The sequence below is a fragment of the Scardinius erythrophthalmus genome (assembly GCF_964197995.2).
Source record: "Scardinius erythrophthalmus genome assembly, chromosome: 6".
Lineage (NCBI taxonomy): Eukaryota > Metazoa > Chordata > Actinopteri > Cypriniformes > Leuciscidae > Scardinius > Scardinius erythrophthalmus.
In genome coordinates, this window is record NC_138226.1 from 50157475 (window position 1) to 50229563 (window position 72089).

Below are 72089 nucleotides of genomic sequence, written 5' to 3' on the forward strand. Positions count from 1 at the left end.
GTTCAATGTTCAATGTTTGACTCCGTGTTTGCGCTGCGCATTCTGCTCTGTCGTTAACGGCCCAAACGCTCCAATCATGTACCGATCACGCACTGGAAAAGCAAAGTCCGCTCAAATAACGTGAAATTTCTCAGTAGTAGACTTCTGTTTGCTGAGCTGGTATAGTCATGCTGGCAACAATGGTAAAATGACCTGCTCTGATCACATGCTCTGGTAATAATAGCTTTGTAGGACTATATTTTATTTTGATAATTAGAAAAAAAATATTTAAAAAAAAATCTTAAATTGATTTTGTTGATTGATTACTGAAAAATAATAATACATTGATATATTTATGTTTAATATTATTTTAATATAGGTCTATTTTCTGTTCCTTTTTTCCCCCGGTGTTTCATTTAATTAGGTGATTCTAAGTTTAATTATTGATGATTACAAGCTTGGAGGAATTGCAATTAATTACAGCAAATTGTGCAATTAATTAGTTAAAAAAATTTTATCGATTCCCAGCCTTAATTTTTAAATATGAGCAGGCCTAAAAGCTGGGATTGGTAATGCTGCTCTGTAATCATAGTTATTTATTTATATTTTTCATTAAATTTATTATGTGATATTGGTTTGAGACTGAGAGTATTTTATTTAGTGGAGAACTTTGTAGCAGTATTTTATTTCTTATTCTTTTTTTAATTTTATATATATTTTATTATATTTTATTAAAAAGTGTTTAAAAAAGTGTAAACAAATTGTTAAAAAAAGTTTATAGTAATAAACAACCTGCAGTTTAATGTTTGCATTTCTTTCCCTTACTGTACCGAAAATAAACCGAACCGTGACTTTAAAACCGAGGTACGTACCGAACCGTGATTTTTGCTTACCGTTACACCCCTAATACCAACACAACTCACCGATACCCACACAACTCAATACAACTCAACAATACCAACACAACTCAACGATACCAACACAACTCAACAATACCAACACAACTCAACGATACCAACACAATTAAACACAACTCAACGATACCCACACAACTCAACACAACTCAACGATACCAACACAACTCAACGATACCAACACAACTCAATGATACCAACACAACTCACCTCAATGATACCAACACAACTTAATGATACCAACACAACTCAACGATACCAACACAGAAACACTACATCTTCCCCAGCTCCTCTTACGTTTTTAACATTTGTACTGCAGAAGTAGTTCATCTCGACAGGTTATTCTCTGCCTCACAAAATGTGCCCATGTTGTAATTTTTACACACAATAAACACCACATTCACTGAACCCCTCTATGCTGGATTTGGTTTTAACAATGATTCCACAGTAGATCTGTGTCAGATTTAACAACCTCCTTTGAGGAACCACAGAGATGTCACACATGCGATTTTACTCTCACTATTCAAGTGGTTAACTCATTAATCAATGTTAATTAGTTAACATTAGTTAGTGTATTAGCTAACATGAACTAACAATGAGCAACACATTTGTTACTGAATTTTGTAATATTTGTTAATGTTAGTTAATAAAAATACAGCTGTTCATTGTTTGTTCATGTTAGTTCACAGTGCATTAAATAATGTTAACAAATACAACCTTTGATTTTAATAATGTATTAGTAAATGTTGAAATTATTATTAATTAAGATAAATAAATGCTGTAGAATAATTGTTCATTCTTAGTTCATGTTAACTAAGGTAGTTAACTAATGTTCACTAATGAACCTTCTTGTAAAGTTTTACCTATTTTTTTAATGTTCCATTCCAGTATATGTATATTTTGGATGCAATGTAATTTGGAAAGTGTCTGCCAAATGCATAAATGTAAATGTAACACTTCTTTAAAAAGTCTTGTTCTGTTTTGGGTTATCATGACATTATATGTTAACTTTTAATAGTGTCATTATTCATTTGTCTCAATTTTGCAGTGGTTTTATTTGTATTGCTTTTTTCGTACTTTACTGTGCTTAATGTGAGATGATCAAATTTGTTATATGACTGAATCAATATGACTTCAGTTTCAGCAGTGAAAATAACTGGTCAGATCAGGTGAACATGTCTCTTTAATGGAACATCTGCACTGTGTAACACTGGGTTACTGGTTTTCTTCAATTAATCTTTGCACATGGTGATGGTGAATCACATTAACTGTCATGTTGTGATTTTAGACAGTTTTAACTGTAGGTAGGTCAGAAGTAACACACATACTGGTAACATACATACTGGTAAGCGACAGCATAAAGCTTTTTTTAAATAATATTTATAGTAATACAACTTCAATTCATACGGTGTGTGTGTTTAATCACCTAAACCATCTTAAAGCATGACTGCTTTGAGAATGTGATGCTCTGCACCACTAGATGGAGTATGATTGCTTTTCAAATGGCTGGAAGTGAAAGTAAAAGAGGATGAAAGATTCTCTATGCCAAGGCTTTAAACCTGTTAGAACTGGATATTTAAACGGCCGCATATTTTGGTAAGTCCAAAACTTATTCTTAACCATGTAGTCATAAAAATGAGCATCAATTTTTTTCTTGTTTTGTTTTTCTTCCTTACATGACGTTTTAAATCTAGATAATTATATTTTGATGTGATTTTTGGTTAAACTCTTATGTCAATACAATAGCGATCTTTAACCAGCTTTGATGAAAATAAAAACTAAAGCTAAATTATTTTTGGAATTTACTACATATTTGATACAATTTTTGTTACAGTATTTTAAACTGTCAGTATTTTCATATCCTACATTCACACACTGCTGTAGCAAATATTAAAATCTGAAGAAACTGTAAGAACTTAGAATGTGTCATATGTCAGGTATATTCATATGAATATGGTGAGTATAACAAAAATACCTCATCAACAACTCACAATGAACTAATTTAAACTAATTAATATCTGAACTACATATTAATATATATTTTCATTAATATAAATTAATGCCATCTACTTGTATACCTTATAGCCTCTAATTGGGGTTTTACCTCAAACATAATTACAACAAGCTGAATATGCTAATAAATACTAATTGATTATTAAAACTGAATAAATACATAAACACAAAACAGAAGTTCTGTGAAATATCTGCACAATTCTCTATGATCGCCCATCATTATGTGTGTGTTTGTCTGTTATTGAGTGTCTGTTCCTCTCTGCAGAGGATGTGGTTTTTTGGCATGTGACAGTGTCTGTCTGGGCAGAAATGTGACTACACAGTCTCTTTCGTTTATTCAAGTAAAATAAATTGTGTTTAGGATGACCAAAGCACAAGAAGGCAAGAATAAAAAAACCTGATCCCCAACAGAACAATTTCAGCTTAAGTGTTTATAGGGAGGATATGGTTTCTAAATACACCCTTTAAACAACTATCTTTGGTTATACTAGAATTAACTATAATTTTACTTTATCAAATTATGAGAAAGATAATGAGATATCAAAGCGGTTTCTGCAGTTTCCAAATATACTGTTGGTTGCAGCATGTTAACTTTGGTAAAGCATTACTGTACTTCAGAAAAACTCTGTGTTTCCAAATTAAAGGTCTGCAATCAGTTTCTCAACACTCATTTGTAAGAGTAAGTAAGAGTTGAAGGACAGTGACTTTAAAATGAGTCTCCATGTCAAGAGAGACGATGAGGGCACTGCCTCTAAAATGAGATCTCCATATCCTGGATCAACCTCTGTGTCTCTGAAGAGTAATCAATCCATGAGTAATCCTCCAGAACTCAGTGATGGATCCGTGACCTCTGACCCCAGGTAATACACTAGTGTATAAAGACTTTTCTCTGAGCACTTGACTGAATCCTGTTAATGCAGCACTGTCTCTCTTTAATAGTATTAAAAATTAAAAAAGAGTAGTTTTTTCTGTAGTCTGTGTACTATTTATTACATTAATCTCTATACTAACCTGTACTCATCTGAACAGTCTTTTAAACTCATATTACAGCACTTATGTCACTGAATAATTTTTGTATACCTTCTTTGTACACGAATAAATGTAAATCTGAAGTGCATTCAAACTACACAAGTGTGTAAAATGCTTGCGTGAGAGAACGGCGCGTGGCTGGTGGCGTGATTGATAATGATTGACACCTGCACGACGCACCGGTCTCGTATCTCTCACGGAGGAGTGAAAGCATAAAAGGAGGAGCGACGACAGTGAATAGAGAGATAGGACCAAGCCTGGACTTATGTTGTGTTTTATTATGTGTGGCACCATTCGTCTGTGAGGGGCTGCCGTCTTTACTTCTGTTTTGTATTTGTTTATTTATTTATCAAAAGTTGTTGAACGTTTGCCGGTTCCCGCCATTCTTCTTCCCACAACAACAACAAACTTTTTTACAATGTTGTTTTTTGTTTTTGTCTGCATCAGCAGCAGACAGGAATCTGAGTCTCCCGAACCCAGCAGTGTGTCTGTGAAGTCCATGGATTGTCCTCTTGACTTCAGATATGGAACAGAGACCTCTGACCTCATGGTGGATGACACACAAGCAGCCCTGCTAGTGGAGACTGGAGACCACATACTGGATGATGAACTACAGAGAGTCAAAGACCAACACAAAACAAGCATGAAGAACAAGTACGAGAGATTATTTGAGGGAATGAAACTACAGGGGAATGAAACCCTCCTGAACAGGATCTACACACAGCTCTACATCATAGAGGGAGAGAGAGAAGGAGTGAATGAAGAACATGAGGTTTTACAGATGGAGAAAACAGCCAGAACACAACACTCACAATACACTCCAATCTACTGCAATGACATCTTTAAAGCCTCACCTGAACCAGGATGTGAGAAAGAGCAAATCAAGTTCTTACTAAAGGCATCGCTGGAATCGGGAAAACCGTCTCTGTGCAGAAGTTCATTCTGGACTGGGCCGAGGGAAAAGACAATCATGATGTGGATTTCATGTTTGTTCTTCCATTTCGAGAGCTGAACTTGATCCGAGATCATCAGTACAGTCTTCATAGACTTCTGCTGGACTTTCATCCTGAACTTCAAGATCTGGACTCAAAGATTTATGAGGAGTGTAAAGTTGTGTTCATCTTTGATGGTCTGGATGAAAGCAGAATCCCACTGATGTTTTCAGACACTCAGGAAGTTTCTGATGTGACTGAGACTTCATCAGTGGATGTGTTGATGTCAAACCTTTTTAAAGGAGATCTGCTTCCCTCGGCTCTCATCTGGATCACCTCCAGACCAGCAGCAGCCAATCAGATCCCCTCCAAATACATCCACCGTCTGACAGAGATTCAGGGATTCAATGAGCCTCAGAAGGAGGAATATTTCAGGAAGAGAATCAGTGACGAGCATCAAGCCAGCAGAATCATCTCACACATCAGAAGAGCAAGAAGCCTCCACATCATGTGCCACATACCCGTCTTCTGCTGGATCTCCTCCACTGTGCTTCAGAAGCTCCTGGAAGAAGATCTGAGTGCAGAAATCCCTCAAACTCTGACTGAAATGTACATCCACTTCCTGCTGATTCAGATCAACATGAGGAATCAGAAGTATGAAGAGAGAGATCCAGAGAAACTCCTGCAGTCCAACAGAGAAGTGATTGTGAAACTTGCTGAAGTGGCTTTCCATCAGCTGATGAAGGGCAATGTGATGTTCTATGAGGAGGACCTGGCAGAGAGCGGCATAGACGTCACTGACGTCTCAGTGCATTCTGGGATTTGCACTGAGATCTTTGAGGAATCTGTGATTCATCAGAGGAAAGTCTACAGCTTCATTCATCTGAGCGTTCAGGAGTTTCTCGCTGCTTTCTATGTGTTTTATCATTATGTTATAAAAAATGTTGACACATTGCAGTTCTGTGATGTGATGCATAATCTGCATAGAGATGCAGTAAATAAAGCTCTTGAGAGTGAGAAGGGACAACTGGATCTGTTCCTGCGGTTCCTCCTGGGTGTCTCACTGGAGTCCAATCAAAGACTCTTACAGGATCTACTGACACACACAGAGAACAGCTCAGAGAGCATCAGGAGAACCACACAGTACATTAAAGAGAAGATCAATGATGGACATGGACTCTCCATTGAAAGATCCATCAATCTGTTCCTCTGTCTGCTGGAAGTGAAAGATCAGACTTTTTCCAGAGAGATTGAAGAGTTTCTGAAATCAGACAAACACTCAGAGAAGAAACTCTCTCCTGCTTTCTGCTCAACAATCTCCTACATGCTTCAGATGTCAGAGGAGGTGCTGGATGAGCTGGACCTCAAGAAATAAACACATCAGATGAGGGTAGAAGAAGACTGATACCAGCTGTGATCAACTGCAGAAAAGCTCTGTAAGCATTTAATTCTCAATGAAGATTCTGGTTAAAACATTTTAAGTAACATCTTAAGTAAGTAACTGCTCAGTTCACCCATCAACAGATAAATGTTTTTATTGCAGTATTAAAAATTTAAATGTAACAAAATTCTGACAAAATTTCTGATTTAATTTCCCTCTCTGTAGGTTGTAAGGCTGTATGGTGACAGAGGAAGGCTGTGGTTATGTGTCTGTAGATGATCAGTCTGTTGATGTGTGTGTCTGTAGGTTGTCAGGCTGTATGGTGACAGAGGAAGGCTGTGGTTATGTGTCTTCAGCTCTGAGTTCAAACCCCTCACACCTGAGAGAGCTGGATCTGAGTAACAATGACCTGCATGATTCAGGAGTGAAGCTGCTCTCTGGTGGACTGAAGAGTCCAACGTGTCAGCTGGAGATACTGAGGTATAGTATGGTGGTCATAATGCTGATATGTGTTTGTATGTGATCTGACTGTGTATGTGTGTCTGTAGATGATCAGTCTGTTGATGTGTGTCTGTAGGTTGTCGGGCTGTATGGTGACAGAAGAAGGCTGTGGTTATGTGTCTTCAGCTCTGAGTTCAAACCCCTCACACCTGACAGAGCTGGATCTGAGCTACAATCACCCAGGAGAATCAGGAGTTCAGCTGCTCAACGACAAACTCAATGATCCAAACTGCTCACTGAAGATACTCAAGTATGGGGGGCAATGTAACACATTGGGCCCTATTTTAACGATCTGAAACGCAAGTGTCAAGCGCAAAGCGCAAGTAACTTTGTGGGCGGGTCTTGGGCGCTGTTGCTATTTTCCCGGCGGGATAAATGACTCTTGCGCCCGGCGCAAATCTAAAAGGGGTTGGTCTGAAGTAGATTCATTATTCATAGGTGTGGTTTGGGCGTAACGTGAAATAAACCAATCAGAGAGTCATCTCACATTCCCTTTAAGAGCAGACGCGCTTTTTCCATAGCAGATTGCTATTGTAATGGCGGATTTGCCAGGCGCAATTGTTTTCTAAACCTGCAAAATAGCATGAGGGAACGTTTGCGCCGGAACACGCCTCCTCTTTGCGCTGAACCGCCCCCGGGAGCGCAAGTGTATTTCTTAGTTAACCGACGTGCGTCTGTGGAGGGAAAAGTCCGCTTTGCGCGGGTGCAAAATAGGAATGATACGGTGTACAAAGTCAATTGCGCTGGGTGCAAGATAGGGCCCATTGACTTGTGTGTGTCTGTGGCTGCGTTTACACTTGTCTTTTCAATGTGTATGTGGACAACATCTGGATACAGGTCGCATGTTAACCCCCTGAGGTCGGCTATCGCGCCGGCGCAGCCATATCCTGGTCATCCAGAGAGATTTGATGGTGGTGAACGGGTTCTGTGTCGGGAGAGTCTGACTGGGCGCTGTTACTGGGAGGCTGAATGGAGCGGCTGGGGTCATGCAGCAGTGGCCTATAAGGGAATCATGAATCATAGGCTCGTTTTTTTCCATATGAGTGCAAAAAAATAATAAAAAAAAAATATTAATTTTTATCTTATATGCTTGTTTTATACATCAATCGATCCTGTTTAGTGTGTATTTTTTTTGTGTATGCTCATAATAAAAACAAAGTGTTGTGCTTTTCGCCAAATAAAGAAAAATAAACATGATGCGAGTTCTGCCTACTCTCCGTCAGTGAAGTCAATTCTGAAACGCGTCCGAAAATGAACTGTAACTCAGCGAAAATGTAGGCCCTGTTTCTCATTCATTCTGTCTCTCACACTTATTTAACAGTGTTATGAACTATTTTTGACAAAGATGCCTTGTATTTCAGATGCCTGTAATCTCACACTGGATCCAAACACTGCAAACACTTACATCGTTCTGTCAGAGGAGAACAGGAAGGCAACACATGTTAAGGAGCCGCAGCCATATCCTGGTCATCCAGAGAGATTTGATGGTGGTGAACGGGTTCTGTGTCGGGAGAGTCTGACTGGGCGCTGTTACTGGGAGGCTGAATGGAGCGGCTGGGGTCATGCAGCAGTGGCCTATAAGGGAATCATGAATCATAGGCTCGTTTTTTTCCATATGAGTGCAAAAAAATAATAAAAAAAAAATATTAATTTTTATCTTATATGCTTGTGTTATACATCAATCGATCCTGTTTAGTGTGTATTTTTTTTGTGTATGCTCATAATAAAAGCAAAGTGTTGTGCTTTTCGCCAAATAAAGAAAAATAAACATGATGCGAGTTCTGCCTACTCTCCGTCAGTGAAGTCAATTCTGAAACGCGTCCGAAAATGAACTGTAACTCAGCGAATACTCAGTCAAACAGGCATACAGTCACACAGGCATGAAGCTTGAATTCTATTCTTTCAAATGAAGTAATTTTTATAAAAAAAAAATATTCACAGTTTATATAATATGTATGTAAAGAGAGAGATGTCAGTCGTTCTCATCTCAGCTAATTAAGTTTTAATGTGACTCCGCCTACGGAGACCGCGCTATTCAAACGCAAATGTGAGGCGATCCATACAAACCTGTGAAACGGCCACATCCACTGGATAAGGCCGGTGAAACACTGGATGCGTGGCGTAAGCGTCTCAGCTGCGTGGCGTGTCCGTTTTTATTTCGGCTCCCATGTTAACAGTTTAGAGTTTGCACACTGCCTGTGTGAGACGCGCGTCTCAGGCGTGGCACGAGCCGCGTGGAAAACGCGTGCATTCTAGAAATAGAACCGACGCCTATTTTTCACGCGACACGCAAGCGTCTTGGAAGCGTTTCCATGCAAAATTGAATAGGAAAATCTGTTTATTTGTCATTTTGACACGAATACATATTAATAAATGTCCTTTTGATGTTTAAAAGTGTCTAGGTTTTGACATAAATGCAAATATAAATGTAATTTTACAAAATATGATCGATTTTCAAATACTGCTGTATTGAATGAACAGCTTTTAGCAAACTCTATTGCTATACTGAGATGAGGAATATATACTGTATGTGTTTTGTCAAAAATAAAGTCAACTAACTAATGAATCCTTTACTTTGAAATACGTATGATAAAATGTATACTTTAGTTTTGAAAGACGTTGACTAGTTTTGAAAAGATTATAAAGTATGTATGTGCATGCATATATACAGTATATGTGTGTGTGTATATATGAAGAGTTCAGATGCAAAAGCCTCTAAATGCCATCTGAAATTTTCTCCTAGAATGATCATTTTTATGAAGCTTGTATATTTAAGTTAGCTATAGGTGACACACCTGAATGAATGGCTCATTAAGTATGCAGGGACGTAGTCTCACCAGGTGTGAACTACTACATATGCATGATGCTGTTGGAGCGTTTACGCCCCATCCGCATATTGGCTTTCCAAACTAAAAGTGTTTCACAAAACTAAAATCAATGTATCGTTTTTTTGTGAATGATTAGGCAGGATGATTTTCATATCATTTTGAAGAAAAAACACTAGGCGATGAAATCCATTAGTCAAAAGTCTTATTGCCACATATTTAGTATGTGTTTTGTGGCCTTATTTCAGAAACTTTAATTTTTATTTTTTTCGATAACCATGCATAAACATTATTCTCTCAAAAATGAAAACATGTACATACATGTGGCTCACATATTATGGAAGTCCTGTTTGTGCTATATAGAGTGAATTTACACCTTTGCCATTAATATGTTTATAAGCAACTGAAAAAAGCACAAATGTCAGGGCATGTCAGAACATCTCAAGGACCCCAAAAACACCCCAGACCCCAGAGGGTTAATGCCAAGTGTAAACGCAGCCTCCGACAAGAGTTTTTAAACTGGGACACTCATCATTATTCCTCCATGTCCATGCTTATAATTCTTCCTTTTGGATTCAAATATTGGCCAGGATAAATATTTATATTTGTTACGATCCATATTTATAGATCAGATTTATTCTAACAGATAATAGTGGTTTAAAATAGCATATAGTGGAGCAAAAGATAAACTTTTAATATTATATCTCATATTCTCTATATTACTTGAGCACTTTCTAAATAATTAAACATTAATAATTTGTGGTTCTTATTTGTCTCTTTCTAGTTTGGACTTTGGAGGCCATTTCAGAATCACAGCAGGACTAAGAAAATGTAGGCCCTGTTTCTCATTCATTCTGTCTCTCACACTTATTTAACAGTGTTATGAACTATTTTTGACAAAGATGCCTTGTATTTCAGATGCCTGTAATCTCACACTGGATCCAAACACTGCAAACACTTACATCGTTCTGTCAGAGGAGAACAGGAAGGCAACACATGTTAAGGAGCCGCAGCCATATCCTGGTCATCCAGAGAGATTTGATGGTGGTGAACGGGTTCTGTGTCGGGAGAGTCTGACTGGGCGCTGTTACTGGGAGGCTGAATGGAGCGGCTGGGGTCATGCAGCAGTGGCCTATAAGGGAATCATGAGGAAGGGAGGTAGTGACAGCAGGTTTGGATACAATGACAAATCCTGGAGTCTGGACCGCTCTGATAACAGGTTCACTGTCTGGCACGATAAAAAGCGGACTGACTTATCAGACCCTTCACCCCTATCTAATAGAGTAGGAGTGTATCTGGACTGGCCGGCCGGCACTCTGTCCTTCTACAGCGTTTCTGACACACACACACTCACACGCTTACACACATACAACACCATATTCACTGAACCCCTCTATGCTGGATTCAGGGTTTATGATTCTGAACTGACTCTGTGTCAGATTACTAAACAAAGAGACAAACTCTAACTTACACACTTTAAAATTAAATCATATGTAAATTTAAATTATTATAAGTGAGCCTCTTGCATGATTTTTTTAAAGACCTTTTATTGACCTTTTATGATACGGTTTCTGTGGCAAAGCTTCTGCAATGGCTCTCAGCTTGCTCTTTTTAATTATTCCACTGCTTTCCTTGCAAGGAGAAAGAGAAGAGCATGCAGAAAAGAGTTTAAAAAAGATGATTGTGAAAAGATTAACAGGTACCGCTATTGTTGTGTTCCGCTGGGATCTGAAAGAGTGTTTGGGTTTTACAGTCATTGTATCTTTTTTATTCACAGTATTCACACCCATTATTACGCACACTTGAATATGTATACCAACTCCTACTCCTTACAACTACTAAAGCCATGTAATAAGTAAGCAAGAGTGAGAGTTGAATACTTTAAATACTTAAAAAAAATTCATTTATTAATAAAATTAAACTGTATACTCCACAGTGATGAATCCTAAAACAAGCTATAAGCTGCACTGGCATAACCATACCATGTATGAAATGGACAAAACATTGTTAAATAAATAAACAAATAAAGTGATGTAGATGTCTCAATTTTATTTCAGTATATTGTTCATAATCACCTACACGAAGGCTGCCTCACAAACACATTTTGTCAGGTCCCAAAAAATACACTGTTCACAAACAAGATTACTGCCAGCTACTCACTGTTATTGTTGACGAATGGTGATTATTAACAAAATAATGTTCTCAATTTCAATAAGACTGTATTGTGACTTTTTATGTTTGTTTTCATTCATTTGTAGTCTTGTCAGTTGCCAGTGTGTTAATTGTTTTTGTCATCCTCAGTTTCACCTGCCGGTTTTAGAGTCTGGGTTCAGGTGTGTCTAGTTACAGTAATTAGTCTCATTAGTTCCTCTGTTTACAGTATACTTACACCCTGTGGGTCTTTCTGCTCATGGGCAGGTCTACGATATGTTACGTTGGTTGCTATATTTGTTATCCTCATTCCTGAAAATCTGTTTTGTAAAGATTTGAGTTTGTTCTTGTAATTAATGTTAAAACTGCTGCACTTAAATCTTGCTTCATCTCTGCTTTAACCAGCCCGTGATATAACGCAGACACATTGAAAAAACAGTAACACTTTACATGTTGACCTTTATGTTGACACTGCACGCTCACTCAGAGCCATCAGGGGGAGGTGTTTAAAGATGTGATTGGGCCAGCCCAGTGTCAATCAAGAAAAGAACCAATGAGCAGCTGATCTACGTGTTTCATGGGCCGGTCTGTCAGAAAAAAAATAAAAAAAATAAAAGAGATGTATCGGCCCAAAAGCACGTCAGCCCAGCGGGAAAATGTCCTCTCTGCCAGACAGCCAATCCACACCTGGATTAGGCTATACTATTTATGATTAGTTGTATATAAAAATAATGTACATCCAATGTCCCCATTTAGATTTAACATGTAATAATCAAATAATTAAATCAGGCCATGTTAAGGAAGCATCAGTAAATGATCCCCTCCTCCAGACTCTAGATGATGGAGGTGTTTACAGATCATATACAGAGAGTTTCTAGAGAGAGCAGCTTTTTACTTTGTAGGTTTCTGTTTTATTTTCATTTTTAAAATAAGGTGTGATGTTTGTGACAGAAGTGTTCATTATGAGCACAGAAAAATACTGTAATGTCAGACACCAAGCAGGATATGCTTTATTGACACAACCATTAATATATAACAGGCATGCTGGGTAACTGACAGCACAACAATACAAAGTAAAAGCTTCATTTACAAATTGTAAAACACTGACCAGATCCGTGAAATAATGACAAAGAGCGTTATAGTTTTTTTTAAAGGTTACCAGATCCTGCGATATCCAGGCATTTTCAAGTTTTTTTTTAAACTCATTACAGCCTCTCAATGACAGGTAATACATATCACTAAGATACAAATCACCCTCCAGCCTTTATTTATTTACCTTATTTATTTACTATCTCACCACAAGCTATTTGATAGTAAGGGAAAACCCTACAAAGTCACAAATCTGTTAAAGTACTAACAAAATTTGCACACTAGTCCGCTTCCATTTAAATCTCCCCACATTTATCTTCTTATATATTTCAAATTCATCATCTGGCAGGCTTTCACTGAATTTCTCAGCTTTATCAAGGGAAGAGCAGTTTTCTCCTTTTGAAAGGTTTACACTTGGATCAATTTCACAACAACTGAGGCATCCTTACCCTCTTTTAGGGAAGGTAAGGACCCCACTGATGAGGCTAACCTGATCCCACACATTAAACTCTTGGTTCTTTCTTTCAAGTTTTTGAATCCATTGATTTCCCTCCCGGTTTTTATGGGTTTGACAAATGGCTTGTGCTCTCCAGATGATTTGATGTCCATCATAAGCAACCAATGGGTTGGATGTAAATGGTGGAAATGTTTTGAAATTCCCATTAAACTGAGGGCTGTGAACGAGAACAATATACTCAATCTCCTGCTTGGAAAAGTTGGTCCCGTATACCCTGAGAACCGGCTCTTTGCATCAGCTCCTCCATCAGCTCAGTAAGAGGAAATGTGAAGTGGAGGTTGCCGTAGCGTGAGGTTAGATGTGGTGAAATCACTCAGAAACGGCTGCTGAGCTGCTCTTTCTTCTCCGGTTCTCTCTCTGGAACGAACTCCCGAGGAAACGCTACTCAGATGCTCTTATATCAGCTTCATTAATTTTCAGGCTTCACCATGAAATTAATCTTTATCAAGACCCTTGAATCCCCCTGAAATCACAATCTGTGGGTGTTTTGTCTTATTAGTGACATGAGCCACTTCTGTGATGTGAAATTCAATAGGAGTTGGATAATCTGGGATGTTCTTTGAAAGATAGTTGAAAATTTGTTCTCCTTTTATGTCATCTCTCAATTTCAGATATTGTATTGCAATGTATTCTCCTTCACGGACTGATTCTTTTGCTTGAAGAGCATTTCTTCTTGCATTGAAGTTTGCCTGGGGAGATAAGGAACATTTAGTTAAGGTAGGTTTAATTCTAGCCACATTCAATGAAATGAAAGTTTACTTCCGCAGTGCACAAATACATACTATAAATACTCTCTAGACAAATAACACTGATCAGTGATACAGGGTCACAAAGTAAAGGACATTTAATGGGAAGGACAGTGATAGTATCAGAAATAGTGTTAATAATGTGATAAAGTGTGGTGCTTGGCACTGTCATACAAACACATTGATTAATCATTCACAAAGGTTACATCCGTTTGTTAGTTCTAACTGAAATGTTAGGGTGTATTATAAATATGAGGTCTGAACAATCTGCAAACTGTGTACCTACAGTAGTTTATAAATCAAGAGCATGGACAAAATAGCACACAACTGAAACTATTTTGTTGTAAAACTGCTGTTAAATTAACAAGCAATTTTCATATTTTCATATATTATAAAAATGCTGCAATACTGTAAAGTGTTGACAGCTGGGTGCATTAAAAACAATACAATTTATTCAGCACATTTTGGTTCTCACTATATTATTTTAATGTGTCTGCTATGAGTTTAATGCCAAATGAATAGGATTGCCTACTTACTGTGTTTGCCATTTGGTGAGGTTTATGTTTTCAAGCCAAGTGTGATGTTGTTCTGCTCTGCTGCGTGACGACTGAGATCCGCCGCTGGTTTTACAGGCTTTCCCTCTGAACACTTCCACACCTATGAGGGCTTTCTTTAGAAACAACACTTCTCTTCTTTAACTTATCCTGCGTCATCACACAGGAAACGTGTTAGTTCGGAACAAATAAATACAAAAATGATAAAGAGTAAATAAAGCAAAATAATGTATTACAAAACAAGCTAAAAAAAAATCTACATTTTGTACTAACAAAGCCAAAGAGAATCAGTTTATCTTAACCCAACTGCTTTTTTGCACGTTAAAGGATATTTAGGCCTCGGGCAGCTTCTTGCGCATGCAAAAGATCATGCATGCTCTGTAACTGTCATTTCTAAGAGCTGTCTATCTTTATGTGTCCGTGAGTCACTATTCACTTCCTTTATCTCAGTCACCATAGAGAATGTGTACGAGTGAAGACATGTCATGTAGCCTCTTCAGTATTTTTCCATGACTGCCTTAGAAGTTGTTTTTTAAGACGTATCTATCACAAGCAATCCTGATGTTAACCTGTGTAGCAAAAAGATTACAATTATTACAATTGTACAATTCAGTCCCAGCTCATTTCAATATTTCAAAATTACGAAACTATAAAATCCCTTCTCAAACTGACACAAATCTCTTCCTCTGTTCGATTGCAGCCAGTGCCGGCCCGAGCCTTTTGGGGGCCCTAAGCAGAATTTGATTTGGGGGCCCCCTCCCACCACGCGGAGTCACCTGTGCTTGACGATTATTGACACAATGTCACTCTATAATGTTACATTATAAATTAATACAATGAGGTTATGTATTAATACAAAATAAATAGCCTACTTAATAAAAAATAGATACTTAAATAAAAATGTTTTAACTTTTTCTTTACTCTTTTAATAACTCTTTGAAACTTCTGAAAACAAACTGTCAAAAAACATATAAAAAAAAATTATTTGCAAAATATCCTCCAACGTTTTGCAACCCTTTGCAGTTTGAATGATGTCTTATATGAACATGACGGAGTATGTGTTTATGTTTCCACTGTTCGATCGCGTCCGCGCCTCACACACACACACACACACACACACACACACACACACACACACACACACACACACACACACACACAACATAGGCTATTCCAGCACTGCAATCTTGACATCGCAGCCTGTTCGTTATAGCCGTAATAAAAAATAATAATAAAATAGTCAAACTAACATATAAAAATTACACTGCTCTTTTTAAATAGTCAGTAGTAGCCTACAATTCGTACCATTCAGTGCTGCGTAGCCTAAGCACCGCTCCACTGTGATGTTTCCAAGCACATTTTTGCGCATGTGAAGAGAATGATTTTTTCCCTCGATATTGGATTTCAAGCACATTTTTGCGCTTGTGAAGAGGATGATTTTTTCCCTCGATATTGGAACGTGGGTGAAGTACAAAGAAGCCTATAATAAATAATAGTTTACCATCCAAATCCATCGCGAATGTTGAAACATTTTGATTCTAATGAGAGAGATCCGCTTTCACTTTCGCTTTAAATTATTTCGTTTTGGCTTGTTTATAGTTATTTTTTTATTCTTGTTCTGTTCTGAATATCATTAAATTTAAAGGATAAATCATTGATCAAATCAAATTTGTGTGAAATGGCTTAACATTAGGCTACCGTGACTTTGCGCACGAGTTTTCTATGCACGCGAGGTTATGCGCATATGACTCAAACACTGGCAGACACAGCAGCAGTTGTAGGCAGGTATATTGATCATGAAATCAGAATTTTCTTGTCTTGAATTATTAATCCATTCATTAATTTATGTCACTTGTTTAATTTAATTAGGCCTAATATGTAAAAAAAAAAAAAAAAAAAAAAAAAAACTCGCTTGGGGGCCCCCTGGTGGCGAGGGGGCCCCAAGCAGCCGCTTAGTTCGCTTATGCCTCGGGCCGGCCCTGATTGCAGCTGTGAGGATCCAGTATGAAATGCCCCGTTGATTTCCTGAGGGGTTCCACCTGGATGCTCTAATCAGTCTGTCCTTTAAAAGAAGCTCTTGCTTGATCATCGGGGCTCCATGTTTATTTTGTTTTGCTTTTATGAGTTTTGTTGTTGTGACTTCTGGAGACATACATCACATTAGCTTACACTGCATTACGTTTCATGCCATTTCATGCATACACTGTACTTTACACCACTGATCTGACTGATGCCATATTTACACTTGTTTGGTTTAGTTTCGGTTCTTCTTTTGTTAATAAATTTCGTGTTAAAAGTAACAGCTCTGTGTGTCCCTATTTACCGTTTAGCGGTTCTCTCATTGCAGATGAGAAATGATAATCTAGATCATCTTTCAGTTTTATGCTCACTCTCTCTTCACTACACTGAATGAAAAAACATAAAACACTCATTATCATTATTATTAATCACATTAATAACTCTCAAAAAGACTAATTATAATGTTGGAAAGACACGTCACAGACTTTTTAAGCATATTAGTCTTCTGTTCTTAATGAAATAAGACTGCTGACCTTCAGCTAATGTGACAATGAAGCATTATTGTAGCATGATATTTAATGAAGTGTGCTCGCTTTGTTCCATGTATTTTGTACTTTTATCATATTGTTTCATTTTAGCATGGTTCAGTTTTGTAAAATTCTGACTCTTTCATATTTTTAAATAACTTTTCGCAGTGTTGTTTACTTTCTGTAAGCCCCTTTGATCATTCTAAAACAAACTCTCGTTCAGTTTCATAAAAACATTTAGAGTTTTTGGAACAAAATACTTGATTGCTCAAGACATGCATGCAACAATCTTCCCAGAGTCCGTCTAACTGGCTTTTTCATTTCAAACTCTATCATTAGTGTATGACACATTCATATTTTTATAAAATTTTTAGATGAATTAGAGATTCATAATTCATAAAACATCTATGAAGCAGATGTGGCAATGCTGAAGGAAGGGGGAGGGGGAAAATCAACGTTATAAGTACGTTTGAACAAATACAATCCGACTACGCCACCCCGTAATAAAACGGGGAAATGACCAAAATAAGGGACACAGGTTCGTAGGCTGAAATAATCCGAGAGAGGCGTGTGAACAATGTACAAAAAGACTTTATTCAATCATCATAAATAGTTAAAATGTTCCATGATAATCAATGTCTGGTCACCATCAAGCACTATCGCGATCAGATACTCTGTGTACTGGACAAAAATAAAGATGTCAATTAGAAAATAGTCACAACAAAAAAAAAATAAACAAAAGACATAAAAGACACAGGCTTTCCAGTGGCTGGGGCAGGCTAGATGGAGTGGAGACCCTATCTGTGGATTTGTGTAACACGCACACACACATACACACACAGTGAGAGGTGAATCCAAGCAGCACTGCACTCCACACAACTGCACCACCACCTGTAGTACTCCAAACTAGCTAGCTAGCCTCCCAGCCTCGAGCCAGCAGTGCCTAGAATACACCAAAGCAAACAAAACAAATTAAGTTCAATAATACAGTGGAAATATTTCCATCAAAGTAAACAAAAACATTTATAAAGAACACTATTACAATAACAAGCTTGAACTACTGAAAATATACAAAACAAAATACTAGTAAACAACAACATAAACACACAAAATGAAATGAATACAACAGTTCGAATGATCACTGAAGCAGGTCCCAGAATCAGAGTTCCCCGAGCGTAAACTCTTAACAGGGCACGAATGACATTAATAATGCCCTAGATGTAAACCAGCCCCAAAAACAGCAGGAAAGGAAAAACAGCAGCGCATCCTCCTTTAACAACGGATATAAACTTCCGCCTTCAAGAAACGCGATGGAAGAGACAGCTCAGCGCACTAAGGAAGAATGCTTAATTAGATACTGGTCTTGTGAAAAAGAGGAAGCAGATTAAATCACACTTACCCCACGCAATTCCTCGTGCCACACGGGGTGTATGGTCACTCACAGCTCATAATGAATTAACATGCAGGAAGACTTTTCACTGATTTCACGGCTAAGAGTTAAACAGATAATTAATCACCCGACGCCAAAATAACAGTAGGTAAACAGAATCGCACACATACCTAACATGCAGTGGACAGCCTATGACCCAACCAGGCATAAAACGCACTGAAAAAAGAGAAAGTCTACATTTAAAATCCACATGCTCACGTCTATTAGCCAAACAGCTACAAACCAAGAGAAACCACGTACCGTCTACACCAGCGCGCTCAGTATGGGCGGTCCCAGTCGTGACGCACACCAGGCGATCTAACTCCAGCCTTAAAATACCATCAGTGCCACCTCCAATAGGCTATGGTGGGTGACAATCATGTACCAATGAGCCAATGAAACTGAACTACGTCACCCACCTTACCACACAGAGAAACTTGTAAATAAAGGAAAGATCACATTCATTACAGTAGATAAGAGATAATAAATCATTGCTCCACCATTGCTCTAAACAAAATGTTTTCATTATTGGTAATTTTCTGGCAAAAAACTGAAAACAATTTTTTTTTTTTTTTTTTTAAATAACTAACTCCCCCAAAATTTCCCAGAAATAACACATGAAATATGTAGCTGAACTCCTACGTCCTGAAAAAAAGACTCCATACAATTTAATTCCTAAAAATGTGTAAACCCCCAAGACTGACTTTCATGCTGCAAAGCATTCTGGGAGCTACCATAGTATAAAACCAGAGAATGTCTAATAGGAAGAGAATTGGCACTCTCTGCTTACTTCCGGGTTCTGGATTGGTTGCAGTAACACGTCTCTGTCCATGCGGGGGCGCTCGCGAGCGAGTGCAGAATGAATGGAGGTCTATGGCGAAATACCCCTCAAAACCCACTTTTCTCAGGATATAATGTTTTGTCTAGTAATTTGAATGTTGTATTCGAAAGGAGATGCAAAGAAATTACACATTGCTGGGTGTTAGATTTTTTTAGAGTCACTTATTTGGTTTAAAAAGTCTTTTAAAATGTCAATGACGTCAGAATGCTGACGTCATTAGCAGAATGCTAGCGTGTTATGGGCAACAACAACTCAACCTGTAAGAAACAGAAAAGAAATAAGTACTCGTTCATTCAACTTCCGACCTATAACCCATGTTGAACTTGCAAAACCTACAATAAAATCTGAGATTTCTCAACGGCATTTGGGTGAAAGAGACACATTTAGCCGTCTAGCCCCATTGACTCCCATTCAGTCTGCACTCGCTCGCGATCACCCCCAGTGGAATTCTAATGGAACTGCAACCAAAATCAATACAATGGGGCTGAATAGGGAGTGCCAAGGCTCTCCGTAGACGGGCTCTGATAAAACTCATCCACGGTTCCCAGCATGCATTGCGACAAAGCATGTCACCATTGTTGAGATTCATATGCTGATTCTTGATGTCTGTGTGTGTCAGACATTTACAATTGCAGTAAGTCAAAATATTTTGTGCACAATGTGTTTAAAAAATCTAATTACCAAAACATTTGATCTCTTGTTATAGTTTCACGGTGTTTATAATGCAATTTGTATATTGTTACGTCCCAGGACGTATGCATTTGTGTTTTATAATAATGTGTAAGTGTCATTCATTGATGTACTGTGTGTGTGCTGCCAGTGGACCCAACGGCCTGCTGGGAGTTGTAGTTTTTATTGTATGTTCTGTCCAATTTCCTGTGCTCCTCCCTGTCCTTATTTAGGTGATGGGACCTACCAGCTGCTCCTCATCAGTGGCAAGAGGATCCAGTATTTAAGCAGAGCCGGAGAGAGAGATGGGGAGAGGGTCAACGCGGTGCTTCCGGTGGGGATCAGACGGGTGCTTGCTGAAGACGCCCGATTGGAATAGAGATCTGACTGTAACAGAGGATTATTTTGAACTAGGGATGGGGAAATGAAGCCTCATGAATCACTGAGGCTTTCCCCTGACTGTTCCGGGAAAAGATTCAAAGCTTCGAGAGTGTCGAGAACAGCGCCATCTGGTGCTTATTTAAAATAAAGCAGCCAGAAGCCTGTGTTAGAAGCTCTGGCAGATGAAGCAACAACAACACACTCCATAGTTTCAATGTTATGTGTACAAATAAAAGCCTTACATGTTTGTGTTTGATTTGTTCATTAAATAAATTCATTTTCCCATTAAAGTGTGACAATAAAATATAATACCTTATAAGCTTATATGATTCAATAAGATTTAATGTAGGCCTTCTCTCTCTCTCTCTCTCCCTCTCTCTCTCTCTCTCTCTCTCTCTCTCTCTCTCTCTCTCTCTCTATACACACACACACACACAATGAATAAGGACATTGTCTGATAGGATCATTTGTTATTAAATGTCAATATCAATAATTGTAAATATCAACCAGACTGAGGCAACAATGTCTTGTTAAATACGATCTGAAGTTCGAGCCTTCTGACACCCAAAGCGAAACGCGCACGTGACTGGTCAGAAAGTGAGGCTTCGTTTGTCATCGATCACGTGACTCTAGTAAACCAATACATGCCTCGATACGGGGCTTCACTACAAATTGTGTCGCTTATGTGATACGTGCATCGAAGCTTCAGTGTCATATGTAACATCACTATTTTGAACTGATTTATTGGATTAATCATTGAACACTGAACTGAGGACTTTTTTTGACTTGATAACGGTAACGTTAGGTCGTTAGTGGAGAGGGGTGTGGGAGTACCGACCAACGGCCTGTGTAGGTCCAGTAAATAATAATATCTAAACTAAATAATATCAAACTTTTCAGGATGGCGGAAAGAGAATCAGGATATGAAAACAACAACATGGAAAGTAGAGATCAAGAAGGGGAAAGTGAATGGGAGGAAGTGATAGGGGGAACTAGAAACAAGAAATTGTCTAGACATAAAAGAAAGAAAAATGCATCAGAAAGTTTGGATGGAATGGAAAGTGAGGGGAAAAAAGATGAGGTAAAAGATTTGAGGTCAGAATTGTTCAGTGTAGTAGTACGTTTAGAGGGAGAAGGGGGAGTAAAGAAAATAGACCCGTTAAAACTTACTAAAATCATTAAAGCACAAGTAGGAGAAGTAAAATATGCAAGAGTACTGGGAGATGGAAACTTGCCCATTGGATGCAGCTCTGAAAAGCAGATAGAGAAGGCAAAGAGAATGAGCAGTGTGGGGAAAATAAAAGTAACGAAAGTGGGAAGAGTTGGAGGGGAAAAAGATGAGAGTTGTAAAGGAATAATGGCAGGAGTTCCTCTTATGGTGGGTACGAAGGAGATCGTAGAGAATTTGAGGGTGAGAAATGGATCAATGAAATCGGCTAAAAGAATGAGAAGATTAATAGAAAAAAAAGAAACGGAATCTGTTCTGATTGAATTTGATTGTAAGGACCTCCCTAAAGAGGTAGACATTGGTTATATTAAATATAACATAAGAGAATTCATAAATAAACCTATGAGATGTTATAACTGCCAGGAATTTGGTCATGTGGCAAAGGGATGTAAAAAGCAAAGAAGATGTGCTAGATGTGGAGGAGATCAGGATTATGGGAAATGTGGAGAAGGTGTTAAACCAAAGTGCTGCAATTGTGGAGGCAATCATAGTGTTGCCTTTTGGGAATGTGAAGTAATGAAACGGGAGGTGGAAGTACAACAAATTAAGGTAACGGAAAAAATGTCTTATGCTGATGCTATCAAGAGAAGTGAGGGGAAAAACAGGATAAGGATGCTGAGTGTGACAAAAGAAAAAATGGAGGTGAACAGAAAGAATGAAGGCAGATTTGGGAAGAAAAAACGAAGTTAGTTACCTTTATAGCAGGGGTAATAAATGCAACATCTGAGATCAAATCTAAAACTGAAAGAATTCAAATCATAGTTAAAGCGGCTTAAGCGGTTAAAGAGAGGAAAAACCAGATGTGTGCAAGAAACTTGGTTAAAACCTAATTTGGATTTTGTTTTAAATGGATATATAGCAATTAGACAAGACAGGAAAGAGGGTGGAGGTGGAGGGTGTGTTACATTTGTGAAACAGGGAATTCCTTATAGAGTTATGAGATTGGAAAGTGTGAAAATATAAAAACATAATTATCAATTGTAAATTACTATAATCCATGTAAAAAGCTTGAAATTAACAAATGTATGGAAATTGGGGGACAGTGTGAGAACAGTATTGTATGGTGTAGGGATTTTAATGCACACAGTACATTGTGGGGATGTGGAAAAACGGATATTAATGGGTTAGTATTAGAAGAGTTATTGGAAGAAAGAGAATTAGTGTGTCTAAATGACGGAAATAAGACACAGATTGATATTAGGACAGGAAAGGAATCAGTACTTGATCTTACTTTAGTATCAAAGAAATTGGCATAAATTTGTGATTGGAGAGTACATAAAGATGGGACAATTGGGAGTGATCATTATCCGGTTATATGTAAAGTCAATGTCTCTGTAGTGGAACAAATAGATGGAAGAGGAGGAAACTGGGTCTATGAAAAAGCTGATTGGGAAAAGTTTCAAACAGAAAGTGATAAATATTTAAGTCAAGTTGATAATTATAGTGATATAGAGTTATTAAATAATGAAATAAAACAAGGAATATTAATAGCAGCAATAGAAGCTATACCTAAAAGTAAAGGTATAAAAAGGAGGAAATCTGTACCATGGTGGAATGATAAGTGTAAAGCAGCGGTAAAACACAGAAATAAAGCCTTCAAGTTAGTGAAAAGATCTCATAATTTCCAGCACATGATACAGTATAAACATGCGCAGGCAGTTGTAAGTAGAACAATTAGACAAACAAAGCAGATTTATTGGAGGGAGTTTTGTAGTTTAATTGGAAGTACTACTCAGATAGGAGAAGTTTGGGGGATGATTAAAAAGAAGAGTGGGGATGTAAGGGAGTGGAATTATCCTGTGTTAAATGATGGACATAAAGATGCAGTTACTAACAAAGGAAAAGCAGAGATGTTGGTAGATGCATTTGTTAGTATACACAGCTCAAACAATTTGTCAGTGGAGGGCAGGAAAGGTAGAGAGAGCACCAAATCTAATAATATGGAAGTTTTAAAAAAGAAGGAAGTATTTTGAGGATGATCTAAATAAACCTTTTAATATGGGAGAAGTAGAAAGAGCGTTAGCTAAAACTAGAAACACTGCACCAGGAAAAGATGAAATAAGTCATATTATGTTAAAACGTTTAAGTACAGAAAGTAAGGAGAAATTGCTAATGTTATTTAATAAAATATGGGAAGAAGGGAGAATTCCTGAAAGTTGGAAAGAAGCAATAATTATCCCGATAAGGAAGCCAGGAAAAGATCCTAGTAAGCCATCAAACAATAGACCTATAGCATTAACATCGCATATTTGCAAAGTAATGGAAAGAATGGTAAATGAGAGATTAATGTATTTTTTGGGGGAAAAAAAGGTTTGATAATGGAATTTCAAAGTGGGTTTAGGAGAGGAAGGGGAACAATGGATGCAGTGTTGTGTTTAGAGGATGATGTAAGAAAAGCTCAAATAAATAAAGAATCTGTGGTAGCAGTATTTACTGGCGTTGAGAATGATATGATATGTTATGGAGAGAGGGATTAATGATTACATTACACAAAATGGGAGTAAGAGGTAAAGTTTTTAACTGGATTTTAGATTTTTTAAAAGGAAGATCAACTGAAGTTAAAATAGGAACAGACACTTCAAATAAGCATAAAGTAGGAAATAGATCACCACAAGGGAGTGTTATAAGTCCTACACTTTTTTCCATTATGATAAATTATGTATTTAAGAATGTACCTAATGATATGAATAGATCATTGTTTGCAGATGATGGAGCGCTTTGGAAACGTGGGAAAAATGTAAAATATGTAGTTAAGAAAATACAGGAAGGAATACATCAGGTTGAAATATGGGGAATGGAAATGGGGTTTTAAGTTTTCTGCTGAAAAGTCAAAAGTGATGGATTTCTCTGGAAAGAAAAAATAAAGATATCAAAATGAAATTATATGGGAATAATCTGGAAAGAGTTGAAAGTTTTCGTTTTTTGGGTGTGTGGTTTGATTCTCGATTAACATGGAGATCTCACATTAAACAAGTAGAGGATAAATGTAAAATAATAAACATTATGAGGTGTCTTACAGGAGTGGAGTGGGGATTTTAAGTCTATATTTCATTAGTAAGATCTAGGTTGGATTATGGGAGTCAGGCATTTGGATCAGTAGCCAAATCAGTATTAGCGAGGTTGGACAGTCTTCAGGCACAGGCACTGAGATTATGTCTCGGAGACATGAGAACATCAGCAGTTTGCTCAACTCAGGTCGAGGCAGGAGAAATGCCTTTGAGCTGCTTGTAAATTACTGGATTCATTTGAGAGGACAAATAAATAGTCACCCAACCAAAAGAGTGTTACAAGACAATTGGGGAAAGGGAAAGGGGAAATATGTAGTTTTGGTTGGACAGGAGATGATGGAGCACAGGACTTGGGAGTATATGGAAAGGAGTTTTGTAAAACTGTGGTATGGCCCAGTATCCCTATGTGGAAGTTTGACAATCCAATAGTGGATTTGGAGGTATTACAGATCATAATACTAAACAATCAAGCTAATGTGGTGAGTGAATTTTATAGACATGTGAACCAAAAATATATGAACTTTAAGCAAGTTTTTACAGATGGATCTAAAGACCCGATAACAGGAGTTACAGGCGCTGCAACTGTAGTTCCCAGTCAGAAGAGTGAGATGAGCAGGAGAACATCAGATCATTTAAGTGTATATGCTGTCGAGATGTTTGACATTGTGATGGCGTTAGAATGGACAGAATGCTCTAAGTTAAATAAAACTTTAATTTGCAGCGACTCTGTCTCTGTATTGCAGAGTCTCAAGACCGGCGTGGTTAAGAATCATCAGGAGGTTTTTTATGATATTACGGCTATCTATTCAAACATTTAAAAGAAAGCTGATGAAGTTATATTGATGTGGGTCCCAGCACATGTGGGTATTATTGGAAATGAAAAGGTAGACAATATAGCTAAGGAAGCACTGAAACAAGAGAATATGCAGTCGTCAGCCTTTCAAGATCAGAAGGAAAGAGTAAAGTATGGGGAGAAATCTCTAAAAAATGGCAACAAAGGTGGGACCAAGAATCAAAAGGAAGACATTTACTCAATTAAAAAAAGAGTCGGGCCCAGGCCCGGCTCCACAGGGGGGGCCAGGGTGGGCCTGGCCCACCCAATCAGAAGCTTGGCCCACCTTGGCCCCCCACCACATAACAGCCAATCACAAAATTGGTGCAATATTCAATCGCTGCTCTCACGCCACACACCCACACACCCATGTTCTTATGCAGTGAATCATCGCGGAGCAGAGAGGACTCTGACAACGCGCTGACAGACAGGACAGAGCAGGTTACTTTTGAATTTAAACTAATTCTCAACTTTCAAATTTTTTTTAACGAAATTTAAAAAAATAAATACCGTTTTGTGGCTCTTTAATGTGTCTGACAGATCGCTGTAGAGCCTAAAGTTAAAGCTGCTGGTAAACCGATCATCACTTCCTTCTAGTTAATTTATAGCATCAAATAAACATAAATGAACATAAGAAGGAATGTTGTTTTAACCGCGGAAAGACGTCAGTACACGCCGTTATTCAAGTTCAAATCCTCCAGCGTTAATCTACTAACTCTCCTGACTGCTTTGTCGGACGCAGATGGCGGATTATGATTGGTCAGATCGCCTGTCAATCAAACTCCATGCGAAGGGCCAATTCAGCTCCAGATATGATATTTTCTGTTTTCTTCCCAACCACCTCTTCATGATGACACACTCTGTAGCCTAATAAAACACAACATGCACAAATTTCTTGTTCCGAAAGGAAAACCTTGTGTTTTTAGCTCATGAATAACACATGAACTGGGCATGGATGAGTTTGTAACAGAATTCTCTAAAATGAGTAGAAAGCTAATGTTGTAAATTATACTGATATAAGTAGATCTTTTTCAAGCCCTGCCCCGTTTTCCTCAAATCTAAAGTTACTAAACTGATACAAGATCTGTTGTGTGGTAAAAAAAGGAAAAAAAAGATTCTAAATATACATAAGAATGTAAAAATAAAAATGTAAAAAATAACAATGGCCAAAAATCGGTAATGTTATACTGCATTAACAGACGTGAGAATAATTCTTAAGAAAAACAGCATTTCAGATAAAATTAACATTTTTAGTTTGTTAATCCTCCCCCCCCCCCCATACATCCGGCCCACCTCGAACATCACTTGGCCAACCTTTCATCTCATATCTGGAGCCGGGCCTGTCAGTCGGCACTGTGGAAAATAAGAGAGGAAACAGGAGAGAAGAAACTATTATAACCAGATTAAGAGTAGGGCAGACTAAACTAAATATCACTCTTCATATAGGCTAATGGGGAACATCTAACTGGGTTTTGTGATCAGTGTCAAATACATGAGACTGTAGAACATGTGCTTATTAATTGCTCAAAATATGAATTAAAATATGAAATAGGATATATAATAGGATATATATTCAAATATGAATAATATGAATTAAAATATGAAATAGGAAAGATATGATAAAAGACATGGGAAAAATAGGACTAATAGGACATGGAGTAAATAGTATAATGGACTGCATTGGAATGAAATATTTTATTTGTTTTCTGACCAAAACGGGACTAATGACAAGAATGTGATGACTAAAGTATATGGGAAATAATGAGAGCCAGAAGATGGCAGTAATGCAACACTATGATGCAAGCTGCCGTTAAAACCCAAAGAAGAAGAAGAATGTCCTGCTGTTCGTCGCAGCTGAGCCATAATCTGACGTCACTTCCGCATCGTGTGTGTGTGTGTGTGTGTGTGTGTGTGTGTGTGTGTGTGTGTGTGTGTGTGTGTGTGTGAGAGAGAGAGAGAGAGAGCGCTTATCCTCGCGAACTGAAACTGAAACAAACTTGAGCTCAAACTCAGAGAAAGAGACTCATCGCGATGCGGATTCAGATGCGCAAACATGAAGCTCCGCGGCTCTGAAGTGTGTGTTTCACTCCTGGTGTGTGTTTCACTGGGTGAGTCCATCTTTACTGTGTGTTGGTGACGATAAAGTGTGTGTTTCACTGGGTGAGTGTGTGTGTGTGTGTGTGTGAGAGAGAGAGAGAGAGAGAGAGAGAGAGAGAGTGAGAGAGTGAGAGTGTGAGTGAGTGAGTGAGTGTGTGTTTGTGTGTGAGTGAGTGGGAGAGGGGGGGGTGTGTGTATGAGTGTGTGAGTGTGTGTGAGTGTGTGTGTGTGTGTGTGTGTGTGTGTGTGTGTGTGTGTGTGTGTGTGTGTGTGTGTGAGAGAGAGAGTGAGAGTGTGAGTGTGAGTGAGTGAGTGTGTGTTTGTGTGTGAGTGAGTGGGAGAGAGGGTGTGTGTGTGTGTGTGTGTGTGTGTGTGTGTGTGTGTGTGTGTGTGTGTGTGTGTGAGAGAGAGAGAGAGAGAGAGTGAGAGAGTGAGAGTGTGAGTGTGAGTGAGTGAGTGAGTGAGTGTGTGTTTGTGTGTGAGTGAGTGGGAGAGAGGGTGTGTGTGTGTGTGTGTGTGTGTGTGTGAGAGAGTGTGTGTGTGTGTGTGTTAGTCAGTGGAGGTGCGTCTCAGTTTAATTGTACTGTTTCAATTTGTTGTTACAAATTACTGTAGTCATGTAGTAGTGTCAGTAGTGTGTGAGCTCTCCGCTGTCACAGCTTTCATTAAGGGTTAGTTCACCCAAAAGTGGACGTTATTCTGTCGGTAACTCGCTCTCATGTCGGCTCTGGTCGTCAGAGACTGACGGAAGAGAAGAAATGGTTGAATACAATTTTTTTTTTGCGCACAAAAAGTATTCTCGTCGCTTCATAACATTAAGGTTGAACCACTGTAGTCGCATGGACTATTTAACGATGTATTTACTAATTTTCTGGGTCTTGAAAGTGGTCTTCGCAGTCTGTGGAGGAATACAAAGCTCTCGGGTTTCATCAAACATGTCTGGAGTTCTGAAGATGAATGAAGGTCTTACGGGTTTGGACCCGCATGAGGGTGAGTAAAACACACAAGCTTTCTGTCTCCTGGGGGAAAGTGTAGGGCTCATGTCTTGGTTTCATGTTGAAAGGGTGTGTGTGTGAATATTTGGATCTGGTGATTTTCTTCATAGGCTACAATCTTTAGCATTTAAAAACAACATGATCACCTGTAGTGGGAAATCTACTCGCCTTCAGATAAAAGTGGATGTATATCTATATCATATAAAAAGTTGTTAAGTGTAAGCATGTTATGTTTATGTTAAAATGTAATTTATTTTTTACATTTTTCATAATCTGTCTGTAAATATGTGTATCTCAGGGGAAATGTCGTCCTTTTAGAGGAATAAAATAACGGGCTTTCGCGTCGGAGGAACCCTTTCACAGCTCCTCACCCTCACCCTTTCACAGCTCCTCACCCTCACCCTTTCACAGCTCCTCACCCTAACCCTTTCACAGCTCCTCACCCTAACCCTTTCACAGCTCCTCACCCTAACCCTTTCACAGCTCCTCACCCTAACCCTTTCACAGCTCCTCACCCTAACCCTTTCACAGCTCCTCACCCTCACCCTTTCACAGCTCCTCACCCTAACCCTTTCACAGCTCCTCACCCTAACCCTTTCACAGCTCCTCACCCTAACCCTTTCACAGCTCCTCACCCTAACCCTTTCACAGCTCCTCACCCTAACCCTTTCACAGCTCCTCACCCTCACCCTTTCACAGCTCCTCACCCTAACCCTTTCACAGCTCCTCACCCTAACCCTTTCACAGCTCCTCACCCTAACCCTTTCACAGCTCCTCACCCTAACCCTTTCACAGCTCCTCACCCTAACCCTTTCACAGCTCCTCACCCTAACCCTTTCACAGCTCCTCACCCTAACCCTTTCACAGCTCCTCACCCTAACCCTTTCACAGCTCCTCACCCTAACCCTTTCACAGCTCCTCACCCTAACCCTTTCACAGCTCCTCACCCTCACCCTTTCACAGCTCCTCACCCTAACCCTTTCACAGCTCCTCACCCTAACCCTTTCACAGCTCCTCACCCTAACCCTTTCACAGCTCCTCACCCTAACCCTTTCACAGCTCCTCACCCTCACCCTTTCACAGCTCCTCACCCTAACCCTTTCACAGCTCCTCACCCTCACCCTAACCCTTTCACAGCTCCTAACCCTCACCCTAACCCTTTCACAGCTCCTAACCCTAACCCTAACCCTTTCACAGCTCCTAACCCTAACCCTAACCCTTTCACAGCTCCTCACCCTAACCCTAACCCTTTCACAGAGGGGCGAGGCCAGAAATGCTAAAGTGGGTGGGCCTTCATTAAACGGGGTGGGCAGTGTGGCGTTCGGAAACTGCACGCCAACTCACACAAAAAAAATAAAAAAAATAAAAATTCCAACACAGAATAATGTTCCATACTAGCAAATAACAACATTTAATATAATGGCAAATAACAACATATACTCACTATATGCACATATACACTGAAACAAACACAATAACAGTCATATTTTCTGTCAAGTAGGCCTATACATATTAGTCTATATGAATTATTGTTAGATTTGCTTTACAAAAAATATTGAGAATTTTTGTATAACATACATTTACATCTACCTTCCTTTACATGTCGTCCACTCCAGCTCCTGTAATATTAGTCTGAGACCACGGGGTTTTTGATTAAAAACGGAGATGATCTCATCGTAATCAAGTGTCTCTGTCAGTTCACGTTCAAAGGAGAGAAGAGATCAATTGTTTAGGCGTCCAGTAAGCACTGAGAACCGTTGCGGGGGGGCTCGTCCAGGGCAGACAGGTCCTGTGGTGGGGTTCCAGAGACGTTGGAAGGTGACTCTGTTGGTTCATTAGATGCCCCATCTTTAATAATTGCTGACGTGCCAATTAGCAGGAGATGCAGATTCAGCTGCAGGTGGTCCACCTTCATTGGTAGACCTGGTTTCTTCAGGTAGTACACTTGAAACATCCAGTTTAGGCTTCTTAAAAAATCTACTGATTGTTATTTGCGTTGCCATTTTCAAATGCAAATCTACAAACACACGAATCGTACTACTATCACATAATAGGCGAGACTAACAGCAACTGACGAATCATATTCACCTTTTTATTTTGACAAGCGTATGGTATGCGCCTATAGGGAGACAAAACAAACTTTTAACTATATAAACTTAAGTGTGATAAGAGGTGTATTCTTTTTCTTATTGTTGTTAATAAAATAATTGTAAACATCTGTTTGGAAAATAGCCAACTTCTGAGTGGGTGGGCCACAACTCACCCGCAGCTTCGCCACTGCCTAGAACTATTGGCGGGATGATTTCAGGAACTCCTCCTGGAGGAACTTATCTACTCCACTTCAGAGTCGCTAGCTGAGCAGAAATATATAATCACGTTTCTCTTTCTCAATATTCTCCTCAGCGTAAAGGTTAAGAGCTCCATCTATCACTGTTTCCATGTTCGTAGAGTTAGTTTTTGGAGTAAATATATAGGCTATAATTTGTGTGTTTACACAGCTTTTTTTTTTTTTAAATGGCGGCTGCTGGTGTTTCGCGTGAAACTGTTTTTTTTCATACATCGGGCTTTTATGGCTCATACATGCAATTCAATGATAAAGGCTGTTGTGTCATATTTGACATTTACATTAACGTGAACAAATGTAAAAATAATGTTTAACATAAACAAATGATGTATGAATAATCAAGTAGCCTAAACCCAAGCTGCTTCAGTCCAGTAAATGTTCATCTAACATTTACTTTATAAAAATCATTAAAGATTCATGATAAAAAGACTTTACTTGACGTAGTCTGATCTCTCGATCAGAGGACAGAAGGCGTGAACTAGATTGAGCACAACAGGGTTCTCTACAAAGATTTGGTCATATTGATAATTTATTGGCCCTAGAAATTTGCATATTAATTAAATATGATACAGAAGGCTAATATAGTCATAAATAGGCATTATACTTATTGTTCAACAGAATTTTACAAAGAATAATGTAGTGAATAAATGTTTTAAAAAATATTGTAATACACATTGCCAAACAAGCATTCTGTTTTCAATTAATTTATTCCCCAAAAGGACTTACGTATCCTGGGGATGCAAACATTAAAATAAAAAATAAGTGAAATTCTATTATTTGTGTCCTAAAAAGATGGAAAATAGCAATAATAAATGTTGTGAATGTCTCTTTATGTGAGCAGAAGGGACGAGCTGTCAGACCGCTGATGATTAACAGATGATCTCGTACACTAGTAGTGTCCAGTCCAGCGTTACTCGTGAAAGGCTGGGATACACCACACGCCTGTAGCTCAGGTCTGCGACCCGGGAGAGTCTGCAGGAGCTGCCGAATGCCGGCGCCGCTCTGCAGATTCAAAATCACATAGTGTATGATGGGCACAGACTCAGATTTTTTTAGCTTCAGATTATGATTCCATCCAGTCGGAGGATAGCAAAACATGTTTGACATTTTGAGCAGATTTAAGAACACACATCGTAGTGTATGACGCTACTGGGACCGGAATAAGCCTTAATATTTGCGTCCTCAGCTCTCCGCTCACCTCTAACTCCCACTGTAATGCCGGGTGACGTTCCTCTCTTTGTTTTATTTTAACGCAATACATGTTGTTATGCGTAGTTTATTCTAAACGTGCTGTATCTTTTTTCTGGACGATGCTCAATTCACAAATTAATAATTCTTTTGCATCGATTCTGTTAAAAACGTTATTAAACAATTTGGCAGAACTGTCTAAATCGAATCAGTTTGAATGATTTGTTCCTGTACACTGAATGTGAAGCGGTTTCACACTCGGACTCGTAACAGGAAGAATTAAGAACATCAAGTGTTGGATGAAGTGGACCTACAGTCAAGTGAAAGCAAATCTGCAAATGCATCCTATTGTTTGCCAGCGATGAAGACCTTTATTAGTTGAACATCTTCGTAAGCTGTCTGTGAATGAATGATACTTTCCATTTCATTTCATTCAGGGAATATTTTACAACCAAACAGATTATTAGTCTACGCCACAATAGCACTACTACAGAGAATGACATTACCAGTTTCTTGGACATATACATTAATTTAAACATTAAATAAGCCATTGTCCACAGTTTATGAAATGAAGACGCGGTGATGTGTGTGTGTGTGTGTGTGTGTGTGTGTGTGTGTGTGTTGCGCAGTGGCGTGCGAACTCGTCTTGAAAACAAATGCCTTTGACTTAGACACAGTTAACCGGTTTAAACACGTTTGCAGAAATATACATTTGATCACATGTTGGAGAACAGACAGAAGACGACCTGTGATGTGCGTTTGATGGTAGTGTGTGTTCAGATGTTCAGTAGCGGTCATGAGTGCGAGCACATGAAGAGTTTAACTCTTTCTTCTCTGTGTCAATGGTTTCCTTTACATGCCTGTGAATGCAAAACTCTGCAGATTCACTTTATTTCCACATTGTTTAATAATCCAAATGTAGTTGTTGTTATTATACAAACCAAAGGACAGGCAATGATTTCCGGGCTGAAAAAAAAAATGCTTGTCTCTGTGTTTGTTGCAAAGATAGCCTATCTAATTATGATAATAATAATCATTTAAATTAAAAATATCAAAATAATAACACACACACACACACACACACACACACACACACACATATATATATATATACAGTGATGGAAAGAGTACTGAAAAATTGTACTTGAGAAAGTACTTAAATTATTTACTAGAGTAGAATACAGGAAAATAATGACTTGAGTAAGAGTAAACAAGTAGTTTGCTGAAAAACTATTCAAGTAACTACATTATTCAAGTAACTAAAGTACTTTAGTATATTTTAATAATAATATCATACGTGTTGTATCCATTAAAGAAAACACATTTAGTTTCTTATTTATGTTTAAATAATAGGCCTATAATGTTATTTTCTAATTTCATCTGTGTTGATTATATGAAAAGTGAACAGCAAGATAGGTATAAGATAAGTAAGATGGAGTAAGATAGGATAATTAGATGCGCAATATCAGGAGACAATGACATATGGAGTGGGTCAGACATGATTTTGACCACTTGATTAAGTTTTGGTTAGAAAGCCTTTCTTTAAAGTGAATTTCGTTTTGTAAACATTGTATCTTAATTTTAATCAATGTTTCATCAACCAATTGTCTGGATTTAATAAATATAGCAACCACTAAAATCAGGACGTGGAGGCACCGGCGCGTGAACTCGTCTCATAAATGAACCGAAACTCAGCGTATAGGCTACTTGCCTCACATACATGAGAAATATATTTATGGAAAGCTGGAAATGTCTACTTTTAAACAAAACATGTGCATTTCTTTCTGTAGGCACGTTCACAATACTCCAAAGATTGCGAGTCAGCATCGTCAACTTCATCTTTGCAGCTGACACTGACACAGAAAACACCAGTTGATTGACAAACAATTAAAATGTCTCCTTGCTATATTTGACACATTCATAATCATTACTTTTGCCGGCTTTGTGGCAAACTTAATGCGTGCGCTTGAGTGCGGAACAGGCTTATTACATAAACGCTCATTATGGTTTAGTCTCTCCAGTATTAAGTAGTTAAATTAATATAAATATGTGATTAGTCAACTAATGGCTTAAATGAACAACTACAAATTAACAGCCCTTCTTATTTCACATATTTTCGAACCAGCATGACACAAAGGGCATTCTTCATAAAGTCTCTCTCCGCTCTGGAGGAAATATCCCCACTCCGCTCACATGCTCTGGTGTGAGACAGTGTGTTCCTTCTGTTGTCTGAGAGTTGATTGACAGCTTTTAGGTGCGTTATTGGCAGCGTCACCCTCTGGTTACATGAGCGCGTCACCACCGCATCAGCACCGAAAACATGGAGATTTTTTTAGACAATAATCACACAACCTATTCCATATTCTATAATTAAAACAACTAATCGAATATTCGAAAATTGTGACCCATCCCTAATAAGCAACATGATTTTGGAGCAAACCATGATATTAATCTCATAAATTGTCGTGTTTGACACTATGCTAAGCTAACATACTAGCTCTCCCTGTTGCCAAGAGCATTGTTTTATTGCTAATTTTGAAAAGTCCACGTAAGATCATTTGAATGTTTTTTTAAGAAGGGTAAGTGAAAGGTCTAATTGAAGAAATGATGGATTAAAATAGTATGAATAAAAAAGTGCCAGTAAAACAATAAAGCAGGGTATGGTTTAACATGTTAAATTTGTGGTTGGGGGAGGAGGACCTGCGCCTATCATGCGTTGTGGTCGTGTCTAGGCGCAGGTCCTCCATCTGATCTGGATACGGCCCTGATCCGGCTGACTACATCATGTGTTGAGGGCGTGTCTAGACGCAGGTCCTCCATCTGGTTTGGATACGTCCCTGATCCGGCTGACTACATCATGCGTTGTGGTCGTGTCTAGGCGCAGGTCCTCCATCTGATCTGGATACGGCCCGGATCCGGCTGACTACATCATGTGTTGTGGTCTTGTCTAGACGCAGGTCCTCCATCTGGTCTGGATACGGCCCTGATCCGGCTGACTACATCATGCGTTGTGGTCGTGTCTAGGCGCAGGTCCTCCATCTGATCTGGATACGGCCCGGATCCGGCTGACTACATCATGTGTTGTGGTCTTGTCTAGACGCAGGTCCTCAATCTGGTCTGGATACGGCCCTGATCCGGCTGACTACATCATGCGTTGTGGGCGTGTATAGGCGCTGGTCCACCATCTGATCTGGATACGGCCCTGATCCGGCTGACTACATCATGCGTTGTGGTTGTGTCTAGGCGCAGGTCCTCCATCTGATCTGGATACGGCCCTGATCCGGCTGACTACATCATGCGTTGTGGGCGTGTCTAGGCGCTGGTCCACCATCTGATCTGGATACGGCCCGGATCCGGCTGACTACATCATGCGTTGTGGTTGTGTCTAGGCGCAGGTCCTCCATCTGATCTGGATACGGCCCTGATCCGGCTGACTACATCATGCGTTGTGGGCGTGTCTAGGCGCTGGTCCTCCATCTGATCTGGATACGGCCCTGATCCGGCTGACTACATCATGCGTTGTGGTCGTGTCTAGGCGCAGGTTGGCGCAGGTCCACCATCTGATCTTGATACGGCCCGGATCTGGCTGACTACATCATGCGTTGTGGTCGTGTCTAGGTGCAGGTCCACCATCTGATCTTGATACGGCCCGGATCCGGCTGACTACATCATGTGTTGTGGTCGTGTCTGGGCGCAGGTCCTCCATCTGATCTGGATACGGCCCTGATCCGGCTGACTACATCATGTGTTGTGGTCGTGTCTAGGCGCAGGTCCTCCATCTGATCTGGATACGGCCCTGATCCGGCTGACTACATCATGTGTTGTGGTCGTGTCTAGGCTCAGGTCCTCCATCTGATCTGGATACGGCTCAGATCCGGCTGACTACATCATGCGTTGTGCTCGTGTCTAGGCGCTGGTCCTCCATCTGATCTGGATACGGCCCGGATCTGGCTGACTACATCATGTGTTGTGGTCGTGTCTAGACGCAGGTCCTCCATCTGGTCTGGATACGGCCTGGATCCGGCTGACTACATCATGTGTTGTGGTCGTGTCTAGACGCAGGTCTTCCATCTGGTCTGGATACGGCCCTGATCCGGCTGACTACATCATGTGTTGTGGTCGTGTCTAGACGCAGGTCTTCCATCTGGTCTGGATACGGCCCTGATCCGGCTGACTACATCATGCATTGTGGTCGTGTCTAGGCGCTGGTCCACCATCTGATCTGGATACGGCCCGGATCCGGCTGACTACATCATGTGTTGTGGTCGTGTCTAGGCGCAGGTCCACCATCTGATCTGGATACGGCCCGGATCCGGCTGACTACATCATGCGTTGTGGTCGTGTTTAGGCTCAAGTCCTCCATCTGATCTGGATCCGGCTCGGATCCGGCTGACTACATCATGCGTTGTGCTCGTGTCTAGACGCAGGTCTTCCATCTGGTCTGGATACGGCCCTGATCCGGCTGACTACATCATGCGTTGTGGTCGTGTCTAGGCGCTGGTCCACCATCTGATCTTGATACGGCCTGGATCTGGCTGACTACATCATGTGTTGTGGTCGTGTCTAGGCGCAGGTCCACCATCTGATCTTGATACGGCCCGGATCTGGCTGACTACATCATGTGTTGTGGTCGTGTCTAGGCGCAGGTCCACCATCTGATCTTGATACGGCCCGGATCCGGCTGACTACATCATGTGTTGTGGTCGTGTCTGGGCACAGGTCCTCCATCTGATCTGGATACGGCCCTGATCCGGCTGACTACATCATGTGTTCTGGTCGTGTCTAGGCGCAGGTCCTCCATCTGATCTGGATACGGCCCTGATCCGGCTGACTACATCATGTGTTGTGGTCGTGTCTAGGCGCAGGTCCTCCATCTGATCTGGATACGGCCCTGATCCGGCTGACTACATCATGTGTTGTGGTCGTGTCTAGGCGCAGGTCCTCCATCTGATCTGGATACGGCCCTGATCCGGCTGACTACATCATGCGTTGTGGTCATGTTTAGGCTCAGGTCCTCCATCTGATCTGGATACGGCTCAGATCCGGCTGACTACATCATGCGTTGTGGTTGTGTCTTGGTGCAGGTCCTTCATCTGATCTGGATACTGGCTGGGTTCGACTGACTACATCATGTGTTGTGGTCGTGTCTAGGTGCAGGTCCTCCATCTGATCTGGATACGGCCCGGATCCGGCTGACTACATCATGCATTGTGGTCGTGTCTAGGCGCTGGTCCACCATCTGATCTTGATACGGCCTGGATCTGGCTGACTACATCATGTGTTGTGGTCGTGTCTAGGCGCAGGTCCACCATCTGATCTTGATACGGCCCGGATCTGGCTGACTACATCATGTGTTGTGGTCGTGTCTGGGCACAGGTCCTCCATCTGATCTGGATACGGCCCTGATCCGGCTGACTACATCATGTGTTCTGGTCGTGTCTAGGCGCAGGTCCTCCATCTGATCTGGATACGGCCCGGATCCGGCTGACTACATCATGCGTTGTGGTCGTGTCTAGGCGCTGGTCCACCATCTGATCTGGATACTGCCCTGATCCGGCTGACTACATCATGCGTTGTGGTCGTGTTTAGGCTCAGGTCCTCAATCTGATCTGGATCCGGCTCAGATCCGGCTGACTACATCATGCGTTGTGCTCGTGTCTTGGCGCAGGTCCTCCATCTGATCTGGATACGGCCCGGATCCGGCTGACTACATCATGCGTTGTGCTCGTGTCTAGGCGCTGGTCCACCATCTGATCTTGATACGGCCCGGATCTGGCTGACTACATCATGTGTTGTGGTCGTGTCTAGGCGCAGGTCCACCATCTGATCTTGATACGGCCCGGATCTGGCTGACTACATCATGTGTTGTGGTCGTGTCTAGGCGCAGGTCCACCATCTGATCTTGATACGGCCCGGATCCGGCTGACTACATCATGTGTTGTGGTCGTGTCAGGGCGCAGGTCCTCCATCTGATCTGGATACGGCCCTGATCCGGCTGACTACATCATGTGTTCTGGTCGTGTCTAGGCGCAGGTCCTCCATCTGATCTGGATACGGCCCTGATCCGGCTGACTACATCATGCGTTGTGGTCGAGTCTAGGCGTGGTCCACCATCTGATCTGGATACTGCCCTGATCCGGCTGACTACATCATGCGTTGTGGTCGTTTCTAGGCGCAGGTCCTCCATCTGATCTGGATACGGCCCGGATCCGGCTGACTACATCATGTGTTGTGGTCGTGTCTAGGCGCAAGTCCTCCATCTGGTCTGGATACGGCCCGGATCCGGCTGACTACATCATGTGTTGTGGTCTTGTCTAGACGCAGGTCCTCCATCTGGTCTGGATACGGCCCTGATCCGGCTGACTACATCATGCGTTGTGTTCGTGTCTAGGCGCAGGTCCACCATCTGATCTTGATACGGCCCGGATCCGGCTGACTACATCATGTGTTGTGGTCGTGTCTGGGCGCAGGTCCTCCATCTGATCTGGATACGGCCCGGATCCGGCTGACTACATCATGTGTTGTGCTCGTGTCTAGGCGCAGGTCCTCCATCTGATCTGGATACGGCCCGGATCCGGCTGACTACATCATGCGTTGTGCTCGTGTCTAGGCGCAGGTCCTCCATCTGATCTGGATACGGCCCGGATCTGGCTGACTGCATCATGCGTTGTGCTCGTGTCTAGACGCAGGTCTTCCATCTGGTCTGGATACGGCCCTGATCCGGCTGACTACATCATGCGTTGTGGTCGTGTCTAGGCGCAGGTCCACCATCTGATCTTGATACGGCCCGGATCCGGCTGACTACATCATGTGTTGTGGTCGTGTCTGGGCGCAGGTCCTCCATCTGATCTGGATACGGCCCGGATCCGGCTGACTACATCATGCGTTGTGCTCGTGTCTAGGCGCAGGTCCTCCATCTGATCTGGATACGGCCCGGATCTGGCTGACTGCATCATGCGTTGTGCTCGTGTCTAGACGCAGGTCTTCCATCTGGTCTGGATACGGCCCTGATCTGGCTGACTAAGTCATGCGTTGTGGTCGTGTCTAGGCGCAGGTCCACCATCTGATCTTGATACGGCCCGGATCTGGCTGACTACATCATGTGTTGTGGTCGTGTCTAGGCGCAGGTCCACCATCTGATCTTGATACGGCCCGGATCCGGCTGACTACATCATGTGTTGTGGTCGTGTCTGGGCGCAGGTCCTCCATCTGATCTGGATACGGCCCTGATCCGGCTGACTACATCATGTGTTGTGGTCGTGTCTAGGCGCAGGTCCTCCATCTGATCTGGATACGGCCCTGATCCGGCTGACTACATCGTGTTGTGGGCGTGTCTAGGCGCAGGTCCTTCATCTGATCTGGATATGGCCCGGATCCGGCTGACTACATCATGTGTTGTGGTCGTGTCTAGGCGCAGGTCCTCCATCTGATCTGGATACGGCCCTGATCCGGCTGACTACATCATGTGTTGTGGGCGTGTCTAGGCGCAGGTCCTTCATCTGATCTGGATATGGCCCGGATCCGGCTGACCACATCATGCGTTGTGGCCGTGTCTAGGCGCAGGTCCTCCATCTGATCTGGATACTGGCTGGGTCTGACTGACTCGGAATATAACCTCGGGATATAAACAGAAAGATTTACATTAGCGTAGATGCCATTCTTATGATGTAATAAGTACATCAGGTGTTATAGGTAGCGTTATACTTTTACACTGTAAAAGTACTATGTGACGTGTGAAAACCTGTATGCGACCTTAACTAAACGTGTTTGATTGTGTGTGTGTGTGTGTCTCCCAGCTCTTGCAGATTTGAGCCCTCTTCAGAATCTCTCTGTTCAGAGTCTCAACACACAGTATGTTCTGCGCTGGGACTGGGCTGACGATCAGCAGAGCGCCATCAACGGAACGATCACCTTCACTGCACAGTATCTCGCGTAAGAACACTGTATCTCTGCTTTCATCCATAACATCATGTTTATTTAGATTATTGAGCCAATCTTCTAATTACAGATAACAAAATGAAAAATAATTACACAGGCTGGACAGGTCATAATAGATTCTTGTGAGAGATTTGAGGTTCATGTCCTGTAGTATAAAAATATTTGTATGCAGTATATTGACTTGGGATGCACAGATATGAACATTTAGGCCAATACCGATAACTGTTATTTCTTTACATTTGAAAGCTGATAACCGATATATTGGCCGATAAATCTAAATTCAAATTTTTATATATTGATAGCCTGAATACAAAAACAAAAGGCTAACCATTAAAAGCCATGTCCCAAACACTTCAACATAAATCAAACATATACAATATAGTAGCCTACTTTGAACCATTGTAAGATTCCTTAACTTTTAAAATTAATTTTACACCCCTATGGCCAAACATGAATGCACAAGCAAACTTGACTGTGCTGGTCAGAACGTGTAATCCCTGTTCTGGATGTACTATTCCCACAACAACACGCTGAAACACAGCAAATAAACCCAGAGATTTCACAACGTTTTATTACAATAGTGTTCTAATTATAATGGCATGTATATGACAGTCCCAAGTTATAAATGTGCATTGCTGTTTGAGCTGCGCACGCTAAAGATAAAGATGATCACTGGTACAATTAAGTGCTTTACTGCATCGTTCATTAACTCAACCAAACGCTTCCTATATTAGATTAATCAGATATATACACTAGGGCTGTGACGGTGGCAGTTTTTTACCACCGCGGTAGTAATGGACCCAAATACCGGCGGTGTTGCGGTGGTTGGGGGGGGGGGGTGTTGTTTTGAAATAAAAGAAACAACACACTAAAATGCCTGTAAAGCATTGAAATAAATATCAGTAAATACTGGTAACTTACATAATATAATAAAGTTTAATCTATTTAAAAAAAAAAAAAAAAAAAAACCTTTTGTTTAATATTTCCACACAAAGGCGCGTGACAGCCTACCGCTCTGCGCTTTGAGAGGGATGTGGGACACGAGCAGGAAAGAGACCATCGATCTCTTTTCTGATATCTTCATGTTTTCTACTTGTAAAAGGTATGAAGAGCGAATTTTATCTTCTACAAGGGCAAGGCATTTAGGCTGTTTGCGCGCTGCCAGAGAAAGCCAAACTAAAATCACCCGCGCGTGTGAAACGCGCTTTACAAAATGAACTTGACGCGCCTTACCAATTATCATATGTCTAACAAGCACAAACTGTGTTAAAAAGAATTTGACGTACAAGTAAAAATGTAGGCTATCTGTCCTACAGTGTTTTTTCTACTTTACCACAGTAAAGAATACGAAAATAATCGACCTAAAAGCGAACAAAGGAAGAAACGTTTATAACGCGTCTTTGGGTGAGACGCGATATGGGAAAAGAAAAAAGACATTCCATGCAGGGATGAGTCACGATTTTTGAATATTCGATAAGTTGATTAATAATTAATTATAGAATATCTAATGTTCTAATGTCTGTTGTGCGATCATTCTCTAAAATAAAATCTCCAAGTTCTGGTGCTGATGCGGTGGTGACGCGTTCATGTAACCAGAGGGTGATGCTGCCAATAACGCACATAACAGCTGTCACAAAGAACCGGCAAAAGTAATGATTATGAACGTGTCAAATATAGCAAGGAGACATTTGAATTGTTTATTAATAAAGTGTTTTTTTTGTGTGTGTGTGTGTGTGTGTGTGTGTGTGTGTCAGTGTCGGGCTGCAAAGATGAAGTTGACGATGCTCACTCTTCGCAGTGAACGCGCCTGAGAAATGCACACTTCATACGGAATACATAAGAATATGCTAGTCGGTTTATTTTCGTTTTGAATTGTTTTGTTTAAAAGTAGATAATTCAAGCTTTCTATAAGAAATAACTAATGGAATATTTTTAAATTCGCTTATAATCGGGTGACCAGATCGCAAACCAGAATTCAAAGCCGACAAAGCTTAAGTTTATGGGCTCACGCACAACTCTCTCATTCGTCATGAATTCAAACTTTTCCATGGCTGCGATATAACATTTAATTGCTAACCTATTATTTATTTTGTAAACAAAGCTTTGTGTGTCATTATATTAATGTAAAACATGCATTCATATACAATTTTTTTTTTTTAGACGAACCACCGCCGGTATACTCAGCCACCGCGGTGGCGCTTTACAACCGCGGTGATGCGGTTGTCAAGTTTACCGGCACAGCCCTAATATACACACACAATAAACATATTACAATTTACAATGGCACAAAATGCTGTGAATGCTCAAGTGAACTTGACTGTCCTTGTCATGAAGGCTCTAATAACCGTAGACACGCTCTTTCCGCCACAACGCGCTCGTCGCTCTTAAACACTGGCGAACCAGAATTCACAACATGCTTTTACAGTTGTAAAAAAATTCTTATTATCATAATCTGTCCAGATGTTTTGTTTTATTCTTGGTCTTCTCAATGTGACTTATTTCTATAAATTAAATTAAAGGCAGTACAACAAATACTACCTTGATGTGTAATATAGAATTATTTTTCTAGTAATTCGTGTCATTTTTGCATCATAATAGTAAGAATTAAGTGAGAAATGTGCTGAATTGTGCTTGGAATGTTTCGCCAAATCTATGCAAAGCATAGGCAAAAGTTCATGGGAACAGACGTCATCCAGCCAATGATAATGAATTCTAAAGCATTATACTGTATATTGTAAGTAAATATATAGAAGTATACAGACAGACACAGAAGCAAGTAAATCTTGGGATGGACGTCCAAGCCATGACATTTTCAGGGGTGTGATTCTTCTGGATAAATCCGGAAATCCGGCTTTTCCGACCTGAAAATGATGCTCTCGTAAATCATGCAATTTTTTTATTTTTTTTTTGCAGGTCGCGCACAAAGCACGGTTCGGGTATTGTTAAACATAATGACCGCTCACCGCTGTCAACGTTTTTTGTTCCTCTGATTCATGTCTTCATGTCATTCCGCAAGTAGTCCATTCATTTGTCACGATGGAACTTCTTTCAAAGCAGAGCTCCACCAAAGAGCCTGCACTTGTTGCAGAAGGTTATCTAAAGTGTGCTAAGAATTTTGGACATGTGGGGCGAACTATTTCTTTTCTTAGCTGAAGCCGACAACGGGACAAAATAAATGTAAAGAGAGACAGTGGAGTTCCTATTTTCGTTTTGACAAGTATAATAAATTCTGTAGTCTACCCCTTACATGACCTGGCAAGTGACATTATAATACGCATAAAACTCCCCCGACATGGTTTGAAAATACTGCCTCTAGAGCAGCTGCACATCGAGAAAATGTCATAGCATGATCAGAATAGCCACAACAGGAAAAAAAAAGAAACAAAGAAATCTGTAAAAAAAGAAGAAAGTCGAAACATTTCAAAAATAAAGTCGAAACAGAACGAGAATACAGTCTTCCGTAGAAGTTGCGTGTGTGCTTGCCATTGTTTCACATTGCTGCACAGGCATTCATAACTGCATGTCCACTGGCGCAGATCGAGTGTTTCCAATTCATCGCGCGTGCGTATGTAAAGAAATGCGCTTGTTAAGTCGAACTGCCTCGGACATGGATCTACACAAAATAATTTTATCTGGGCTTTCAACAAAAGGAAATTCTACAGGTGCCAATCTACCAACATGGCATTAGGCTACCATTATAGGACGTTATAAAATGTAATATAATATATAGGACGTTTGCACTGTATTTCATTAAATGTATATAAATGATGTCACTGTGTTTGTGTGTGTGTGTGTGGGGTCATGGTAGGTGCACCGTATATTTTCCTGCTTTTTTGTCCTTTGCCAATCACACCTATGCATGTTAATGCTTTAATAAATAAACTCCAAATGGGAGACATCCAGCAGTTTCCCTCAGACATCATTTAGAAACTCTCTGTCCAGGGTCAGTGACTGCTGTACTTCACATGATGAATCGAGTCACTCATGTGGTCTTTCCTCCAACAGTGCCCGTAAGCCGACTCACAAGCAGAAATGGAGGACCGTGTGCGCAGATGTTCTGGAGCGACGCTGTGATTTCACTGATGCTGGACTGAGTTACTGGGGCATATATCTCCTGCGTGTGCGGGCCAACACAGCACAGCAGTTCTCCAACTGGACCTACATCACCTTCTGCCCAGATAAAGAGGGTGATTAAACTGGTCTGTTGTAATCTGGCCTCGGCTCTTGATTCTGCGGTGTGACCACAGCTCTGTCCCTCTCCTCTGTAGCTGATCTAGGTCCTCCGTCCAGTGTGAAGCTGACCTCTGTTAAAGGAGATCTGGAGATCGTCATCGCTGACCCTCTGAGCTGCACCAACGAGTCCATGAAGACGCTGGTCCACGACATGCAGTACCTCATCCACTACTGGAAGCAGCCTGAAGGCTATCAGGTATCTGTGCGCTAATGACCAGCAGTTGCACTGCATAGATCAGCGGTCCTCAACTCTGGCCCTCGAGGGCCCTTGTCCTGCAGGTGATCAAACACACTGGCCTGGGGTTCTCTAGTGGTCCTGCAGAGATCAGCCCTGATCAAACACACCTGCCTGGGGTTCTCTAGTGGCCCTGCAGAGATCAGCCTTGATCAAACACACCTGCCTGGGGTTCTCTAGTGGTCCTGCAGAGATCAGCCTTGATCAAACACACCTGCCTGGGGTTCTCTAGTGGCCATGCAGTGATCAGCCCTGATCAAACACACCTGCCTGGGGTTCTCTAGTGGCCATGCAGTGATCAGCCCTGATCAAACACACCTGCCTGGGGTTCTCTAGTGGTCCTGCAGAGATCAGCCCTGATCAAACACACCTTCCTGGGGTTCTCTAGTGGTCCTGCAGAGATCAGCCCTGATCAAACACACCTTCCTGGGGTTCTCTAGTGGTCCTGCAGAGATCAGCCCTCATCAAACACACCTGCCTGGGGTTCTCTAGTGGTCCTGCAGAGATCAGCCCTCATCAAACACACCTGCCTGGGGTTCTCTAGTGGTCCTGCAGAGATCAGCCCTCATCAAACACACCAGCCTGGGGTTCTCTAGTGGTCCTGCAGAGATCAGTCCTGATCAAACACACCTGCCTGGGGTTCTCTAGTGGTCCTGCAGAGATCAGTCCTGATCAAACACACCTGCCTGGGGTTCTCTAGTGGTCCTGCAGAGATCAGCCCTGATCAAACACACCTTCCTGGGGTTCTCTAGTGGTCCTGCAGAGATCAGCCCTCATCAAACACACCTGCCTGGGGTTCTCTAGTGGTCCTGCAGAGATCAGCCCTCATCAAACACACCTGCCTGGGGTTCTCTAGTGGTCCTGCAGAGATCAGCCCTCATCAAACACACCAGCCTGGGGTTCTCTAGTGGTCCTGCAGAGATCAGCCCTGATCAAACACACCTGCCTGGGGTTCTCTAGTGGCCATGCAGTGATCAGCCCTGATCAAACACACCTGCCTGGGGTTCTCTAGTGGTCCTGCAGAGATCAGTCCTGATCAAACACACCTTCCTGGGGTTCTCTAGTGGCCCTGCAGAGATCAGTCCTGATCAAACACACCTGCCTGGGGTTCTCTAGTGGCCCTGCAGAGATCAGCTCTGATCAAACACACCTGCCTGGGGTTCTCTAGTGGTCCTGCAGAGATCAGTCCTGATCAAACACACCTGCCTGGGGTTCTCTAGTGCAGCCTTTCTCAAACTTTTTTCAGTCAGGGCACCTTTCAAAAGTGCATAAAATCTCAAGGCACCCCAGTGTAAAATATAATTTAAAAACACTGCATAACCCAAATGCAAATGCAAATTTTATATATATAGGCCTATATATTTATCTAAAATGAATGGACAATTTTATTAATCCGTTCATAATATGTTTAACCCTTTCACACGTAAATTTAATATATTCTGGCTGACCCCCCCATCGTGAGTTTTTCAAGGGGACCGTTATTTAGAATGTGTCACTTTATGGTTTCCATGGTGACGCGTCATTGCTTGTCACGTGACACACCGCAGCAACAACAGAGATGAATGAATTCTGCTTTTATGTCATTTTTACTTTTTTATTCAAAATATTCACAAATTTGTTAGATATGGCATGAAATATCTGATATTCCGATTGTCAAATATATGCAAGTGGAAGTGTTTTGTTTTTTGAACACCATTATAACGATCGCGTTAGTTGAGCTGTATGCGCGATGGGCGCCGCCATGTTAGTTTGTGCCGCAGACGCAGTTCAGAGAATCGGATCTGTTGGATTTACAACAAGTGAATTCATCCACTTCTCCCGAAATACATAAAAGTAAGTGGCAGGTGAACTGGGAGAAGAATAGAGTAAATTTTAAAGTTACTTACACAATGTGTATCTGATATGAATAAAACTAATTATAATATAAATTATTATTATTGCCTCTTCCTTTGACATCAGTGTGTATTTTACAAACTCTAAATGTATTGTTTTTTTAGTAATTATGTCTGAAACCTAAAACAAACATTATGTGGATGAAAACACTGAAAAGTTGTGATATATGACAGCTCTGAGCGCGCCTGTCTCTGGCTCAGCGCCAGCCAACGCGCGAAAGCACATTTGAATTTAGCAGTTGATCACGTCATGCACTGACCGTTCTAATCACACCGGTGCTCCAGGCCTAGACTGATCGTACGTGCGAAAGGGTTAAAAGAAGAAGAATGTATTTATGTAAATTCAAATATATTTATATATGAAATGTCAGATTTTTTTTGTATTTTTTTTTAGCCTACGTAATTTTTTGGCGGCACCCCTGACACAGTCAGGAGGCACCCCAGTGTGCCGCGGCACCCACTTTGAGAAAGGCTGCTCTAGTGGCCCTGCAGAGATCAGCTCTGATCAAACACACCTGTCTGGGGTTCTCTAGTGGTCCTGCAGAGATCAGCCCTCATCAAACACACCTGCCTGGGGTTCTCTAGTGGTCCTGCAGAGATCAGCCTAGATCAAACACACCTGTCTGGGGTTCTCTAGTGGTCCTGCAGAGATCAGCCCTCATCAAACACACCAGCCTGGGGTTCTCTTGTGGCCCTGCAGAGATCAGCCCTGATCAAACACACCTGCCTGGGGTTCTCTAGTGGTCCTGCAGAGATCAGCCCTCATCAAACACACCTGCCTGGGGTTCTCTAGTGGTCCTGCAGAGATCAGCCCTCATCAAACACACCTGCCTGGGGTTCTCTAGTGGTCCTGCAGAGATCAGCCCTCATCAAACACACCAGCCTGGGGTTCTCTAGTGGTCCTGCAGAGATCAGTCCTGATCAAACACACCTGCCTGGGGTTCTCTAGTGGTCCTGCAGAGATCAGTCCTGATCAAACACACCTGCCTGGGGTTCTCTAGTGGCCATGCAGTGATCAGCCCTGATCAAACACACCTGCCTGGGGTTCTCTAGTGGTCCTGCAGAGATCAGTCCTGATCAAACACACCTTCCTGGGGTTCTCTAGTGGCCCTGCAGAGATCAGTCCTGATCAAACACACCTGCCTGGGGTTCTCTAGTGGCCCTGCAGAGATCAGCTCTGATCAAACACACCTGTCTGGGGTTCTCTAGTGGTCCTGCAGAGATCAGCCCTCATCAAACACACCTGCCTGGGGTTCTCTAGTGGTCCTGCAGAGATCAGCCTAGATCAAACACACCTGTCTGGGGTTCTCTAGTGGTCCTGCAGAGATCAGCCCTCATCAAACACACCAGCCTGGGGTTCTCTTGTGGCCCTGCAGAGATCAGCCCTGATCAAACACACCTGCCTGGGGTTCTCTAGTGGCCCTGCAGTGATCAGCCCTGATCAAACACACCTGCCTGGGGTTCTCTAGTGGTCCTGCAGAGATCAGCCCTGATCAAACACACCTGCCTGGGGTTCTCTAGTGGTCCTGCAGAGATCAGCCTTGATCAAACACACCTGCCTGGGGTTCTCTAGTGGTCCTGCAGAGATCAGCCTTGATCAAACACACCTGCCTGGGGTTCTCTAGTGGTCCTGCAGAGATCAGCCCTGATCAAACACACCTGCCTGGGGTTCTCTAGTGGTTCTGCAGAGATCAGCCTTGATCAAACACACCTGCCTGGGGTTCTCTGGTGGTCCTGCAGAGATCAGTCCTGATCAAACACACCTGCCTGGGGTTCTCTGGTGGTCCTGCAGAGATCAGCCTTGATCAAACACACCTGCCTGGGGTTCTCTAGTGGTTCTGCAGAGATCAGCCTTGATCAAACACACCTGCCTGTGGTTCTCTAGTGGTCCTGCAGAGATCAGTCCTGATCAAACACACCTGCCTGGGGTTCTCTAGTGGTCCTGCAGAGATCAGCCCTCATCAAACACACCTGCCTGGGGTTCTCTAGTGGTCCTGCAGAGATCAGCCTTGATCAAACACACCTGCCTGGGGTTCTCTAGTGGTCCTGCAGAGATCAGTCCTGATGAAACACACCTGCCTGGGGTTCTCTAGTGGTCCTGCAGAGATCAGCCCTCATCAAACACACCTGCCTGGGGTTCTCTAGTGGTCCTGCAGAGATCAGCCCTGATCAAACACACCTGCCTGGGGTTCTCTAGTGGTCCTGCAGAGATCAGTCCTGATCAAACACACCTGCCTGGGGTTCTCTAGTGGTCCTGCAGAGATCAGCCTTGATCAAACACACCTGCCTGTGGTTCTCTAGTGGTCCTGCAGAGATCAGTCCTGATCAAACACACCTGCCTGGGGTTCTCTAGTGGTCCTGCAGAGATCAGCCCTCATCAAACACACCTGCCTGGGGTTCTCTAGTGGTCCTGCAGAGATCAGCCCTGATCAAACACACCTGCCTGGGGTTCTCTAGTGGTCCTGCAGAGATCAGTCCTGATCAAACACACCTGCCTGTGGTTCTCTAGTGGTCCTGCAGAGATCAGCCCTCATCAAACACACCTGCCTGGGGTTCTCTAGTGGTCCTGCAGAGATCAGCCTTGATCAAACACACCTGCCTGGGGTTCTCTAGTGGTTCTGCAGAGATCAGCCTTGATCAAACACACCTGCCTGTGGTTCTCTAGTGGTCCTGCTGAGATCAGTCCTGATCAAACACACCTGCCTGGGGTTCTCTAGTGGTCCTGCAGAGATCAGCCTTGATCAAACACACCTGCCTGGGGTTCTCTAGTGGTCCTGCAGAGATCAGCTCTGATCAAACACACCGGCCTGGGGTTCTCTAGTGGTCCTGCAGAGATCAGCCCTGATCAAACACATCGGCCTGGGGTTCTCTAGTGGTCCTGCAGAGATCAGCCCTCATCAAACACACCTGCCTGGGGTTCTCTAGTGGTCCTGCAGAGATCAGCCCTCATCAAACACACCTGCCTGGGGTTCTCTAGTGGTCCTGCAGAGATCAGCCTTGATCAAACACACCTGCCTGGGGTTCTCTAGTGGTTCTGCAGAGATCAGCCTTGATCAAACACACCTGCCTGGGGTTCTCTAGTGGTCCTGCAGAGATCAGCCTTGATCAAACACACCTGCCTGTGGTTCTCTAGTGGTCCTGCAGAGATCAGTCCTGATCAAACACACCTGCCTGGGGTTCTCTAGTGGTCCTGCAGAGATCAGCCCTGATCAAACACACCTGCCTGGGGTTCTCTTGTGGCCCTGCAGAGATCAGCCCTGATCAAACACACCTGCGTGGGGTTCTCTAGTGGTCCTGCAGAGATCAGCTCTGATCAAACACACCGGCCTGGGGTTCTCTAGTGGTCCTGTAGAGATCAGCCCTGATCAAACACACCGGCCTGGGGTTCTCTAGTGGTCCTGCAGAGATCAGTCCTGATCAAACACACCTGCCTGGGGTTCTCTAGTGGTCCTGCAGAGATCAGCCCTGATCAAACACACCTGCCTGGGGTTCTCTTGTGGCCCTGCAGAGATCAGCCCTGATCAAACACACCTGCCTGGGGTTCTCTAGTGGTCCTGCAGAGATCAGCCTTGATCAAACACACCTGCCTGGGGTTCTCTAGTGATTTTAAATCAGATACATATCTGATATCTGGACATCCGACCTACGTCTAAACATGCATATCCGATTCCCCTTTAAATTCAAGCCACCATAAGATGAGGACGACACGTTAATTCACAAAGAAAGCTGTTTAATGTTGTATTATGAGGCAGACATGCCTGTATACGCTCGCTCACAGCTTTTTATTGAGGTGGGAACTTTATATTTATCTTTGTAAAGAAAAGAAATTGCGCAAACAAAAACATTCAGGAGCTGGTTCTCAACCTCTGCCCATGACTTTTATAAATAATACAGCTTCACTACTGAAACCTACATTATATTTCTCAGCAATGAGGTGATAACTTCACTGTAATTAAACCAGCAAGCTTCACTATTAGGTTACTCACTCATGCACTCTCTCTCTCTCTCTCTCTGGTTAATTCATTCTAATTCATAAAAAAGTATATTACAGGGCTACTTTATTTCACTTCAGAATTCTCCGGACTATGTGTTCCATCAGATTTTGCGCTGCAAAACATTCATGAGTCACAACAGCTGTTATCTTGTCCATGCTGGAAAATAATCATGACCACCCGACATGAATTATATAAATAATTTTAATAGCTTAGCCATTCAAAACCAGGGTCTAGCATGTGCGTAGTAAAAAGATCAGCGAAAGTCATTTTGGGCGGGAATTAATGTAAACAGATATCGGATACCAGTCCTGTCTAAAGTTAATGTAAACAGTCAGGCCAAAAAAACGGAACTGTGCATTAAGACTTGCTGTGTAAATGCAGCCTTAGTGTCCGAAAGTGGCATCTAATGTGGACTAGTACAATTTCTGATGTCAACATCATTTCTGAGACTGAAGGAATTCAGAAGTGCTTTTAAGAGCATGATGACCACATTCTTTAAAAAGATGTTGGTTTCTAATCTTTATCCAGATTCTTCTCTCTTAAAGTACTTTAAAGGGCACCTATTATGCAAAATTCACTTTTACATGGTGTTTGAACATAAATGTGTGTTGGCAGTGTGTGAGCAAAACCACCCTAGAATGATAAAAATCCACCCAGTGTTTTTTTTACAATCTCAATAAATCATAAGCACTGTCTCAGAATGAGCTGTTCTCAGATTCGGCGCAGTGTGACGTAGAATTGAGCAGGCCCCTCCCACGACTGTTGATTGGCACTTCAGTTTGAGCCCAGACCCGCCCTGAGTGAGCTGGACACAGAGTCCACCATTGTTTTGACGCTTAAGCAGCTGTAGACAAGAATGTCTCCTAAGCGATTGAGGTGTGTTGTTGATGGATGTAAGAATGAACATAGCAGTCTTCATTTACTCCCGTTGTTACTCAAGGATGGATCTGTACTGTTTATGATCAAGCTTACACTCTCCGGAGTGACAGGCCTAACGTGACTGGACACGAGAAATGAAAGTGCGAGCGCGCTCTTTATGACAGCTCTTCGAGTCATTTTACCGATATAAGGTTTACCAGTTTATTTAGCACCCACTGAAAAGGTGTGTATATTTGTTTACTGTTAGTTGTAAGAGTGTTTTGTGTACTTCGCTGTGTATGTTGTTGATAATGAAAGGGAGAGAGAGAGTTTATAGATAAGACTTTAATGCTCACTTCTTATACTATTTTTATTCAGCTCTTACAGAGATTCTCTGGAGTAAAACTAACGCTCATCTTTTGTGTGATGTACAATAAACTTCACTGAACTCGTCAGTATATTTTGGTCATCATTCGGACGGGTTTTGCTACAGCAGGCTTGTATTAGTGGATAAAAGCAGATGACAAATAAGTTATAACCATAATTAAACTACACTATACCTGTTCTATCTCATACAGCATATATTCTCTGGCTCTGTGGGCATTATTGTCCGACTCCGAGTCGAAATGAACACTGCAACTGAGAGTTTCTGTTCTGATATTATCAGATGAGATTGTCCTGACTGAAGCGCGAGCTCGTGAGGCTCCGCCCCCTGTGCCGTGCAGCAGCAGTTAATTTGCATTTAAAGGGCACACACTAAAACAGCGCGTTTTTCTGAGCCCCAAAAAATTACAATTTAAACATGCTGTAAAAAATGATCTGTTGGGTATTTTGAGCTAAAACTTCACATACATACTCTGGGGACATCAGAGACTTATTTTACATCTTGTGAAAAGAGTCATAATAGGTGCCCTTTAAAAATATTTCCACAAACACTGAGGTCCAGAAGTCTGAATATGTGGATGTCACTGGATTTTTGAACCATTAATCCACCAATAATAATAATATAAAAAAGGATAATAATGGTACTGCTGAGTGAAGTATAGCATTCCCGCTATAGCTAACCCATTCCCTCTCTCCTTGTGCCTGTGCAGAAGGCTGAAGTCTTGAAGACGCAGAATAATGTGGTGACGCTGCCTAAGCTGGACCGATGGACGGGGTACTGTGTCAGAGTTCAGAGTCGCTATGACTTCTACAACAAGACAAGTGTCTTCAGTGACATACATTGCACACGCACTGAAGGTCAGCAGATCCATCACACACACACTCACTCACTCACTCACTCACACATACACGCTGAGTTCAGTTTGCTTTCCAGTGAAATCAACAAGTCATATATGGTTGTTAATAACTCTTCATGTCTGATAACAGTTTTCATTTATGAGTCACGTGTCATGTTAACCTCATGGTTCAATAAAAGGTTAATGAACAACCCACACTCAAATGTTTCTTAAACATACAGCCATAGATGTGAAAACTAAATATGGTGCTCCAGTGACACAACTTACCCCTCACTGCACCTTTACCTAGTAAAGGCTGCCATTCTGAGAAACATGATTCATTTAATAAATGTAGTTCTCTTAAGCTACATCATTTATATGGTTATTCAGCAATATCTATGATATTTATAACCTACCATTTATGAATCATGTTACATAAGGCAGAATCTATGCTTCAGATGTCATGGCTAGTGCAGCCCAGATGAATGAGTGTGAGACGTGTAGAGATTGAATGCTGTGTGTGATTTCAGGAATGATTCCGTACTGGCAGATATTTCTGTACTTCCTGTTGTCATTGGGGCTGTGCTTCCTGTTGGTGTGGTTTAGCTTTTACAAGGTGTTTAAGTCCTTCAAGAGCATCTTCTACCCAAATGTTCAACTCCCGCCTCACATTAAGGAGGTAAAAAAATTTATACTCTTTATTACATGCTATGATATCACAAGGTTTCAACGACCTTTGATTAAATAGGGGTCGTCTATATTGGTCGGCTATGTGGGACATATAGGGGACCATCTATGGGGATTGTCTTTGCGGGTCATCTTTAGGGGTTGTCTATATGAGACATCTTTGAAGGACTGTTAGACCATCTAATGAAGGACTGTTAGACCATCTAATGAAGGATTATTAGACCATCTAATGAAGGACTGTTAGACCATCTAATGAAGGATTATTAGACCATCTAATGAAGGACTGTTAGACCATCCAATGAAGGACTGTTAGACCATCTAATGAAGGAATGTTAGACCATCTAATGAAGGATTATTAGACCATCTAATGAAGGATTATTAGACCATCTAATGAAGGACTGTTAGACCATCTAATGAAGGACTGTTAGACCATCTAATGAAGGATCGTTAGACCATCTAATGAAGGACTGTTAGGCCATCTAATGAAGGATCTTTTGACCATCTAATGAAGGACTATTAGACCATCTAATGAAGGACTATTAGCCCATCCAATGAAGGACTGTTAGCCCATCTAATGAAGGACTGTTAGCCCATCTAATTAAGGACTGTTAGACCATCTAATGAAGGATTATTAGACCATCTAATGAAGGACTGTTAGACCATCTAATGAAGGACTTTTAGACCATTTAATGAAGGACTGTTAGACCATATAATGAAGGATCATTAGACCATCTAATGAAGGACTGTTAGACCATCTAATGAAGGATCATTAGACCATCTAATGAAGGACTATTAGATCATCTAATGAAGGACTATTAGCCCAGCCAATGAAGGACTGTTAGCCCATCTAATGAAGGACTGTTAGACCATCCAGTGAAGGACTGTTAGCCCATCTAATGAAGGACTGTTAGCCAATCCAATGAAGGACTGTTAGGCCATTTAATGAAGGACTGTTAGACCATATAATGAAGGATTATTAAACCATCGAATGAAGGACTGTTAGACCATCCAATGAAGGACTGTTAGACAATCTAATGAAGGACTGTTAGACCATCTAATGAAGGACTGTTAGACCATCCAATGAAGGACTGTTAGACCATCCAATGAAGGACTGTTAGACCATCCAATCTAATGAAGGACTGTTAGACCATCCAATCTAGGACTGTTAGACCATCCAATGAAGGACTGTTTGACCATCCAATCTAATGAAGGACTGTTAGACCATCCAATGAAGGACTGTTAGACCATCCAATCTAATGAAGGACTGTTAGCCCATCTAATGAAGGACTGTTAGACCATCCAATGAAGGACTGTTAGACCATCTAATGAAGGACTATTAGCCCATCCAATGAAGGACTGTTAGCCCATCTAATTAAGGACTGTTAGACCATCCAATCTAGGACTGTTAGACCATCCAATCTAATGAAGGACTGTTAGCCCATCTAATGAAGGACTGTTAGCCCATCTAATGAAGGACTGTTAGACCATCCAATGAAGGACTTTTAGCCCATCTAATGAAGGACTGTTAGCCCATCTAATGAAGGACTGTTAGCCCATCCAATGAAGGACTGTTAGCCCATCCAATGAAGGACTGTTAGACCATCCAATGAAGGACTGTTAGACCATCTAATGAAGGACTGTTAGACCATCCAATGAAGGACTGTTAGCCCATCCAATGAAGGACTGTTAGACCATCTAATGAAGGACTGTTAGACCATCCAATGAAGGACTGTTAGACCATCCAATGAAGGACTGTTAGCCCATCCAATGAAGGAAGGACTGTTAGACCATCTAATAAAGAGGACTGTTAGACCATCTAATGAAGGAAGGACTGTTAGACCATCTAATAAAGAGGACCGTTAGACCATCCAATGAAGGACCGTTAGACCATCCAATGAAGGACCGTTAGACCATCCAATGAAGGACCGTTAGCCCATCCAATGAAGGACCGTTAGACCATCCAATGAAGGACTGTTAGACCATCCAATGAAGGACTGTTAGACCATCCAATGAAGGACTGTTAGCCCATCCAATGAAGGACTGTTAGACCATCCAATGAAGGACTGTTAGCCCATCCAATGAAGGACTGTTAGCCCATCCAATGAAGGACTGTTAGACCATCTAATGAAGGACTGTTAGACCATCTAATGAAGGACTGTTAGACCATCTAATGAAGGACTGTTAGCCCATCCAATGAAGGACTGTTAGACCATCCAATGAAGGACTGTTAGCCCATCTAATGAAGGACTGTTAGACCATCTAATGCAGGACTGTTAGCCCATCTAATAAAGGACTGTTAGACCATCTAATGAAGGACTGTTAGACCATCTAATGAAGGACTGTTAGCCCATCCAATGAAGGACTGTTAGACCATCCAATGAAGGACTGTTAGCCCATCTAATGAAGGACTGTTAGACCATCTAATGAAGGACTGTTAGCCCATCCAATGAAGGACTGTTAGACCATCTAATGCAGGACTGTTAGCCCATCTAATGAAGGACTGTTAGACCATCTAATAAAGAGGACTGTTAGACCATCCAATGAAGGACAGTTAGACCATCCAATGAAGGACTGTTAGACCATCCAATGAAGGACTGTTAGATCATCTAATGAAGGACTGTTAGCCCATCCAATGAAGGACTGTTAGCCCATCCAATGAAGGACTGTTAGCCCATCTAATGAAGGACTGTTAGACCATCCAATGAAGGACTGTTAGCCCATCTAATGAAGGACTGTTAGCCCATCTAATGAAGGACTGTTAGACCATCCAATGAAGGACTTTTAGCCCATCTAATGAAGGACTGTTAGCCCATCTAATGAAGGACTGTTAGACCATCCAATGAAGGACTGTTAGACCATCCAATGAAGGACTGTTAGACCATCCAATGAAGGACTGTTAGCCCATCCAATGAAGGACTGTTAGACCATCTAATGAAGGACTGTTAGACCATCTAATGAAGGACTGTTAGACCATCCAATGAAGGACTGTTAGACCATCCAATGAAGGACTGTTAGCCCATCCAATGAAGGAAGGACTGTTAGACCATCTAATAAAGAGGACTGTTAGACCATCTAATGAAGGAAGGACTGTTAGACCATCTAATAAAGAGGACTGTTAGACCATCCAATGAAGGACCGTTAGACCATCCAATGAAGGACCGTTAGACCATCTAATGAAGGACCGTTAGCCCATCCAATGAAGGACCGTTAGACCATCCAATGAAGGACTGTTAGACCATCCAATGAAGGACTGTTAGACCATCCAATGAAGGACTGTTAGCCCATCCAATGAAGGACTGTTAGACCATCCAATGAAGGACTGTTAGACCATCCAATGAAGGACTGTTAGCCCATCCAATGAAGGACTGTTAGCCCATCCAATGAAGGACTGTTAGACCATCTAATGAAGGACTGTTAGACCATCTAATGAAGGACTGTTAGACCATCTAATGAAGGACTGTTAGCCCATCTAATGAAGGACTGTTAGACCATCCAATGAAGGACTGTTAGCCCATCTAATGAAGGACTGTTAGACCATCTAATGCAGGACTGTTAGCCCATCTAATGAAGGACTGTTAGACCATCTAATGAAGGACTGTTAGACCATCCAATGAAGGACTGTTAGCCCATCCAATGAAGGACTGTTAGACCATCCAATGAAGGACTGTTAGCCCATCTAATGAAGGACTGTTAGACCATCTAATGAAGGACTGTTAGCCCATCCAATGAAGGACTGTTAGACCATCTAATGCAGGACTGTTAGCCCATCTAATGAAGGACTGTTAGACCATCTAATGAAGGACCGTTAGCCCATCCAATGAAGGACCGTTAGACCATCCAATGAAGGACCGTTAGACCATCCAATGAAGGACCGTTAGACCATCCAATGAAGGACCGTTAGACCATCCAATGAAGGACCGTTAGACCATCCAATGAAGGACCGTTAGACCATCCAATGAAGGACCATCCAATGAAGGACCGTTAGACCATCCAATGAAGGACCGTTAGCCCATCCAATGAAGGACTGTTAGACCATCCAATGAAGGACTGTTAGACCATCTAATGAAGGACTGTTAGACCATCTAATGAAGGACTGTTAGACCATATAATGAAGGACTGTTAGACCATCCAATGAAGGACTGTTAGACCATCTAATGAAGGACTGTTAGACCATCTAATGAAGGACTGTTAGACCATCTAATGAAGGACTGTTGGCCCATCTAATGAAGGACTGTTGGCCCATCTAATGAAGGACTGTTAGCCCATCCAATGAAGGACTGTTAGCCCATCTAATGAAGGACTGTTAGACCATCCAATGAAGGACTGTTAGACCATCTAATGAAGGACTGTTAGACCATCTAATGAAGGACTGTTGGCCCATCTAATGAAGGACTGTTAGCCCATCCAATGAAGGACTGTTAGACCATCCAATGAAGGACTGTTAGCCCATCCAATGAAGGACTGTTAGACCATCTAATGAAGGACTGTTAGACCATCTAATGAAGGACTGTTGGCCCATCTAATGAAGGACTGTTAGCCCATCTAATGAAGGACTGTTAGACCATCCAATGAAGGACTGTTAGCCCATCCAATGAAGGACTGTTAGACCATCCAATGAAGGACTGTTAGACCATCTAATGAAGGACTGTTAGCCCATCTAATGAAGGACTGTTAGCCCATCCAATGAAGGACTGTTAGACCATCCAATGAAGGACTGTTAGCCCATCTAATGAAGGACTGTTAGACCATCTAATGCAGGACTGTTAGCCCATCTAATGAAGGACTGTTAGACCATCTAATGAAGGACTGTTAGACCATCTAATGAAGGACTGTTAGACCATCTAATGAAGGACTGTTAGACCATCTAATGAAGGACTGTTAGACCATCTAATGAAGGACTGTTAGACCATCAAATGAAGGACTGTTAGCCCATCTAATGAAGGACTGTTAGACCATATAATGAAGGACTGTTAGCCCATCTAATGAAGGACTGTTAGACCATCTAATGAAGGACTGTTAGACCATATAATGAAGGACTGTTAGACCATCTAATGAAGGACTGTAAGACCATCTAATGAAGGACTGTTAGACCATATAATGAAGGACTGTTAGACCATCTAATGAAGGACTGTTAGACCATCCAATGAAGGACTGTTAGACCATCTAATGAAGGACTGTTAGACCATCTAATGAAGGACTGTTAGACCATCTAATGAAGGACTGTTAGACCATCCAATGAAGGACTGTTAGCCCATCTAATGAAGGACTGTTAGACCATCCAATGCAGGACTGTTAGCCCATCTAATGAAGGACTGTTAGACCATCTAATGAAGGACTGTTAGACCATCTAATGAAGGACTGTTAGACCATCTAATGAAGGACTGTTAGACCATCTAATGAAGGACTGTTAGACCATCTAATGAAGGACTGTTAGATCATCTAATGAAGGACTGTTAGACCATCCAATGAAGGACTGTTAGCCCATCTAATGAAGGACTGTTAGACCATCTAATGCAGGACTGTTAGCCCATCTAATGAAGGACTGTTAGACCATCTAATGAAGGACTGTTAGCCCATCTAATGAAGGACTGTTAGACCATCTAATGAAGGACTGTTAGACCATCTAATGAAGGACTGTTAGCCCATCTAATGAAGGACTGTTAGACCATCCAATGAAGGACTGTTAGCCCATCTAATGAAGGACTGTTAGACCATCTAATGCAGGACTGTTAGCCCATCTAATGAAGGACTGTTAGACCATCTAATGAAGGACTGTTAGACCATCTAATGAAGGACTGTTAGCCCATCTAATGAAGGACTGTTAGACCATCTAATGAAGGACTGTTAGACCATCTAATGAAGGACTGTTAGCCCATCTAATGAAGGACTGTTAGACCATCTAATGAAGGACTGTTAGACCATCTAATGAAGGACTGTTAGACCATATAATGAAGGACTGTTAGCCCATCTAATGAAGGACTGTTAGACCATCTAATGAGAGAGTATTAGTCTTGCTCTGGAATAAAACATGTTCTCACTGTGTGTCTCCAGCTTTGGTTGTCGGAGACGCCGCATCTTCTGCCTCCTCCATGCTCCGGCTCTGTGTGGGATCAGCTGGACATGATCAGCGCTGAGACGGACACAGTCCCGGACATCCAGATCTCCATCCCTGAGGATCAGGACACCAGCGTTCCCAGCCGGCACGGCAGCGGAGACTCCGGCTTCAACTCAACAGAGGAGGACTCCAGTCTCGACACACACACCGACACACACACCGACACACACACCGACCATAGGTGCAAGACAGACATGCAGCACAGGGAAGAGATGCATGATGGGACGTTGGAGATCTGCGCTTAACAACACAAACACATGACAGTCAAACAGTCTTGACTTAGACTTGTTTTTCTCCATTCAAATCATCTTATTGTACATGTGAAACCTTTGTGTGTTTGTCATTTCAGCCATATTTTTTTATTTCTGTATTTAAGCATGCAGATTCTTTGATTCTTATAGAATCTTTATTCATCCATTTGTTAGCTTCACACTCATCTCCACCCAATGTCAGATTAAAATAGACTATCATGTGCAGTCTCCTTGTTCTTCTTCAGATTCTGTTACTAGGAAGTGTTTGTTAAAACCCTGTTCCTGTTGTTTACATGCATATTTGCTCCAGGAAGGATTTATTCATTCAACTGTTTGTCTATTTTTACTCTTACTGCATTTGTTTGTAATTATAATAACAGCTTGAGGCTCTACAGCATGTGGAGAACCTCACAACAATAGTCATTAATAAAGCTGAGGTTATCGCAAGCCTTGGTAAACTGTGGTTAAACAAGACCTGATGGGTTAAAGCCCGTCGTCTTCAAGACTCCTCAATTAAAAGGAGTTTTTCAAGGCTGTTCCAGTGTCTTCTGGACACATGTACACTGCAAAACTATGGAAATACCTGTGGCATAAAAAGCAAGGCGTGGTTATGCTAAATGATTTCCGGCTTATTGCAATAACTTCTATGTTGTGCAAAACTAAGAAGCAAGTTTTGGCTGATCATGTAATTTCAGCTGTGCCCTCGAGGTCAGATCCACTTCAGTTTGATGATAAGAGTAACAGATGATGCTGTACTGACCCTGCCTAATACAGTTACTTCAATGAAGACACGTATTCTCATAAAAAGGCTAGTTGATCTTGATGTTAATATAGGTTTAGTCCTCTGGATTCGAAACTCTTGCTATGATTGATATGGTCTTAGTTGGCCTACTGGACAAAAACTAACTCTCTACATGATGTTGCCATCTGGCTCACACTAAGGCCCTTGAAAACTTGGTGTCACTTCAGCCAATTAGAAATTAATTTTGCAAAGACAAAATAATTATGTGCACAAAACTAGTCTTGATAATCGAGCTAATTTCCCTTGAGGCTCAATCAGTTGAAATTGTGGAGAATTTTAAAGGGGTGGTGTAATTTTCCCAGCACAGAGGGCGGAGCTTCAAGAGCTTGACATGCACGTTAGCCTTTTATGTTCAAACCGCAGTCAGACAATGATGGAGAAACTCAAGAAGAAGTGACAACATGTAGAAGCAACAGGACATTTCTGAATGGTTAGTTGATGAATTTATGTATCTGATGTGTAGTTATCTTCTAGTCATTGATTAGCATATTCTGTCTTGATAATCTATAAATCATGTTTCAGGGGCGGGGTTTATGTAAATTCTAGGGTTGGTGATGTCACTAACCTGGGAGGAATGTGGGGGGCGCTGTGGGGCCACGGACCGAGATGGCAGCTTAGTTTGAGTGCTCCCCGCGACTGCAAAAAAATCTTGAAAATCTGACTTATTCATGCTTAAAACCGGGTCAGCACGATGTCTAAACAATTGACCATTGAAGACTGTGGGGTTGGACCAAAACCACGCGGCTCACAAAGAAACAGAACAACTACCATGAATGTATTAGCCGCTGATGCTGCTAACAACATAGCCGATGCACAACAGGCCAATCTAGCCGCGGTGCTAAGTGAGTTGCAGGCTCTACGTACCACTGTTTCTTCGATTAACACAAAGATAAGTGCTGTGGATGACTTTGGGAATAAGCTTGACAATGTGGAGAAACGTACTGTATAACTGAGATGAATGGCTCTGTTGCTGCTGTGCAGAGAAGTTTTGCTGATCTAAAAGCGGATATCATTGCTAATGATAAGCGGCTAACAGAGGCTGAGGACCGGATAGGGACCGCCAACCAAAGATGACATAGAAAGAGTGAAACTGCAGCTGACTGATGCTGTAAAACGCATTGCTTATTTGGAGTCAAAGACAGAGGACTTGGAGAATCGCAGGAGACGCAAGAATTTGAGGCTTGTGAGACTACCAGAGTCAGCGGAAAAAACTCGACCCATGGTGGAGTTCATTCAACACATGCTACCGATCTGGCTGGGTCTCGATACCTCTAGAAGCTTCGTCTTGGAAAGGGCACACCGCACTTTGGCGAAACTGAGGCCGGGTCAGAGCAGAGCGGTAATCATTCGTTTTTCACTATTCCAAGATCGGGAGTTTGTGTTTCAAACAGCCAAAAAGCGTGTGATCACCCACGAGAACCACAAGATCTTCTTTGCACAAGACTTCTCAGCTGAAACCATGAAGACACGGAGTCCATTCAATGCAGTGAAGAAAAAGTTCATTGAGGCTGGATCCTTTAGGGGATTTCAATTACATGCTTGCAAGATGAGGATTCTTCATGAGGGGAAAATAATTATTTTCTCCACACCTGAAGAAGCTGAGGACTTCCTATCGAACTAGATTTGTAATTTAAATACGGCCACGGAATATAGATAACCGTACTGGACATGAGGACAAAAGGTGCAATATATATATTTTTTAATTGTCTTTATTTTTTATATAACATTTGCACTTTATATATATATATATATATATATATATATATATATATATATATATAATTTTTTTTTTTTTTTTTTTGTACGTGGACTCTAATTACCATATCTGGTGGACACTTTTTGTTACACGCCAAGTAGGCTTGTGCAATTTCATTTTTGGTATATAGTTGAGTCGTTTGGCACTAGAGATGGTGAAATGCGGAGTTGCGGGACAAATTGGGTGGGCTGTCTGAGAAGTGCACACAGTTTTTGCCACTCCTCGCTGGTGTGGATTGGCACTGCCCTTACATAGGTTGTTTAAGTAAAGTAAGGGAAGGGAATGGGATCTCAAGGATTTAGGGGACTTGTTCTAATTGGTTCATCTTTTTATTTTTTAACTTGTTTTAATTTTTATGTCACACTCAATATGGATATTTATTATGTTCTTAAAGCATTATGGAAAATTCTAAATTGTCTGATTTGAGATTTAGAAGTTGGAATGTCCGGGGACTCAATAATTTAACTAAATTGAAACAGGTTATGAACAGTCTTAAAAACTTGCATTCTAAAATAATTTTTCTTCAGGAAACCCATCTTACAATTTCTGAAATTAAACATGTACGACGAAGATGGCCTGGTCAAGTTGTACACGCAACGTATAATAATTTTGCTCGAGGCGTTCTAATTCTTATCCATAAGACAATTCCTTTTCAACTTACTAATATTGTTCAAGACCCTCAAGGAAGGTTTGTTATTGCTCAGGGTAATATACTTTCTATTGCATTAAATCTGGCTAGCATCTACGGACCTAATGAAGACAAGCCCAAATTTTTTTTAAATTTCTTTTTAACTTTATCGTCTTTACACGGCCTAAACATAATAGGTGGGGACTTTAATTGTACTTTGGACCCTTTGGTAGATCGATCAACAAAATCCAGTCCCCAAAAATCTCAATCTAGGAAAACCATAATACAATATATGACTGACTTGAATTTGACAGAGATATGGAGGAAACTTAACCCAGGTAAATTGGAATACTCCTGTTATTCAGGGATACATAAATCTAGATCACGTATTGATTATTTTTTAGTATCTCAAGAATTGGTATCAAAAATCAAAAACTGTTGGTATGATATATGTATAGTTATAAGTGACCACTCGCCCATTTCCTTATCTATATTTTTTGACAAGCTAAAAATATATCCTACTAACTGGCGTCTGCAGGTATGGTGGCTCCAAAATCCAGAATTTGTTAAATATGTTGAAAAGAAGATTGACATTTATTTTGAAATTAATACTGATCAAACTAATGCATCAATTAGATGGGAAGCATTTAAAGCATACATTAGAGGGGAAATTATCAGTTTCAGAAGCAATAGAAGCAAGGAACAAAAGTCAGAAATGGATAAATTAGAGAAACAAATAAAATCATTAGAAATAGACATAAATCAGCATGAGGATCAGGGCCGTGCACAGACATTTTGAGGGGCAGTGGCCTAAACCAAAAAAAGGGCACTAAGGGGGTGGTTGCTTGTTAAAGGGATAGTTCACCCAAAAATGAAAATGCTGTCATCATTTACTCTTCCTCAAGTTGTTCCAAACCTGTATGACTTTCTTTCTTCTGCTGAACACAAAATAGAAGGTTTTAAAGAAGGTTGGTAATTAAACAGTTGCTGGTCCCCATTGACTTCCATAGTATATTTTTTTTTCTACTATGGAAGTTAATGGGGTCCATCAGTTGTTTGGTTACCGACTTTGTTCAAAATATCTTATTTTGTGGACAGCAGAAGAAAGAAAGTCATACAGGTTTGGAACAACTTGAGGAAGAGTAAATGATGACAGCATTTTCATTTTTGGGTGAACTATCCCTTTAACACAAGTTTTCCAGTTATTACAAAATGTACAATTAAAAGAAAAGACAGCACACGCTCAAATACATTTTAGACTTTATTGTAGATGTTTTGATAGAACATCATAATTACACATTGGTGATAATAACAGTAGAAACTATTTACAGATTTACATTTTGGTTTTTATCTTTTCCTTTTACAGCAGAACCTTTCTATTTGGTACCATGTCCTGAAAGATCTTAATAACCTCATCTTTTATGATTGGGATGTCTTTTTCAATGGCCAGAAGCAGAATATCAGAGAGTCGTTCTTGTCCACACGCATTACGAAGTTTAGTTTTCACCAGCTTCAACTTCGAGAATGAGCGTTCAACAGTGGCTGTTGAGACAGGCAGTGTTGCAAAGATTTTCAGCAGTTTAAAAAGTGTTGGAAACACAACATGAGCATCAAACTCCTTAAATGTTTCCAAAATTGCATGGGCACTTTTTTGTGAGCATGTGAATGAAGAGTGGAAAACTCTAAGCTCAGTTCGCAGCTGTTCCTCCTCCTCTTGAAATCCGTAAAACTCACAGAGAGTATGGGCAGCATTAAGTGCTTCAGCATCTGCTGTGTCTATCCACTTTGATGGTTCAATCAAACAATGCAGTGACATCACAATTTTGTCAGTGCTCCCCTTCCCTTGAAATCGCCTGTGGAGTTCCTGAATCAGGGAATCCAAAAAAGTGAAGTACATCCTTCCTCTGTAGTACTCCTCTAAAGTCTGTGGCTGGTGGTCCTCTGTTGCTGATGTTGAGCAGTACTTAAACTTTGTTGGTACTTTCCGCCGCCTTGCTTGTCCTGGAATCTCTTCAGGCACATTGATCCCTCTTGTCTCTGCTTGGATGGTAGCATTGTGAAATATTTCTTTGAATTGGTCTTCAGTCCTCAGTGTGTTCATTCTGCTAATGACACCATTTACAACAGTGTATGCTGCTGCCAAGTCCAAGTCTTGCCGCTGAAGAGCATTTGAAGCAACTGCTGTGTCCATGAATATTGGAGTTGTTATCTCCAAGCAAAGAATAAATTCAAAGTTAATGCTGTGCAACAGCATGTGTGCGTCCCCTGCAGCTAGATCAGGTGGCTCAGACTTGGTCAGATCTTCCAGGAATTGCACAACTGCAGGGAGGCATTTTCTGAGAGTTCTGAGGGCTGTTTCCCTGCAGGTCCATCGGGTGTCTGAGAGCTTCTGTAGCTCAAGGGCACGCTGGCCAGGATTCATGGCTTCCTGTGTTTGAACAAAAGCTGCATGTCGTTTTGTGGAGTTGGCAATGAAGGTGTAAAGTTTTTCCACTACTGTAAAAAAACTGACAAAGTGAATGCTTGACTTTGCACTCTCCACTAATACAAGATTCAAACAATGAGCATGGCAATGAACATATAATGCCTTTTCATTTTGCTTTTGTATTCTGGACTGTAGTCCTTTGTAAGGCCCACTCATGTTGGCTGCTCCATCATAACCCTGACCATGGATGTCCTCAACTTTCAGCTGGTTCTCCTTCAGCAAGTTCATTACTAGGTTTTCAAGCTGTTCTCCTGTTGTTGACTGAACATCACAGAGCTGAATGAAGCGCTCCTTTATGGTCATGTCATGTACATAACGCACCACAAAGCACACCTGTTCGATGTGTGATACATCAGTAGTCTCATCAAGTAAAATTGAAAATATTGACGCTTCCCTTACTTCCTTCAGTATTTCCCGTTTCACATAAATAGCCATTGCTCTAATTAGGTCATTTTGTATTCGGTTTGAGAGGAGAGACACCTGAGGTTTTTGACATGATGCTTGTTTTTCTTTGATGTTGTCAAGATGAAGCTTAAGGACACTGTCATATTGGCCAACCAACTCTACAAGCTCCAAGAAATTTCCTTTGTTTGAACTTGAGAGGCTTTCATTGTCACCTCTGAATGCCATGCCTTGTTTCGCTAAGTACAATATAATATCAATCAGCCTGTAGATAATCTCCCTGTTTTTTTGCCTTTCTCTTTCTTTGGCTGCTTGCATCTCAAAGTCGGCCTTTTCCAATGCTGTATCCAATGCTTTTTTTTTAAAGGCATTCCACCGAATCATGCCTAACATGTGTGACTCTGTCCTGCTATGCTCCTTCATTTTTCCTTTAGCTTGCTTCCACAGACTTAACCCCACTGACTTCCAACCTGTCCTGCTCTTATACTTTTCATCATTCATGAAAAGCCTGCAGCTAAAACAGTACATTGCATCATTCTCAGGAGAATACTCTAACCAGGGGTGTTCTTCATACCACTGTCCCTGAAACGAACGTCCTTGTTCATTTTTTGGGAACGGCAAAATTGGACGACAGGGTCCTACTGAATTTGAAAATTTTGTGAAGGCCACATTGTATGTTATATTGTATTTCTTCACATGAGCAGGATCTGATGGATTTTGTAACTGAAGCAAGAACTCAAAGTCTTCAGGCTTTTTCTCCCTTGTGTACATGGCTGTGGCTGCCTCACTCTCCATTTCTTCCTGTTCTGCGTCTGTCTCTTCCCTCTCTGTCTCATTGTGTTGCCTTTCTTTCTCATTCTGAACTTTTTCTGTCTCTGGCTCAGTTCCTAGACCTTCACTTTTACTCTGTTGAGTTGATTCTGAGGCAGTTTCATCTTAATATATAGAATGAATAACAAACCTGTTACAGTCATATTTTAAATACAATTGTTAGGCTTTAGTGCTAATTCAATTTATGTTCTTGTAATATAATTACTCTTCAAATAATTTAATGTCTATCTTTCTTTGTATCAAATTCCAGCATATTCAGAATCCTTTACTGTCAGTCAGTTTAACAACACTTCCCTGTAAGTGTCTGATTTGGCTGATGCTCAATGGGCTCTCCCTCACTCTCTAAGCCTGCCTCTTCCTCATCTTTAATGGAGTAATAAGTAATAGACATTTATTTTCATATTAGCATACAGCATAAATCTATATACTATGCTAATATACAACTCACTTAGAGCCTAAGCCTACGATGTGTTAGTCTCAACTAAGATAAGTGATTATAATGGGAAATATACTTACAAGAATTAAAAAGACAAACTGTCTGCTAACTGTTCTATATGATGATTTACCTGCTGGCTTGCTGGAGCTTTGAATCCATGTTTGCAGAGTTGAACTGCCTTTAGCAGCCTCCCTTCGCTCTTTCTCTCTCTGTCTCTGTCTTCTTTTTTGTGAAGGCATTGTCTTGTTTTGTGTGTGTTTTTGTCTACAAAGTGTGCCAACAACAGAAAATTTTGTTATTTGTATTAGATCTGATCGAGAGTACAATAATTTGATTAGACAAGCAGCTAACGTTAATTCTAAGAACGTGGATTTGTTGTACAAGTTGTTAGCACTAGTAGAAGACCAAGAGCAAAACATTTCCGACATAAATAAAAACAAAACAAAAAAAACAAGTGACTAATTTCGCAGATTCAACCACTGTCTTCTCACATACATAGCCTACCTGTTAATGCGACAGCTTTCGTGAACTGTCGTGTTCACTCATAGTTTCAAAAGAGCGCCGCAGAGACACATACAGTGAGTGATGCTGCAGAGTGCGGAGCGAGCGGGAAAACCTGGAGCGGATTAGCGGAATCAGTGGAATGCTTTGAGCGGAGCGGTGGGGGTGGGGAAGAGGGGCACCTCAATCGATGAGGGCAGAGGGGCAGTGGCTCTGGCCACCGGGCCACCCCCCTGTGCACGGCCCTGATGAGGATTATGGCAAACAAAAACAATTACTAGTTCTAAGAGCGCAATACAACAAGCTTACAAGTGATAAGGCAGCAAAAAGTCTACTGTGGTTAAACCAAGCTTTTTATGATCAGGGGGAAAAGGCCAGTAAATTGTTAGCATGGAGAATTAAAAAAATAGAATCTGAAAGAGCCATTAATGGCATAACCACACACTCAGGTGGGATCACGAATGATCCACAAGATATTAATAGTAGTAGTAGTAGTAGCCTTTATTGTCACTTAGTCACAAGTACCAGTGAAATTAGCCATCAACCTAATAATGCATTCAAAGACTTTTATCAATTATAACGGTGGTGGCCGCCCTAACTTAAATAAATATTTTAAAGAAAAAAACCTTCGGGCGCCAGACAGGATTAAACCTGTCAAAAATTAACTTAACCCAGGATAGCAGAAAAATAACCACCTGTTACACAACAAATTATAATAATAACCCCAGGAAAAAGGTCATTTCACAAGGAATATTTATTCTTCCATATGTTCAAAATCATAATTCACACAGAAAACGAAATGGGCAAAAAAATAAAACAAAATAAGAAATAAAGTTCTCAGCGGTCTCTGGTCTGTGAGATCCGAGCCCCGTGCCGGAAACCGACCGCGTCACGCTAATCCACGTTCGCAGATTCGTGTCCACATTCATTCACAAAAAATGTCCATAAAAAAAGAAAAGAGAGAACAAAGAAAACATTGGATAAACATCTCATAAATCTTGTGGTAAATCACCAACATTAAATCAACAGCAATAATAATTTTAACGCCCAACAACAATTATAAACAAAACACTAAGCACACAGAATGTGCGAATATAAAAGCTATGCGAGTGGGTGCGTGCGTGTGTTGCAGTGTGTGTAATGGCGGCGCAGAGGTACTGACCACGTTTGCAGGTATTGAAGGCACCAATGAGTATTGCGAGTCACCAGACACCAAGATAAGTGGATAAGCGGTTTTTGCCTTGTCTTCAGGACAGCTCATGACAGTTGGTCTGGAAGTGCAATGCTTCAGTCACGCACCAGACATACACGTGAAACAGCTGATTGACACGCAGCCGTCTTTCCACCATAACCTCACTCATACGGGCAACATCATGTGCAAACAAACGGATGACGCTTCTGATTCAGGTACGACACGCTCCCTTTAAATACAACTCCCTTCCGTCGTTAATTGACACACTCCACCCAGAATCACGCTAAAATGAAAGTGAAAGTACCCAATTTTGTGGGACAGATTCTCTTGTTTGCCACACAATCATTGTACAGATCATAATCTTCTGCCGACTTTGTTGATCGAGATGCTTTTCTTGACCATCTTCAATTTCAAGTACTCACTGAGGAGGTCAGGAAGGAATTGGATAATGATATAACTGAACAAGAATTATTGCAAGCCATAAAAAGCGTAAATTCAGGTAAAGTTCCTGGGCCTGACGGCTTGCCTATTGAATTTTACAAAACTTTTCAGAAGCAGTTGTTAACTCCGCTTTTGAATATGTTTAATGAATCATTTGATATTGGTAACCTACCTCCAACTTTAAGACTTGCTACAATAACTCTTATTTTAAAACCTGGTAAAGCATCAACTGATTGCTCATCATACAGGCCAATTAGTCTCATGGGAGTGGACACAAAAATATTATGTAAAGTTCTTGCTAAAAGACTAGACCCATACGTCCCTTTTTTAGTGCATAATGATCAGAATGGATTTGTAAGGAGCCGTCAGGGCTTTCATAACATTAGACGAGTCCTTAATATAATTCACTGTAATAATAATGCCAGAGACAATGCACTATTGTCTTTAGATGCAAGGCAGGCATTTGATAGAATAGAGTGGCCCTATTTGTTCAATGTGTTGCCGAGATATGGAATTGGGGGAAAGTTTTTAAAATGGATACAGTTACTATACACTGGCCCTGTGGCATGTGTAAGGACTAATAACAATTTATCAAGCCAAATAACCCTAGAAAGATCAACCCGTCAGGGCTGTCCCCATTATTGTTTGTTCTGGCCATTGAGCCGCTAGCCATATCTATTCGAAATGTAGCAAATCTGTCAGGAATTACTATTGGTGACCAAGAACATAGAATATCGCTATATGCAGATGATGTGATACTTTTCTTGTCCAAATTATCAACTAGCATACCAGCAATATTACAATTAATTAATAGGCTTGGTAAGTTTTCGGGATATAATATCAATGACACAAAATCTTCCATACTCTTCCTAAACAAGGAGGAAAGGAGTAACCCAGTCATAAGATCGCCATTTTTTAATGCAAGAGAAGGATTTACATATCTTGGAGTTAAGATTACCCCCCAAATTAATAAAATTGTTAAAGCAAATTATGATCCGCTAATGGGTGAAGTACGTGAATCAATTGAAAAATGGACAACAATGCCCATATCAATGATTGGCCGAATTAATTTGTTTAAAGGGGGGGTGAAATCCTATTTCATGCATACTGAGTTTTTTACACTGTTAAAGAGTTGGATTCCCATGCTAAACATGGACAAAGTTTCACAAATTAAATTGTACGTTTGAAGGAGTATTTCTGTGCCAAAAATGCTCCTTCCGGTTTGTCACAAGTTTCGGAAAGTTTTTTTCGAGTATGGGTCTGCGTGACGTCAGCTGGGGCGGAATTTCCTTATATGGGTCCTAAGGGCACTTCTGTCGTAGACCAGAGAGAGAGAGCGAAAGCAGTACGTCCATCAAAGCGCCCTGCCCGGCTTTAGGGAAGTCAGTGTCATCAAAGAAGTGTGTTTTTGGTTGCCAGGGCAAGACAACCCTGCACAGATTCCCAAAGAACCCAGCGTTAAGGAACCCGTGGATGCAGTTTGTTTTCCTGAGCATCAACGGAGTTGTAAGACTGTTTGTTCCCTGCATTTCGACGATGATTGTTTTATAAACAAAGCCCAGATCGACGGATTTGCAGATCGTCTAATGCTTAAGGATCGAGCAGTCACAATGATAAAGGTTCGCGGTCACAGGCGGTGAGTAAGAAACTGCTTCTGTGTGTTGTTAGCCCGGCGCGTTAGCACAGCTTTAGCTCCGCCCACACGGCCCACCTCCAGCCGGTCAGTTTTTTCCGGAAAGACTCGGTACAGCCTATCTTTCTTTTATAAATATAATAAAACTAAAGACTTTTTGGAGATATGAAGGATGCAATACTACTCTATAGGTACTCAAGATTAACATGAGATTGAGTGAAAATGAGCATTTCACCCCCCCTTTAAGATGGTAACTCTGCCGAAATTTTTATACCTGTTTCAGTCACTCCCACTGCCACAACATTTTTTTAAGGAAATTAACAAGATTCTTTGTAAGTTTATCTGGAACAATAGAAAATCTAGACTTAGGCTTAGACTACTGTATCTTCCATATGACAGGGGTAGATTACAGATGCCGAATTTACAGTGGTACTACTGGGCCACTCAGCTTCGATGCGTTATGTTTTACTTCCTCACACGGTCTCCTCCAGCCTGGGTTTCTACTGAACAAACAATATCTAAGCTCCCATTAAGATTATACTTATATTCATCAGATCCAAAGACCTTAAAAAAAAAAAAAAAAAAAAATCCTTTCCTAAAGAATACCATTGATATATGATCAAAGCTCACAAACATATTGGTGATACACCTCCTATTTCTCAGTTCTCTCCTATTTGGAGTAATGCACAGTTCACTCCGGGCAGGGCAGACGGCGTTTTTTTTTTTTTTTTTTTAAACTGTTTATTTTCACGTTTTCTTCTTCTTACCATAAACAAAACAACAACAACAACAACAAAAAAAAAAAAAAAAAAAAAAAAAAAACTATTGCATTATCTACATTTAATTAGTTAGCAGTGTCCATTTTATACTTCATGTATACACAGGTAGGTATCACACATATATACACATTCTCTACACAGGTTTTATACAGAGCGCAGACCATATTTAAATACTTATTTTCGAGGAGTGAGAAAAAAAAAAAGGGGGGAAATCAATAGATGTACACTTCTTGTTTTCAATCCATATTAATACATGAGAGAGAATATAGGGCACTATATGTCACTTTGAGTGATTTATTGCCCTTAAGCCACGCCCCCTTTTTGACCGTGGGAAATTCCCACGCTTGCCCCGCCCCTTCTACCCCCCTCCCTCCCACCTCCGGACAGGTCACGTGACCGTGAGAATTTTCCCACGGTTGCTCCTCCCTTATGGGCGTGAACAGAACCAGGGAGATATTATAAATTAAATTATATATTAAATTATATATTTAATAATATAAAACGTTGTATAAAAGTTAAAATACACATGTGTTTAGTGTTCTCACACATTTGTAAAACTGTTAAAATGTCAATGAAAAGTTTAAATTGCA

The 72089-nt window shown here is 41.2% G+C and overlaps 1 protein-coding gene, 1 long non-coding RNA gene and 1 pseudogene across 6 annotated transcripts; 2 read left to right on the forward strand and 1 right to left on the reverse strand.

Moving 5' to 3' along the window:
• Window positions 1-2445: 2445 nt before the first annotated feature.
• On the forward strand, window positions 2446-11092 carry LOC308692764 (NLR family CARD domain-containing protein 3-like; annotated as a pseudogene). Its single transcript, XR_014032247.1, has 6 exons — window positions 2446-2489; window positions 3551-3766; window positions 4383-6303; window positions 6555-6728; window positions 6826-6999; window positions 10359-11092. The product of XR_014032247.1 is annotated as an NLR family CARD domain-containing protein 3-like (transcript).
• Window positions 11093-17750: 6658 nt separating this feature from the next.
• LOC308692765 lies at window positions 17751-18872 on the reverse strand. Of its 2 annotated transcripts, none has more exons than XR_014030371.1 (3): window positions 18738-18872; window positions 18577-18667; window positions 17751-18120 (listed from the first exon to the last, which is right to left on the reverse strand). It is a non-coding gene; the product is annotated as an uncharacterized lncRNA (long non-coding RNA). The 2 variants fall into 2 exon arrangements; XR_014030372.1 differs by having other exon boundaries at window positions 17751-18509.
• An 8533-nt stretch (window positions 18873-27405) lies between these two features.
• LOC308692763 (interferon alpha/beta receptor 1a-like) lies at window positions 27406-59834 on the forward strand. 3 transcript variants are annotated; one of them, XM_081369106.1, is made up of 8 exons: window positions 27406-27673; window positions 28548-28652; window positions 39986-40121; window positions 44133-44314; window positions 44396-44556; window positions 52435-52582; window positions 53091-53239; window positions 59299-59834. In XM_081369106.1, the coding sequence occupies exons 1-8, from the start codon at window positions 27619-27621 to the stop codon at window positions 59605-59607; spliced, it is 1245 nt and encodes a 414-aa protein (XP_081225232.1). In that variant the 5' UTR covers window positions 27406-27618; the 3' UTR covers window positions 59608-59834. The 3 variants fall into 3 exon arrangements, with proteins under 3 accessions (XP_081225232.1, XP_081225233.1, XP_081225234.1); XM_081369107.1 differs by having other exon boundaries at window positions 28560-28652; XM_081369108.1 differs by lacking the exon at window positions 28548-28652.
• Window positions 59835-72089: the final 12255 nt, after the last annotated feature.

Bases quoted from the DNA above. Each gene is read 5' to 3' on its own strand.
- LOC308692763 (XM_081369106.1), top strand. From the start codon at position 27,619: ATGAAGCTCCGCGGCTCTGAAGTGTGTGTTTCACTCCTGGTGTGTGTT. The intron at 27,674-28,547 runs GTGAGTCCATCT...GGGTCTTGAAAG, and splicing joins CCTGGTGTGTGTTTCACTGG to TGGTCTTCGCAGTCTGTGGA. The intron at 28,653-39,985 runs GTGAGTAAAACA...TGTGTCTCCCAG, and splicing joins GGGTTTGGACCCGCATGAGG to CTCTTGCAGATTTGAGCCCT.